Below are 72,089 nucleotides of genomic sequence, written 5' to 3'. Positions count from 1 at the left end.
ACAAATGTCCTCAAATAGTTTTCACCACTGATGGTATTAGTTCATTCTAATGATATACAATGGCATCAGTTCATTCATTTAACATACAATGTACAGACGAAAAGCGCATAATTAAAATATGAACTCTACATATATAAGACATGAACTGTTATACTGAAGATTAACCTTTCTATACACAAGTACACGAATACACTACTCGTTAAATGGTCTGCACCCTTGTCGATAACTTTTTTCGTGCATGCACGACTTTAAATACTAACGGGACTTCTTACTCTATTGTTATTACAATGAGCCCGCTACCTGAACTCGAAAGTTTATACGCCTGTCGTAAATAGATATATTAGAATTATTGTAACGTGTAACGATTGATCAATGGATCCGTATCTGAATAAATCAGATTTCCAAGTGTTCAACCTAAATTTGCATCACAACAAGTTGTCATATTTAAAACTATTAACACACCCTTTATAAGGGTCATCATAAGGAATTGAAAAATACGGCCTTGGTTACACCTTAACTTTTACTATGAGTACAGACAAAGTGGAACATCTAGGAAAGTTTTAAGGCATGGCAGGAACTATATATATAAAAGTTACATGTTGTATACGTTTCAGAAAATTAAATACTTATCTGGGTTTTGATGTCTAGTTTTTCCAGTCTGCAGAAGATAGCAAAATAAAAAAAACTCCCGAGTTTCATTTGATACGGTTCACTTAGTTACAGAATTTAAATTACCTATTGTCTGCAGATGTCAAATATATACGCTACACAATGCACACCAATCAAATTACAAGATGAAGTTCCTCATTCACTATGTATAAACACATGTCTTATAACATAATGTATATACACAATGTCACTTTGCAATCACTATACCATATGTATTAGGCCTGATTATTGACATTGTCACTAATAAATCACTATGTAACATGCCTCAAACACTTTATAACGAATTGTCACCAACAGATTCCTATCCAACATTCATCAGATAAATATCTCACAAAATGTATGAACACATTAGCACATATATGCAACATCTATTAACACTATTCATCAATTTGTAATATTACCTTGAGAATGTTCAATTAACCACAATAACACAATGACAGCTTGACACTTGCACAATGATTCAATGCACAAGGAATTTATTAGGACACTAATTATCACTATGAATCCGAATAAAATGAAAATATTTCCAAACTGGTAAGATTGAACACAGTGCACTTTCACTTTAACACTTCCACAATATAACGACTTGCAACACCAGCAAGTATACATCGTGTATTCTCACTAATACTCATCTATGAATTATTTACACTTCCCCAATAGTACAACTTGCAACATCAGCAATTATACGCTTTGTGTTATCACTAATACACTACCAATATAGTTCAACTTTCAACACCACTAAGTATACACCTTATATTCTCACTAATACAATAACTTATCATATAAGTTACACTTTATATCACAATCATAACTGCAATATCCACATATAAATCCGAACACTATCTATTTATATCCTTTTGAATCACTAGATTCACTCTACTTACATGTACCGGTTGGAAAATAATCCCTGTTGTTATCACTTCAACGGTCCACATTAAACTAGCAGAATTTAAAAAAATGGAAGTTTTTAACAACCTTGACTTGCTATGCAACCCTTGCACGGTCAGAACAGAATTTCTCTGTCTTGAGCTGGTTTGTATACTACCATCTGGATTAGTCCATTATACTTAAAGGGGTGAAAATCAAGACTATACAAATTGAAGGGGTGTTTTGAGTACTATATGGTGCTCTGACTAAGGAGAAACTGAAAAAATACAGGAATAATAGGGAAAGACAACTGGTATTTTATATCAAATTAAATGAACTGTGATCGATTTCCGTTACTCTATGTTTAAATAAACAAATACCGATTTTAAATTCCTACCCGATTTCTGTGAATGATTTGTATAATGATTAAAGGATATCACTGTGGCATTCCAACCATGACATCAATAGGTTGGATGTATTTACAATATTTCGTTATACTGATTCTTCCGGATTGTAACAGAAACGTAATTAGTGTAAGGGAGAGTTCAATATACGATAATTACACTACAAAACAGAAAAGAAATGTGTAATAAAAGTGTATAAAGTCATTCTATTCATTTGTGTATCTCCTGTTCAATTCAGTATGAAATTTTTAGGTGTTTTTCCAAACTATAAAAACAATATGATTGACGTGGTGACCTTCTGCTGTTGTCTGTTCTATGGTCGGGTTGTTGTCTCTGACATTTCCATTCTCAATTTATAATCAGTAATCTCAAATGTAGATATGTGTGTTCGAATGAGTTACAACAAGTTGTCTGAAATATTATGTTACCAATGTTATGTTCAGTGAGGTGTTTGACCGCTTCTGTAGCCATTTTTGTACAATTTTTTTAAAACTTCAATAGTATCAAAACTACAGATATAATGAATAATAGAGATTTGTACGTATACAAAGGGGAAACTTGATGCAAAGCATTGTTATTTACTGTTGTATTGCATTTAATAGAAAAAGAGGTCTTTCGGGCAAATAAACCAAGATTTTTTTTTAATCCACAACCTTTAATACAGAGTTTTTGTTATAAAATTTGACACATAGATTACTCACTTGCTTTTCTGTGACGTGCTAGCGTTTATTTTTTTTATCAAAAAGTTCTAAGCATTCTGTAAGTTCCAAAACAGCTCATGCTGAGTCACTAAAGTCGAGCACACCCTAAAAGGTGTACTGGATTTGGTCAATATTTATTTTTGTTCAACCAATAACTACATTTATAAACTTGTTTAAGGAAATCAATGCTAGCACTGCATGCAATAATCCTATATCCAACAGTCATCAAATTTCCAAATATGAAAGTCCAAGGATAAAGGCTGTGAACTTTCTATAAAAGTTCCATATCTTAAGCATTGGATCAACACAATGGAAAATAATCCTTATAAGCATCTTTTTATAAATAAAATTTCTTGAAAAGGAGCTCCATGACCTATCAATATTTTCAGCTTATGTTTATCCTTAACTTATACTCTTCCAGCTTAAAGTATCAATTTTGAATTCTTGATTGATTTAATTTTACCTTAGATCACCTAAGAACAATCTCAAAGGGGCACAAGCTTGTCAAATTCATGTTCACCGATTTTAATCAGTTTGCAAATTGTCATATTTGATTTCTATCAATGTAGAACATTCATCCAAACTATTAAAAATCTAAAATAAACAATTAACGGGGCACGGGCATAAAAATACGTAGCTTCGTTTTGGGTGTATTTTATTCAAGACGCTTTCTAATTAACTATCGAGTTGACCTCTAAAGTTATCAGATGGCCATATACGCATTGCTAACATAAATATAGATATAAATAGATTAATCAAACTCGTGATGGTGGATTTTTCTATGTCTATTTTATATCATAATATATATGGAGAAAAAAATGATTTTTATCATCGTTTTTACCAGTATTAGAATGCTTTTTTGGTGGATCGAATCAGTCAATCAAATGATTTACCTTCGTTTCACTTTCAATATTGACAATCTGTTCCTTGAAATAATTTTACACATACAACTCACGTTTTATCCATCTCAAGCTAAGTGGTAATTGTAGTTTTCATGAATACTAATTCAATGATGTCGAATTATTTACTTGCATGTAAATAATCAACAATCGACATTTTTTAGCTTATTCTGACAAAATGTAACCATACTAGCTGCTAAAAGCGAATTATCATTTCACTATTTGCATTTCATCAATGATTGAGCAAAACAAAAAGCATATAAGATATTATATATATCTCGTAGCTAGTGCCCATTTTTTTTATAAAATTGCCTATAAGTGGTTTTTTTCTTCATACTATGTCACTAGCTTTGTCTTTTTAGAGACTCTTTTAACAATAGAAAAATGTCATTTTATTCTAAATTTCTAATAAATAAGACTTTCGTGGCTCCTTTTTGGGGTCAACATGATTAGCAAAATTAAACCACAGTTCACGGTGCCGTAATACAAGATTACATACATGTAGTGTAATCAATAATTACAAATCGTCAATAATTGTATATTAATGAAATAACTTATCAATATAAAATAAAAAAATCGTCTATACTAAATTTGTTTAAGTTCAATCATATTTAAAAACAAACAACCAATACCATCGAATGCAGATACAATCATTTGTTCTAATGCATGTACGACTAATTGTCTGAAATATTCCGTTACCAATGGTATGTCCATGTAAAGCATCTATTGATAGCAGTTCCTATATATTTTATGGCATAATTTGTCATCAGCTTTGATGTGTTGAAGAATTCCTTTGCAATAGAAAAAACGTCATATTATTTACAATTATAAATTATGAATAAAGCAGTTTTACGTGACTTCTTTTTTTTAGGAAATCATATAAGAAAAACTGAATTACATACAAGAGTGCCGTTATAATAGGAAGAACAAATGTTCAGTTAATTGTCTTGATCGTGGTGTTTTCGTGTTATCTAACAGTTATTTAAATATGCCTGTTTACAAAATGTGTTCTGCTTCTGATTTGAAAAAAAATATTCCAAAGAAATCGAAAAGTCTTCTAAAAATATAAATAAAACAAAATCAATACTTGTTTTTTATGTATTTACAGTTGGACGGCACACGCCTGAATCTGACAGATAAAGGTTAATCTATCGACACAAAAAGTACCAGTATGTAAAATGTTTACGTCCACAAACAGCGCCACCTATATTTTTTTCCTATTTACAGTACAGCATTTTTTTTGCATTTGATATATTTCATATACATGTACAATGTATGTACATGAAGAACAATAGAGTAAATGAACATACATGGGTTTTATTCCAACCCTAGGTATTAATTTTAATACTCATTATAGGTTCGAACTAATAGGGCAGATTGTAATTGACCATAATGTAGTGTCTCAAATGCTGATTGATGGGCCAAGTCCTCAACATCCTTTTTTCTAAGTATACAGCAGCCCCTCTAAGGATTAGTGAGGTGATACTTTACATATAGTCCAGTGTCTAAGTCCTGTCTTTTTTGTCTCTGTTATTTCCTTATTTATATTATTATTTCTTATACTCTCTTGTACATGTAGTAAGACAAAAGCTAGTATTACTTTGTTTTCCTCATTTGCCTGAAAACAATGAAATGTATTCATTGTTGATGTCTGTAAATTGACTTATAATTTAACTGCTATTAGCAATTGGACTCAGGTGGATAGTTTCTTGACTGTTATCTCATTGGCAATTATACCATATTTTAATTTCAGTGTCCCCTTTATAACTTTTTAAGAAAATAATTTGATGATAATATATTAATATTCTAGGTTGTAAATTTTTTGAAAAGTTAAGCACAAGTGCCAAATTTAATTGGCTTTACATTCAAGAAAACCTAGTCTAAGAGGTATTGAAAAGTGTTGCAATTTATATATTCCTCAGAATACAAAAACGTCATTTTCTTCGATATTTCTTATAAATAAGACAGTCTCATGTGGCTACTGTTTGGGGCCAATATGTTAAACAAAATTAAACCACATAACACTGGACAGTTATTTATGATAACATAAATGCACAGTTAAATATATTGATTTTCATGCTTCTTTTCTAACAGTCAGTCGAATATTCCTGTCCAAAAAAGTCGCCAAAACAATAGAAAAAACGTCATTTTATTCGTAATTTCATATAAATGATACTGTTTTACGTGGCTGCTATTTAGGTAAATATGTTTATCAAAATTAAACCATATAATAGTGCGCCGTTATATAAGATAACATAAATGTACAGTTAAATATCTTGATCTTGATGTAATGATGTTTTTCTAACAGCCAGTCGAATATTCATGTCTGAAAAAGTCGCCGACATTTTGCGTCTTATCATGTTAGAGTATTCTTCAAGTTTTGAAATTCTAGTGAAATTAATAATTACAAATCGTAAATAATTGTATATTAATGAAGTCAGTTATCAATGTACAATAGAAAACAGTGTATTCTAAAATTGTTTGAGATCAATCATATGTTTACAAAAATAATCAATATACACGAATGCAGATACATGTGTTCGAATGCGTTTACGACTTAATGTCTAAAATATTACGTTACCAATTGTATGTTCATTTTAAGCATCTATTGATAGCAGTGCCTATGTATTTTTTTGGCATAATTTGTCACCAGCTTTGATGTGTTGAAAATTTCCCATGCAATTAAAAAACGTCATTTTATTCGCAATTCTTTTAAAGAAGACTGTCTTACGTGGCTTAATGTTCGGGTCAATATGTTTATCAAAATCAAACCACATTACACCGGGCCGTTATATATGATGACATAAATGAACAGTTAAATATCTTGATCTCGATGTTATGTTTTTTTTTCTAATAGTCAGTCGAATACTCCTGTCTAAAAAAGTCGCCGAAATGTTTGCTGTTAATGCAATGAGATCATTTGACAAGTTTTAAAATTCTGGTAAAATTAATAGTAGCAAATAGTCAATAATTGTAATTAATGAAATATTAAACAGTGATCACTAAAATTGTTCAAGTTCATAAAGTTTTTTTGAATAAAAATAATCAGTAAGCTCAAATGCAGATATATGTGTTCGAATACGTTTATGACTAATTGTCTGAAATATTACGTTACCAATTGTATGTTTATTTTAAGCATCTATTGATAGCAGTGCCTATTTTTTTTTTTTGCATAATTTGTCACCAGCTTTGATGTGTTGAAGACTTCCTTTGCAATTGAAAAACATCATTTTATTTGCAATTATTTATAAATAAAGTTGTTTTGTGTGTTTATTCTACATTGACTAGCTATAGTTGTACAGTGGGAGGATTAAGATCCCACAAAGCATGTTTAACCCTGCCTCATTTTTGTGCCTGTCCCAAGTTTGATTGATTGGTTGATTGATTGATTGATTAATTGATTGACTGGTTTTTTGATTGATTGGTAATTTTAAAATTTTTTAACAAAAGTCATGATCATTGGAGAACCCTTTGTTTGTATTGCAGTCTTAATTTCACTAACGAAACTCTACATGATTATATTTTGCTTAATATTAAATCACTTTGTAAACTCTACAGTGACCGTCTGAATACAATGAATTAATTTCCTAATTTGACGTATAAATATTCGCATACGCTTAGACTCGGTTAATTCGGTTTTCACACATATATATCTAGATTTCGCGCCTTTTCTCTTGTCGAGAAAAATTTACTTACACGTCTATTTTGCATTCATGATTTGTAATTCAATCCAGTTATCTCTTTTTCTGATTTAACATTTTTATATTTGTAGATTTCCTACCATATATCGGAGATCCAAAGACCATGATTTACATGACTAGAGTTGTCACAATTTATTTATATTAAACTGATCAGTACAATTTCTCATCCCAAATTGATTTTTGTTTTATTTGTGTATTATTAAGACAATTTTTATGTTCGTTTGAGTATAGCGAAGAAGAACATAATACACACAAGATATGAAATATGAAAATTTATTTGGCCTTTAATGTCTCAACCTTTTTTAATGTGAGTAACTTCTTTGTTGAGTTCGATTTTGAATTTGATATTGGTTTTTGCAAACTGTCCTGCATAAAACCCTATGGGAAAGCTCATTGACATAATTTTCCAAACGTTTATTGAAAACCAGATGTTCCCAACCTGTAATGTAAAGACGTAACAGCAGATTGCATTGAGTGTGTAGGCAAATGTAGTATCCTTGGTTAACTTGCTAGCAATATTAGGCTAGATAAACTACCCTCGATTAAGAGTAGAATAGTCCAACAGATAACCAATATAGATATCTGTAGGACTATGCTACTTCTAATAGAGGGTAGTATACCTTACCTTATAATCGATGCACGGTTCAGCTAAAAAGCAAGCTAACTAAAGATATTACCTTTGTCTACACAACGCAAACTGCTGTAATGAAAATGCAGAGTTTGTGAGACCAAGCCCAAGCAGCCAGTCGATAGTAGCCAGTTTTCAAAAATTCATATAAACACAAATGTTGCATAAGACTCAAAAGTACTTCAAATGTTCACATATAACCACTATATCATCAGTTTTTAATATATAATAAAGCAGTCAAAGACATTATTCAATGAATTTTGAAATCTCATTTCTTGTTGATTAGTTTTTTAAGGCATTAATTAACGCTTCCGATATACCACATAGTGTACTGCACGCTTTACGTTTTAAATAGTAAACAATTTTGAGTGTTTATGGAATCGTAAATAATTAAGATTTTTTTTAAATGATTGCAAAATTGCAATATTGTGTCCAATAGCTTTACATATTATTGGCATCCGGTCAAATAGTTCATGAAAAGTAATGAATATTCTGCATTAGAAGAAAAGAAAGTTGCACTCATGTCATTATTCCAGTTCTAATTATTATAATGTAATTAGTTAAATTAATGTTGTTATGATGTTGTAATACAAAAACATAAGTTTGTTGCTAAACTTTTTTGGCTCAGTATATATTGCATAAAAAAGACTCCAACAATAAATAAGGCCTTTTTTACATGCTTCTTAAGTGAAAACTTTACCGCATAATTCAATTGAAAAAACTTGCAATGAAATCATAACCAGACCTTTTTAAATGAACATTATCAAAATGCAAGTTTGTAAAATTAGACATCGAAAATACATCTATAAAACCTACTTTAGGAAAGTTCTTATGTAACATGCCTTTAATTAACATATTCCACCGATGAATTCTGCCATTATTCTGAGGAAAACCTATGTCTCCTCTTACTGCAGTCATTGACATCCAAACTACATTCTGACAAGAGTTAACCAATTGTTGCACGTAGAAGTGTACATGTTTAACATATAGTTGGTCGGTTAGGTGAGGAAGAGCCATATCATGAATTCCGGAATTAACAACACATACATCACATACATTTAGTTGTAGGTATTGAGCAATGGCTTCTTGTGTAGTATTACTCGTCGGTGTCTGTATTTCGACATCTCGAGCGAATTCAACTGAAATATATTCGAAAGTGTGTTTACCACAGTCATAAAGTTCACTGTTGCATCCATGACAATCCGTACAAAATGGGTGATTCAATCCATACATATGAGGTCCTTCATTTTTAGATGGTTTTGTCCATTTCTTGCGTTTTTTCTGACCTAGATATGGTAAAAGATTACATCGACCAGGTGCTCGTTTGACGCTTTTGCACGATCTCTTTGTTTTTATTATAGAGTCAAATAGTCGATTCATGCACGAATCTCCTAAGAAAACCCATGAGGTATTTGTTCTCCTTAAAAATTGTGAGCTTTCTGTATACCACTTCAATTTTATCATATTGTTTAATACTTCGAATTGAAACATAAAAAATACCACTGCTATGATCATGATGATAATAACTGTTGATTTAACATACGTTTTTTTATCCATTTTATCTTTATAGATGATAGATGTAATGTCTTTTCAAACTTCTAAAATTATACGAAAGTTCAGATTAAGTTCAGATTAAGTAGTTCAACTATACGATTTACAACTACAATTTGCATGGTATATTAGCAGTTGTATGTTCCTGTGACGATAGGCATAAAAACCATGAAGATATCGTGGTACTATTTTATTGTAGGACATGTAGAAAAAATCGTCCGTTAGGAACAAATCTTAATTTTAGTTATTTTATGCATATCATTCAAGATATTATATAAGTCAAATGGTTTGTCTTAGCTTGGTAGCGTATTAGTTATCATGAGTTGTATTGCGAAAAATGTCAATGATATTGCATTCAAACGTCAAAAAAGATTTTACAAGTCAGAAAACCACAAATAATGTTATTTTTGTCGTATGAAATATGCAAATTATAAATGTGTTCCTTGTTAACCTGTTAGTACAATTTGATTTTATCATGTATCAGCAAGTGCAATGCCTTCCTATTGGCACCAATTGTACTCAATTAATAATAGATTTGTTTAAGTACTGTTATGAATTCAATGTTATGGTGCAGTACATATCCATTATTCTGTCATTCAATAGAACAGAATAACACTTACCTTAATGTTTTATTCTTTTAAAATCAAATAAAATTTCCAAGAACTGATTTCTGATAATAATGGACAATAGCACACTTATTATACTTTAAAAAAAAAAAAAATAATTAACAAAAAATACCACACGCCAAGGGAAATTGAAAAAACAGAAAAGTCTTTATATAATGAAAGAATCAAAAACTCAAACACATCTAATTAATGTAAATTAACAGTCATATTCCTGAATTGGTTGATTTGTTTCACTCGGTTTTGGTGTGTGACCCGAATTTTTTCTCTCGCTTATATAAGTAATAGATTTGTGACTTTTTCAGAGTTCTCTTAGCATACTCTTAACAAAATTTAACCAAAGGAACTTACTCTAACTAAGTCTTACATAAACAGCAGTTAATGTCTTTTTCTAGATTAAGAAATTTCAATTTCGAAATGAAAACTCCATACATAAATTTACGAGAAATGAGACGATTTTTCATTCCCTTTTGTTAATTTTCTTTCTTCAATGTCGATGTTCCTTTGGCTCCAATATACGGTGTTTATATTTCCCAACTCGTTCGTTCGTTGTGATCGTGTGTGTAGTCATTTCACAGATTTTAACGAACGTAGTTAATGCATCCCTGGTAAATTATTAAGTCAGAGATTTCATAACCATAAATTACTTAAAACATTTACTTAATTCTTTCATAGATACAAAGATTTGATTAGTAAATTTGGCTGTTCCTGTAATAATACCAGCCTAAATATTATGGAAATCACTATGTGATCCGTGTAAACTCATCTAATCTTAAAAAAACTTTAGTAAAGATCATCCTACGAATGTTGTTGTTTGTTATTTGATCTTTGAATTTAGTTTATACTGGCAACAATATGGATTTTGTCGTCAGCAAAATTAAAAATAAATAAATTTGTAATCTTTTCGAATGGGATAGATAAATACACACTCACGTCAATCTTTTTTAATATAGAGGTTAACCATCCTGCAGCCTGTCGCTACTTATATTTTTGGCAATGCACAAGTCATGTTTTCTTTTACTGTCCATAACGTTAAAAATACTGAATCCCTGTGATGAGATTAGTTGATTTTAGTCTCTGATGTATTATTATTAATTGTTTTTGGCTTTTAACTAGCTTTCAGTAAATGTGAGTACTCTCAAATTGTACTCTCTTGTTAAGTTGACCTTTTGATACAATTTGTAATGTTTTTTTTTTTTTATTGTTATTTTATGTTTACTTATTTAAAGTTATATCCCGTCTCTCTATTTTTAATATATACCAGCTTTGATTATTGTTTAGTATAACTATACATTTTCACTCCAGTTCTCGTACTATAAACAACAAAATGGATTATTTTGTAAAATATGTTTCCGTTCTCCATTAACTTACAATGGTTGTTTTTCTGAAATTGTTTTTGATTTTGTATTTAAATAGTGTCATAGATCAAATATATTCGTTCATATGTCTTTTGTTTGAGTTCAGTCATGTCAATTGATATTTTATAGTGTATCTTTATATGTTTTGATGTTACACTATTGTTTGAGGTAAGGTTTGGTGCCTTTTAAATTGTTTAATCCAGCTGCATTTGTTTGCACCTGTCCTAAGTCAGGAACCTGATGTGCTTAAGTGTTACTCGTTCCTCGTTTTATATAGATTAGACCGTTGGTTTTCTGTTTGAATGGTTTTACACTAGTCATTTTTTGTTTAATCATACATATTATTGACATTGAAATGCTTCCTACGAGTATCAGCAAAGTTAATGCAATTGATTTAAACTCGTTGTTTGTTTTAAAATAGTATAAGTTCATTTGCAAGGTATACATTGTGATCCATCTTCATTTTGTAGACGATACTCATGTGTTATGCAAGTATGACCAATACGGCAAATAACACAGACCGTGTCTGATCATAAACTAATTAAATGGTTAACTAAATAAATATTTAATGTCATATAAATTATTATCATCCTTTTTTACTCCATTTATTTTTCAATATATTATAATTATATTCTTTCATATTAGATATACAATCAGATGGACAAAGGGTCATCAATGGCAATTTTTGTTCTACAAACGTATTTCAAATGATTGCAATACAACTTGGTAACCAGAGAAAAATTATTTGTTTGTGAATAAAATATGATTTTTTTATTATTTCAAATACAACTTGCGAATTATCGGGTTTATCGTTTTAGTATGGTCTATAGCTTGTCAGCATGAACGTCAGACAGTAGAGGCGCACAGTTTGATGCACAAATATGCTGCCAATAAGAAACACCAGCATACTGATCCTTTATTCCTCGTTTTACCGTTTTTCAAAACTTTGAATTTTTAAGAAACTAATAATTTCCGAACCAGGAAAAGTTTTTCTCAATTGTATTTGAAAACTTGTACTGCTTTTGATTCAAGCATCACTGATCAACAACCGAAAAAGCTTAGTATAACATTTTTACTACAGAGGTTAAAACTTAATAGTTTTTAATTAGATATAAGAAGATGTGGTGTGAGTGCCAATGAGACAACTCTCCATCCAAATAACAATTTAAAAATTAAACCATTATAGGTTAAAGTACGGCCTTCAACACGGAGCCTTGGCTCACACCGAACAACAAGCTATAATTAGTACTTTGTTTTTATTTTCGACCACTCATTTTTTTATTTGAATTTAGGCATATTAATTGATATATTCATAAATGTTCGAAAAAATTAAAAGATCCTTCTTCTTAATAACTTATTAAATCCAATAAAGACAGCATTTCAATTGGAGTTATTCAATGCATATCAAAAATTTCTTATTTTGGTGTCAGTTAATCTTAGGTAATTAATCTATACTGTTGCAAAGATCAAGCGTGTCCTTCCACGAAATACAAAAAATAGAGTTGATTAAAGTGTTTAAAGGGGATTTTTTTTCTGTTGATAAAAGGCATCAAGCTATATGGTAATTTAATTGATGATGTTTTACAGCACGTACATACATGTATCTTTATATACAATCATCATGTAAGTATCATAATGATGTTATGTGGATACGTGTTTTTGAGCTAAAGTTTCGTGTAATATTAAACAATTGACAAATTCGAATTCGTAATACTTTAATACGGAAATAATGTTGACGAGTTAAAGCCATCCGTCAATTAGTAATTCACATTATTCTTAGTCCGATGAAGATTTGCAAACATACGTACATTTTGAATACTATATACAAAATAATGTATTGTTAGTAGTATAGGTGGTTAAACGGTTTGCATACAAAAGACCGATACCTTTATCATAAAAGATTAGAAAATAGTTAAACAAAAACCCTTAAATAAACGGTTTGCCCGTGTGTGTTCTGATGTCATAGATTTTAACGAGCGTATTCAATGCATCACTGGTAAATTGTTGTGTCAGGGATTTCGATACCATAAATTACTTAAAACTTTACTAAATTCTGTCATAGATACAAAGATTTGATTAGTAAATTTGGCTATACCTGTAGAAAGCTTATTAAAAATGGTATTTCTCATCCTAAATTTTATGGTAATATTGTACTTAAAGCGAGGAAATCACTATGTGATCCTTGTAAACTCATCGAACCTTTGAACAAACTTATAAGTAAGGGTTATCGTACCAATATTGTAATTAGATCTCTGAATATAGTTCACATTGGCACTAATATTGATTTTGTCATTAGCAAATTAAAACATAACTAAATTTCATTATCTTTTGAGGCGAGATGTATAGGGGACACAGCCACGTTAACTTTTATTTCTATAGAAGTCGCTCTTCACTATACTACTACCTGTCGATACATTTATTTTTGGCATTGCACAAGTCATGTCTTCTTTGACTATTAATGACGTTAAAATACTAAATCCCTGTGATGTGTTTTAGTCGATTTTAGTCTCTGATGCATGATTTTTTACTATTAATTGGTTTTGGCTTTTAACTAGCTGTCAGTAACTGCGAGTACTCTCAAATCGTATTTTCTTGTTAATTCGACCTGTTGATACTGTTTATAATGCTTTTTTGTCATTTTTTATTTATATGGATCTTGGCTGTATACCAGCTTTGATTATTTGTAATATCTTCAATTTTTCACTTATTCTTACAACATTTGTATAAACTTCAAGATTATAAAAAAACAGTTTTTTTCTAAAGTGAACATTGATTGGTTTAATATTTCTCAGTGTGTTTGAATTTATTTGATAGCCTTTTGGTCATGACTGTTTGTCTCTAATATTTAATTAACTGTGCATTTGTATTCAGATATCGCAGATCAAATTTATTCGTTCTTTGTGTAATCATACGTTTTTTGATTGAGTTAAGTCTGCTAATTGATATTTTATCGTATGTTTTTATATGTTGTGATGTTATGCTATTGTTTCAGAAAAAGGGAGAAGGTTTGGGCCCATTAAAACGTTTAATCCCGCTGCAAATGTTTGCACCTGTCCTAAGTCAGGAATCTGATGTACAGTAGTTGTCGTTTGTTTATGTAATATATACGTGTTTCTCGTTTCTCGTTTTGTTTATATAGATTAGACCGTTGGTTTTCCCGTTTGAATGGTTTTACACTAGTAATTTTGGGGCCCTTTATAGCTTGTTGTTCGGTGTGAGCCAAGGCTCCGTGTTGAAGGCCGTACTTTAACCTATAATGGTTTAATTTTGAAATTGTTATTTGGATGGAGAGTTGTCTCATTGGCACTCACACCACATCTTCCTATATCTAGTATCCCATTTTCATTACAGTACAGTATAACTTTTATATAGTCTTCAAAATTTGGCAGAATATGGGTAAGATATTAAAGAGTTAACTGAAATGTTGCTGACCTTTTATTTTTTTCAGATTGTGGTTTACATGTATCAAAAAAGAAGAATAACAAACTACAAGGGGAAAATAAAACGAAAATATCATGTGTTGAATTCAAAAGCCAAAACACATCAAATTAATGGACATTAACTGTCAAATTCCTGACGTGCTAACCCTCCCGCAGCACAAGCGCTCAACAACATACGGTTGCTTGGTTCGTGTTTTTCAGTTTTTATTTATATGTAATTTTGATTCTTCAAAGCCTGACATGTGGCATATACACTAATGGCCGATGAAAATGACCAAGGTTTTATAATAATATTAAGAACCTTCTTTCATTAGTCAATAGAAGAAAACAGTTATTTGTTGATAAAAGTTAAGTATAGAATCTAAAATATGTCACATGATGTGTACCAAGCTAATACAACAATACATATGTGGTACATTGATTGATACTAAATATATTTGTGAAAATATTAATTGAACTTTTGTATTATTTAGAGCTTTTATGAAAGCCCCATGTTTTACTGTCATAACATAAAATACTACTAAGATATGTATCAAACAAAGTCGAGTACTCTGAAAACAATCAAACATAAGAATGATTCGTTTGGTTTCAAGGCAAATATCACTTTGTACATTGTTCTTCTAAATGTTTCTTAGTTCCCAAAAACATTACTGATATAAATCAATGAGGGACGAAAGATACCAAAGGGACAGTCAAACTCGTAAATCTAAAACAAACTGACAACGCCATGGCTAAAAATGAAAAAGACAAACAGAAAAACAATAGTACACACGACACAACATAGAAAATAAAGAATAAACAACACGAACCCCACCAAAAACTAGGGGTGATCGCAGATGCTGCGGAAGGGTAAGCAGATCCTGCTCCACATGCGGCACCCGTCGTGTTGCTTATGTGATTACAAATCCGGTAAATAGTCTAATTCGGTAGGTCAAATTCATGAAAGGGAAGGGGATTATAGTTACGACGTTAGGAACATATCCGATATCATTTGTGAAACGGTTATTCCATAACGGTCAACCTGTGAACCTAAGTAAAACAAAATCATCAACAATGTCATTCACATAACCATCAAATTACCATCATGTTTCTTCTAACTGCACATAACAATCTTTTTTTCTTAATGACATAACTTTAGTAATTTATTAGAGTACAGTAACTATGTGTCTAATACACCTTTTTTGTACCTTTAACAGAATCAGAAACCAATCATATTTTTGGCATACATAAGCAAAAAAAAGACAACTCATGTACTAGATCCAGAAAAAACCATCACTTAGAAACTAAATTGCAAGACTATTCACATACAATGAAATAAGTAGCGGAAAAAGTACTTCCCCCCTTTGAACATAAGATACATTTTCCTTTAACTCAGCTCTACAATCCGTACCCTTGTATTTTTTATAAGGTTTCTTAAAATCTATCAAAAATATTGAAACAAAAAATGTAAAGTTAGGAAATACCTGTAAAAATGACAAAATAAACAGTGACTACCTCATGAACCTATAAATTATACGTGATTCTATAAATTTACTAAATTGTTTCGTAATTTCATGGAAGTCCTAATTTCAACCATTTACTGTAACATATACATTTGCATTTTAACGAATGCTCTTTACGTTTGAACTAAGTATTGTTGTCCGGAAACCATGGCGTGGTTTGTTCGACTTATGAGTTTAACTGTTCCTCTGGTGTCTATTTCCTTTCTCAAAAGACTGTTGTGTGTTTTTCAGACGAGGTTACTATCATTAATTTAAGCCCCCTTTGTTCCTAAGGGAATCACGTTTTTGTACATACACACAGGCGAAAAAGTTTTGATAAATGGTATAGAAATACTCATAGCAATAACAATTGAACATCACACATACATGTATGTACACAAAAAACGCAAATAGCAAATGATACATATATTCATATTGACTGGTGAACACAATTTTAAATCTGGTATCTATGTTTGAGTAATATATAATATAATGCAAACACAATATTACACTACACAGGTCAAACTTTATAGTTTATTGTTTATTTGTTGCATTCATACACATACATGTGTACATCTTAATTCTGAGGTAGATATCAATTCATAAGCATTTAACTTTTACCACAAAGAAATTCAAGAATTATTCGTTTAAGACTAAGTTTGTTCTTACCATACTTAGCGTCGTATGTCTGCTTATATTGGGAAGTTAATTGTTGACGCCACATTATGATATGTTTGAACACAATCAGAAATCAATTTACATTTTTTTTATATATACACAATCACCAAAAATTTCAAACATAATACTCCGAATACAAACATGCTCACACTTCATAATATTGGAAGGCATGTTTTGTATGTCTTCATGATGTACACAAAATCAACCAAGCAGAAAAGTGAAATACTGTTATTTAAAGTATTAAGGTAACAGGTACGTAAATGGCTTGTCCACCGATTTTTTTAAGAAATTGTATTCACGTAGAACTTTTAAAAACAAACAGAAAAATTGAAAATTTTGAGTGGGTAACCGATGTACTTTCAAAGTTACAGTCATTTGAAATTGTTAGAAAAACACCATGAAGTACATAGACATAACGTCAAATTTACGCAAAAAGTAAGAAATTTCCAGCTTATTTTAAACTGCAGTTAAAACCATTCCCACGATTTTTCTATAAAAATTAAATGTTTTTATGATAGAATTTTCCTTTCTATTGATATATAATTTTCCTATGGTTACCGGACTCCTTTTTTATATATCAGCCGTTGAAAGGGTATTGCTGACGGTAAAAGATAGAAATTGCATGACGTCGCCGAAGAGGATTACGCAACGTCAAGTCTCTATCAGCAGAATAGTCACCAACATAAAAATCTTGTCAAATGAAGACAACGACCGCTACCTCAAGGCGTCTCTTTGTTTACAATGTGTTTTTAAACTAATTACGCGCTATAGCGCTTATGAAATAATTATCCTGTCTGAAAAAGTATCACTAGTTATTACGGATATTCATTTGTTTACAGATTAGATGAGACCCTAGTCATGTATAACTTAATTTTTCTATCAGTGTGGGGTTTACGTCAATGAACAACAATTAAGGCACTGATTTAATGATAAAAGAAAATCTTTAAACAATGGACTGGTAGTTTAGAATCTGTAAAAGTTTAAGCCAAGTAAACGGAAACTATCATTGAAATCCACAGAATGACGATATACATTCATTGAATACATTTTCGACCCGAAAATACATGAAATATTTGCTGCTGCTCAATCAGTAAGGAAAACGAAATGTTCCAAAGATGAAAACAAATTGACAATGCCGCAGAAAAACTGTAGAAAAAGTCAAAAGACAAACTGTACTGAAAAACACATTTTTTTACCTAATCGAGTCATCAATGTGCCGATGAATCGTCGTACGACGTACAACACAAAAAATAGACAATAGTACTGATTTATTATTCCATCCTGAAATTAGATGGTGACTATGTTTTATATTATAAAAGCAAAGGGGATACACGTAATTTATAGATAAAACCTACACAATATATCAAAGTTTGATGCAAATCTTCCATTATCCTTTTATCCTACTTTTTGTTTTGTTCAATGATCGTGAATTGATGTCAATATTATAAAATCGTAATGTGTTTTATCTAGAAACTAAACGTGTAATATAAAATAAAAAAAATAATGTATAAACGTTCAGACAATGTTTTTTTTCTAGTTTTGCAATGACATAATATGTTCTGAAATCGAGTCCAGTATCTTCTTGTCTTTGGTAACTCGGGGTTTCCCGTCGATCTGTTCTGTAAGCAATTCGCGTATACCATCAACACCTCCTCTATTTCCTGCAAGGATGAGATGGTTTAACCGTAAACCGGATTTGGCAATTTTGTTCAGCATTGTCTTTGAACAAAAAGAAGATGGTATGTTGTTAAATGACTCCAGTCTAGATTTAGTTAGCTGCAGCTTACTGATCATGTTTACTGTGTAGCGAACAGAGAAGCTGTGTTTTTCAAGCATTCTTGGAGAAACTTTTAACGTGTTGATCAGCTGTTGCAGGGATTGCACATCACCAATGGCATTGTGTGCATCATAACTAATTCCAACAATATCTTTCACGAGTGATTCCTGGTTGTATGACTGCTTACTTGTCTTTCTGTCTGGTAGTAGTTCTTTCGTCAATGATAAGGTGTCAATAAATCCAACGCATTTCAATTCAAAATCTTTCATGACATTATTATTTTGTAAAGCCTTAGTCAGAATCCTGGAATCAAAAATTTTTGAATTGTGACCAATCAGAATGCATTTTTTTGGAAGCCAAGAAATAAACTGCTTAAAAATTTCAGGTTCTTCATCTGTCTGCATAATTTCCCCGTTTTTGTACAAAATTAAACCACTTTTTGAAAACCCGGTTACTTTAGAGGCAGATGGCGAGATACGCTGACTAGGTACCATATACCGATTATAATTTTGGTTGGCATATGCTGCAGCTAATTGAATGATATCACAATCAGTACCTGAAAAAGAAACAATTCAAAATAAGTCTTTGATATTAATACTTAAAAATTGCCGTCCTATCATTCATCTTACGATGCACACAGTAAAAAACTACAATGATTATCGTTTATGTTACTTAGCAAAACTAACGGAAACGCATACAATTCAATGCATGTCCTCTGAATTTCTGAATTCCAGTTAATTTCTCTCTTTATTCATAATTATTTAGCCTATTTATTATGTATGCATAATGTTAAATACATTTGATATTATTATTCAAACTTCTTAGTATTGGTAAAAACGCTAAGACATTTTAAATATACTGTGATACTATAAAGATTTCTAATAATGTATTCAGGTCCTATAGAATAGCAACGCATTATATTCCAAGTTGTATTTTATCCCTTTTTGAATGACAATAAGACATATAAATATTAGGCACACATATAACATTTACATACTGGTGTAGCCTGATCGTGTTTTTTTATTTGTTGTTTTTGTTTTTTGTTTATAAATTTCCAATTACTCAGTGTAGATTCAAATCAAAGAAGATCTGGCTGTTTAAGTTCTTCATAAATAGGAAAATAATCTGTAGCCGAAAAAAGATAACGATTCTATTGGCTATATAATAAAAGACAGCCATCAACAAAAACAATTAATTTCTTACCGAATCCTGTAGTTTCAAGGTCAAAGTAAACAAATGTTTCGTCTTTCAAAGACACGGGATCTTCTGTCACTTCTGGTTCAGGATCAGGAATGGGTGAAATATCATCAGCTTTCTCTATCGAATTTCCTGGTGCAGATATAGAGGTTGCATATGTGATGCCTTCTCGTATTTCTTTGGCCTTTAGATTTATGTTGAATTTTCCTTTTTTGACTAGTCTTTTTCTCTTTGCCTCCCGGGTACTTGCATTTACTTTGTCATGTTTGCGCTTTTTGTCTATTTTTGCCGTATGCATTACTGTAAATTTTCCCGGTGACAAATTATGAGCTTCGTATACTTGTGGTATATAAGAACGACCTTCGTTTTTCTGAATAACACCCACGCATACTCGGAAAGGAAGGGATTGGCTACTCCCAAAATGCTTAGCTTTTGGTGCCTTTAACGCGATTATTTGATTTAAGGATTCGTTTCCTTGTGAGCTGCCACAGTTAGCTAATTTATGTGAGTTCTTTGCGTAAGAATCAAACAATTTTGACAAATCAGCAAACATTTCCTCTCCGTTTAAATCTTTGCCATACGGAAGACTTTTGTGTTTGTAATTTTCTGGATCTTTATGGTAGTTACACCACGATAAGTCACAGTGAGAATGATCACCAAAAGAATGGGGAATGATAGCATAAATATTCTGGCTCAATTGTTCTGCATGATTCTGGTTTTGGGCTATCGCATAATCTAAATCTTTTGTCAAGTAGCTTATAGTACTTGTTGACAATTTACCTTTGTGTTTTTCATGTAAGCGGTATAAGTCACTAACAATATTTTTTCTCTGGTGGTTTTTGTCTGACCTTTTAACAATATCAGAATTAATGTTTTGTTTAAGTCTAGCTAGAGTAGTGGTATCGTCATCCATTATTATACATGAAACTGTGCATCCTTTGCATTGCAGGTCCTGCACCATTTCAACGGCTAAGTTTGGCTCCATCGACTTTGCACTTCCGCTGTGATTTTTCCTACAATCGTGCTGTCCATCTCCCTTTTCATCCACATACATACACTTTCTGCAATCTGCTGATTTAGTTCCTTGACTCACACATTTTCCAGTTTTTTCACCAATCATTGTAGCATGACCTACCAATATAATTATATGATTTATAACGACATTCATATTCAAGCTTGGTACAAGTCAAATATTTGACATTTTACAGGTTTCTGAATAAATGTAGTCACAGAACTTAAAATAAGTAATATAAATTGAAATTATATTCATATATTATTACTGTTTTGCAATACAAGGTGCTGTTGTGCAATACTTAGTACATCTGTTGTCAGACTATAAACAAATAAAGTTCAATTTATTCTCAATGCCATATAAGAAATTTATGAAAATCAAAATGGATTTTACATATTTAGATATAAACAATTTATGAAAAACGAATGAGAGCTCACAACAATAAATATAAACAATTCACCAAAGTTATATGAGAATTGGTTAAAGCGTTTTTGCGGTAATGTATGACATGTTGATGACGGACGGACGGACCGACGAATGAACGAACAACAGTATACTATAATACGTGCCGTAAACAGACGATGTATAAAATTGAAAAGAATAATTTATATGAAAACCCAAATGCCCCGCCCAAAGCTTTGAAATATTTCGAGTTAAAAAGAGCATAATTTCAGAACGGCAAAAGACCCAATACTGAAATTCGAATACTGTTTACATGTTGTGATACTCAGTAATGTATATGAGATTTATAAAATTCACATGACATATATAATAAGAAACAATGTTCCCATTTAAAAGGGCATAACTCTAGAATAGTAAGCGATTCACAGCCCAAACTTGAACCATGCATACCACTGTCCCAGGTTAGGGGAGGGCTGGGATTCCGCTAGCATGTTTAACCCCGCCACATTATTTATGCATGTGCCTGTCCCAAGTCAAGAGCTTGTAATTCAGTGGGCTTTGCTCATTGTTGGAGGCCGTACGGTGACCTAAAATTGTTTATGTTTGTGTCATTTTGGTCTTTTGTGGATAGTTGTCTCATTGGCAATCATACCACATCTTCTTTTTTATATGTCTGCAAATTGTTGTATTTAACACTGATAATTTCTTTTATTAAATTTAAGCAAGATTGTATAAACAAAGATGGGACAGACAGCCGGACGGTGAAGGATTACTCTTAATGCTCCTTCTTCTAGACTCTGGGCATACAAAATCATTAACTAAATAAGAAGTGATTTTTGGGGGTGACGTGAAATCTCTGTTTTAGCTATTTATCGTTTTACTATATGCATATAGGCATACCTGTCAAGCTACTGTAGCTTCTTCCACTTCCTCGTTTCTGCCAAGCACCATCAAAAGAAACTGTTATTGAAGGTCCATTTAAATTATCATCTTCATCTCTAAAAATATATGTTTCTTGTTAATGGGTAGTTTATATAACTAGGTCTATTTAATCACACACGCTGGCAATCCGATTAACTTTATTTTCAATATATCTGACTATAAATCATCTTTTATTGAATTAAATATTATTGATTGTGAGGAGATGCCTGAATTTTGTTTCGTTTTTTCATAAAACTGAACACATCGACACTTCAAGATTTAATTTTAGATGTTCACCATTTGCAATGATTTATTTTCTTCATAAAGGATTTTTTTTAAATTGTTCAACTATAAACTACATGTATAGAGACATTACTATCCCAAGTGTGTGGTAGCCAGGATAAGTTTAACCTCAACACCTTCTATATGTGCTTGTCCCAGGTACGGAGCCTGTAATTCAGTGGTTGTCATTTATTGATGTGTTTCATACTTATTTTCATTCTATTATTTTGTAAGGAAATTAGATCGTTAGTATTTTTCGTTTAAATTGTTTTACTGTATTTCGGGGCCTGTTGAAGCTACCTATTCGTTATGATCAGCCGGCCTTACGGTCTTATACATGTAGTTGTTATGTCAGAATATATCGCGTGGATAGTTTTCTTAATACATGCATCATACCAAATCTTCTTATTTTTAATAGATATAAAATTTTGACTTACCTGCTTAAATCTATTTCTTCTTGTAAAGCTTTCTGACAAGACATTTCAGCACACTTTTCAATAGTTTTACCGATTTCTCTTTCTCTGATCTTTAAATTCTTAACTGCTATTGGGGGGATGTTAATGCCAGCAAGAAAATTCACTGTCTGGTGTGGATCCATTCCAGCATCTAAATAGGCTAAACAAACGATTTTTTTTCATAAATACAATGTATCCGATATATATGTAATAAAATTTGATTTTATTGGAAAGACATTTATATGAAATGTTTGTACTTGAAAAATACATATTACAAAAGCAAAAACCAACCCCAAAGTCTACATTTTAATACTTTTTTTTAAATGAAATTGCAATAACTAGAGACATATATTTTCCTATTTCAAAATGAATTAATCAATGCACGCACAAATTTCCTAATTTTCTGTATACTATATGAACTCGCCTTATCTTTTAATTTTTGAGGCGGCGGTTATAACGGATAATCATAAAACACGATACTATTCTTATCAAATCAAAATAAAATAAACTTGTAAACTCTTTTATTTTATTTTTTTATTTTATTTAAAAGACTACTTTGCTTCCCGTTTGTCTGTGTGTGCACAATGTCATCCATATTTCGTATCACAGTCAATTTTATTTTCCTTTTCTCTTGCTTATAATAATCACTTCCGATTTATGCATTTTGAAAATTTCATTTCACGCGACAATTAAAATTCAATGTTCAATATTTCTAGTAAAAATTATTTGTTTTAATCCTACTTTTTTCACTCTCGGTATTAGCAATTTCCACTTCTATTAATAGACCATATTGCGGACGTGAAAGAAAGCACTGTAAACAACGGTTTCTATTTGTATGAACGTCCAAATGTTTATATTAGAGTGAAAAAATGATTGTCAAATCAATAAAACTCATTCTCATTATTTAGCATATAAAGGAGTATTTACTCTTTATTTATTTTCTTGAGAGAGTCGAATTGAGTGTAGACAGTTGTTTTTACTTTTAGAAACGATATTGTACATGCAACTACTGTAAAGTAAGTGTCAGTCTTCAACTTCAAAGATTAGAACGAAAATAAAAAAAGTCAACGTTACATAGTACGCTTTTATTTGTTATTGTGTGTATATATGCAAGTTTTTGTAATATTCTTACCCAAACTGCATTTAGTATTCACATCCCATATCAACATTCCCTTTTTGGATGTTTCTGATCTGTGTCGTTTACCAGTGTTTATTAAGTTGGTGTAGGGACAGCTGCCACAAGGTATATACAATATACTTCCTAGGCCATATCTTTGTTCTTTTGAGCAGTTGTGAAGATATAAAGGTGAATAACAGTTCTTACACGCTTTAAGTTGGTCAGCTAATAATCCCAACTCAACCACTCTTCGACCATCACGCCATGCCAAGGTACTATTACTATCATTTTCTTGGGAGGGAAGCAATGTTTCATTTGGACAAGACATTTCATTTACTACTACCACACTTTTTGTTAGATTTTGACGAGAATTGTTGAATACTTTACCACCAAATTGACCATTTTTACGTCGAAGCGGAATTTCTTCCGACATTTTGAAAATATTTTTTCTGGTGTAAGGGGAATAACTCTCATAACAACGAACGCAAATTTTCCCGTTTTCCGCTAGAGGCGTTCATTTACGTACCTCTCACCTTAAGCACTTAGGTTAAAATGTATAATACGCCTTAAATTAAGGTATTAAAAACTCAAATTGATAGTTTAGTGCATAATTTAAAAACCTCTGGTCAGTGATATTAGACAGGTTGCAATAGTTATTGAGTGACTGAGTTTAACCAATCGTGTTGATTAGAGGAGCGGATCAACATAGAATAGAGGGGTAAAAACAATGGAGTTAACTAATGTATGCAACGAATTAAATGTTCAAATAGCTTTTTATTTGCAACAAAAAGAAGACTTTGCTTCGAAAAGCCGCATCATAAAAGCCTTTGTGGTATGTGCTACATGTAAAATCCGTGAAAATGAATATCATGTCATACTATGAAAATTTAACACAATATGTGATATAGATTGAACTTTGAAACAACCTCCATCTTCTATACCAAAGTTCACGATATGGGCAGTGGAATTAAGGAAAAAATTACCGTTTCATCATATATGAAATTCAGTCAACAGCTTTAACTTATTTGAGACCTTTTCATAAAAGTTGTCAGGCGTACTGATGAATAATCGCATTTTTTACACTAAAGCACATTATGAAAACGAAGGTAAATTTTTTCATAAGAAGCTACTAGGCACAATCAAATTCAGTTAATTCTAGATTAACAATTCATATAAATAGTAGCAATATTTTGTATTTTGAAATGTACTCCTGGCATAGAATAGTTGCACTCATTTTAGTAACAATCATAATCTTTGCTGTCATCAGAATTTTAAAAAGCGCAGTGTATTGATTAATTTAAAGACTTACTATCTTACTCCTCCTGGAAATATCCAGCATTTTAATTTGAAAGTCAATATGAAACAAAAATAATGTAGTTTTCAAATGTTTGAGGTGAAGCTTAAAAAGTGAGGGCGAGCGAGTAAACATACAATAATAGGTTTAACAATCTTGATCAAAACAAGGTTATATAACACTTAATTTACCAATTGTACTTTGACATTCTATTTAGTTATCAACTGCTAAAAATGTTAACATAACGGCTGTCTTGCAAGAAGCAGGAACTTTGTTTTCTTCCTGTGTTTATCTCACGGTTTTGGGGGTTTCAGCTGTTCATTGATGTGTGTACATTTTATTACTTGTTTATTTGCTCTCGAAAACAAAGCAGGTGCTGTAAAAAATAGTTTAACTATTTAAAACCCCCATACCACCTAAATGATAAAATTGAGAATGGAAATGGGGAATGTGTCAAAGAGACAACAACCCGATCATAGAACAGACAACAGCAGAAGGTTACTAAAATCTCTTCAATGCAGCGAGAACTTCCCGCACCAGGAGGCGTCCTGCAGTTGGTCCATAAACAAATATATATACTACTTCGATGATAATGAACGCAATACTAAACTCCAAATTGTACACAAGCAACTAAATTAAAAAATAATACAAAACTAATAAAGGCCAGAGGCTCCTGAGTGGGGGAGGCGCAAAAATGCAGCGAGGTTAAATAAATTTAAGAGATCTCAACCCTCCCCTATACTTAAAATACATATTCCTAAAGTAATGAACTAGAGAAGTTCTCGCTCGGACACCATCTTCATAATCTAGTATATTATAGAATAGTTTCTGCTGTTTTTTATTTATGTTTTCAGGCACTGGTTTGCTGTAATTGGTTGCAATAGAATGGTCACCAGTATCCAAGCAGTTCCTTCATAGTATTGCACAAATACAGGATAGTGTTGCATTCATTTACGTTTTTTTGTTTCGAACATTTCCTTTATCAAGCACTTTTTTTTGCATATGGACTATTGTGATTCAGGCATATATTAAAATAAGTGGAACGTTGTTTTAAATACGACCAATTCCACTTTTGAGTTAAACAGTTTTTCTTTTTTTCTTTTCTACATCAGTAAAATGACCAATTGTCTGAGTGACAGTCCCTCGATTAAGGGATTATTTATTTGTAAAACATTTCAAACAGGTTTCCGCAAATCTTATCTACATACACACCATAACTACAAACGAAAACTTGGAACAACTGATTCCTGTCTTTTTGAAGAGAAATAGAGTAACGTAAACAGTTTTGCGAATGTTCGTACATTTTATTAAAGAAATGTCACATAAAATCGACTGGCGGAACTGACATTTTGCGACTGGTTATTATCAATTTTTTAAATTTCTATTAAATACGTTAAAATAAATTATTCAACGACTTTTTAGATCACACACTGGAATATTCATCCAAATAGATTAATTTGAACATGATGAAACATGATGAAAAATCTTTCATTCCTTTAACACGTGGTTCTCTAGATTCCCGCCAACACTTAATTGAAAAAAGATCACGTATAAACACATGCATCCTTAATAATCTATCATACGATCGATTTGAGCTTGTTTTCATAGTTTTGATTATGACAGTTATTCTTCAAAATACATGTCGCCTCATATTCATGATATTGTTTATTCTATATAGTGTTTTTATTTGGTATCCGATGTTCATTCTTTCTGTATTTATCTACAATATATCTTATTTTTTTAAAAGGATATATTTTTTACAATTTCAGAAATGTCAAAATGCGATATGATTCAACTGCCTGAGTAAATTATTGACCATCAACACAAAGTAAAATGATTCCGGTGTGTTTGAAACTCTTGTTTTAATCTTATCAATAAAATAAAAGGAAAATATCATCTCGCTTCAAATTTCATTAGTTTTATTTTCAAATTTAATTTTGATTAACAAGCTTATGAATTCACCTATTGCAGTTTTGGGACTGCTATTAAAGTATTCTTAGATTTGGCGTTTTTCAATATATTCTCTAGATCATTCAGTAGTCAACCCAAATGATGGGGATCTTTCCATGTCTTGATTTGGACAATGGTTGTTTTATTTCGTTGGACACTTAAATTCGTGGATGAAGTCATCCACGAAAACCACGAAAATTGGTACCTCACGAATAAAAGTACTTTCACAGTAGTAAAATTGAGAAAGGAAATGGGGAATGTGTCAAAGCGACAACAACCCGACCATAGAGCAGACAACAGTCAGAGACCAACAATGGGTCTGCACTGTAGCGAGAAACTCCAGCACCCGTAGGTATCCCTCATCTGGCCCCTTGAAAAATATGTATACTAGTACATTGATAATGGACGTCATACTAAACTCCAAATTAAACACAAGAAACAAAAATTAAAAATCATACAAGACTAACAAGGTCCAGAGGCTCCTGCCTTGGGACAGGCGCAAACTTTCGGCGGGGTTAAACATGTTTATGAGATCTCAATCCTCCCCCTATACCTCTAGCCAATGTAGAAAAGTAAACGCATAACAATACCCACACTAAAATTCAGTCCAAGAAAAGTCCGAGTCTGATGTCAGAAGATGTAACAAAAGAAAATAAATAAAATGACAATAATACATAAATAACAACAGACCTCTAGCAGTTAACTGACACGCTAGCTCCAGATCTCAATTAAACTGATTGTAAGATTATATCGTCATCATATGAATATCAGGCACAATCCCGCCGGTTAGGGGTTTAGTTTCATACTATCATAAAGTATATAAGAAAAAAATAACCCGTGTCATGCCAACATCTGTTTTTTTTAAATAGATGTGTTTAGTTCCGATGCAAATACCCTATAAATGAATCAATATTAAAGCCAAAATATGCAATCTTTAATGACCTGACAACAGTATCGTAACTATATCCCTTATTAATAAGTTTACTTTTCTTCACTCCAACTTATTATATAGGGGCATTTATTGGGCAAGATGTTTTTGAAATCAACCATGACACCAATGCATATATGATTTAATCTTTTCAAACGTCTTAGTCTGTGTACTCATATTCTCCACACATGAATAACAAGTATCTATAAAACTGTTGACACGACAAAATATGTTTACTTTGTTCTTAATATTTAGTTGAACAATAAATCAGGGAAAAGAAAAAGTTTAAACTGAATATAATTGCTGTTTCAAATGAAACTCGTCCAATATTTGAATGCATTTAACTTCATAGATCTATCGTTTTATATATTTGTACTAGATGTGCAATACCTGATATATAGAGATACTTAAATGAAACTGCATATTAGGAAAATTGGTAACAGTAAAAGTACAATGACAGTGATTAATTTGATAAAAGAATGACATGTGCATGTGCAACGTTATAACGTGCAGGTCTGAATGACGAGGAACACCACAAATATAATGATGCAGCGTATTATGACGACAACAATTATTAAGGTCATGCATGTTTACCTTTGCATTTACAACCAAATGACCGTACAAAGAATCTTGTCACTAAAAAGTAAAAAAACACAAATATCGTATGCCCCCTATTAAACAATGTCAATTTGAAAAAGCAAACGCTCAAACACACTTAACGAATGAAAATAATTTTTCATCTTTTGACTTTGTACAGAAAACATAGTTGTACTAAAAGATACACAAATATGCACGAAGGTCACAATTTTCTACCATTGAAAAATTCGAAAAAAAATACAGCAGACTAATAATATTTATTTCAAATCTTATAAATATTACATTCCAAATTTGAAATAAAAAATGTGTGTCTTGAGATGTCAGGTGCTATTTAGATTTGTGCTTCATGTCTCAATGAATTCAAATTGTGTATAAGGCTGAGCAATTAATCTGTATTTTAATTTTCAGAATGAATTAAAGGAAAATTAAAAACCAATTGTTCAGAGAACAATTCAAAGTCTTTCCACACCAAAGAAATTTTGATAAGAAGATAGTTTTTCATACTGATGCGATAAATGATGGTTTAATTATCTTTTTGGGTGATATAAGGGAGATGATATGCTACTTCCGGTAAAATGAATGTCACATCCGGTCTCATATGATTACTTCTTTCACACTGATTTCAAAAATATATAATTTCTATATACTTTTGTATGTAGAATGGGAGATAATTGGCCACTTCCGGTTTGTTGGAAGTCATTTTTAGTCTTAAGTAATCTGTTTTATGTATCTATATGACAAAATATATGGATTCTGGGTACTTTTAGGTGAAAAAATTGCAAAAAAAGCTACTTCCGGTTTTCTAAAGGTCACTTCCGGTAGCCATTTTTCAAGGTCATTTGTCACTTAACCTTTTGTATGAGGTCAAATGTCTTTATAATGATTTTAATTGAAGTTATTATCAAATAACCTCATATGAAGACATTTCAGGGGCATATATAAGTATTGTATAAGACTAAATGTAGCATATCTTTATTACAATAAAACTGACATTTTGCACTTGTTCTTTTATATGTATCTCTCAATGTGTCGGAGAAAAGGCAAAAACAAGCAAAAGTCACAATTGAGAACTTGACCTTGACCTTTGACCTTGACCTAATTTTCTAAGTTAGGACCCAGGGGACTCAAATAGAAACTTTCCAGGGTTATACGGTTAACGGTTTATGAGTTAAAAAAACATACCGACAAATTTATTCTGTAAAGGTAGATAACTCCTATAAAATTTCATCGAATCGCTTCGATCCAAATTAGCCAAAAATTTCTGAGGATTTGACGAACAATGTGTAAAAAGAATTTTGTCGATATCTTTTTTTGTTACGAAGGAGATGCACACAGATGATAAACAGTGAATAGGGAGATAACTCTCACAAAGAAAATGGTTCGGCTTAGCAGGGTGAAATTTAAAAGCGCATAAACTATACAATACAATATGAAAAATATCTAAGCGACATATTGCGAAACAAACATTTATCGCAAGAACAAAATTTGACGGAAAAAAAATAATAATCAGAAGAAAAACAATAAGTCTTTCCACAGAAAAGTTGAAAGACTTAATAATAATGAATAATGTAAAAATGTTTAATGTTATTTCATTTTATCTGAATTCATGTAAGAAGCAGTATCTCATGATAAAACATATGAAAATAGTGGATGTTTTTGATTTTTCTAATTTTTATATTCCACTTCCACACAATTTTATTAAATACAGTTAAATTCAATTCATACTGAATATTATTGTTAAACACATAATATGCACTTTAAAGTACTATAATTTGTTGTTAACTATATTTTGACATTGGATGTACACTGATTTATGTTTAAGTCTAAGAAACATTACTTTATATTACTTATTTGTTATTGACTGCAAATTCTCTCATATCTGTGATCAGTTTCTTTTTTGTTATGGGGATGTAATTCCATGCTACGTGCGGTCTGTGTTTTCTGCTTTAAATCGATCTTATTAAGCCCTTTTCAACAGAGTTGTAAATTTTTTTTCTAATGTGGTGCGGACTCACCACTTTCCTACGTTACAGTCCTCGGATGGTGTAAACTTCCCACTAACACCATACACCATTACACCATACACCATACACTATTACACCATACACCATGTACCATTACACCATACACGTTACACCTTTGCACCATACACCTTACACCTTACACCATACACCATTCCCCATTCTATCTACACGATCCAAAATTACCCATAATGCAATTATATTTCAACGACTACAAAATTATTTATTTGTTTTAAAAAACAAATTTTGATCACAATTTTGCAAACTAATATATAAAATTAAGACTTCCGTGATCATGATCATATAAGCAATACAGTTCAAAAACATATACATGTTTTTGTAAATAAATTACGCATAAAACTTTGCTTTTACTATATATTAAGCCGTGATCTGCCTTTCTGTAGAGGCTGTGGCCTCTGTCAATAAATAACGATATGGGTTCAGTGCTTTTATAATTAAGTTTTTCGGTTTTAAAATGTAGCGTAAATTAAAACAAATCTTGGTTTTCAGATAAAAACGACAAACAATGCAAAAAACGTATAGTATTAAGATCATAAAAACTATTCATATATAATCATGAAAGCAATATTGGTGTACAGTTAACCAGTCAAGGCGAACTCTGAAAATCGAGTATACTCGGTTTTGCGAGTTTACGATCCCGTCGTGCAATAACTAATTATGCTTATGGCTAGCGTAATATAAACAATAATTATTTTTCTGCACCAATCAACAGTACAATCATACATATCCTTTTTTATTCAATTTGTTGAATCATCCACAAAATAGCTTTCACATCTCATCTTCACTACAAACTAAAACGAACGAACCTAAAAATATACCTGTAAATTTTTGCAATTTCTTTTTTTTTTTCCTCCCTTAAATGTCGAGATTGAAAACGCTTTTTTTCCCTTAAGAGTACGATATGACGTGTTATTTTAAAATGAAACTCATATTTTGAAAAAAAAATCTTAATAATACTCCTTATACATGTTATACGTTCAACATTCAAAGTTTTCGTTTGATGTTAAAAAAATGTATCTCTCACTCAGTAAGGACATTTGTCAGCAGAAATTCAAGGTTGGTCAGGTTTGAGTGTTCATGTTTCTCGGACCAACATATTTTTGGTCATGCCGAGTAATCCTTGATCACAACTCTGTTGGACCTCCTACGGCATCCATTGGTTATTAAAAAGATTAAATAAAAGAACCGGTAATAAAAAAAACCCATATAAACCTATCAAATGCACCGTTAATGAAATAGAAATATTGCCAGTTGAGCACTCCAACCTCATTTTGGCGCTTTCAATTTTCAACCCTCGAATTAACTTTCCAATCTAACTAAAATTTAAAACTTGCTTTCTAACCGATCTTTTCATGTACCGGACAGGCAACACTCGTTATTATATAAGAAAAGTATGCTTCTCCGTGTTATAAACTTGTGAAAGATATAGCCGAAATTTCGGTATTGAAGTGAATCTACATCTCAAAAACAGGATTTTTAAATAACGATTTTGAGTGATCACCTACCAAACCAAGCTCTGAAGATACATCACTCCCATTTTGTTCGGGTGTGAATCATCGATGTTTACAGCAGTATCAAAGAATCAGATGATGATGGTAGAAAGAACTATGGGCGTCATGTGGCAAATATTACATACATATCGGACCATGAGTTGTCAATCTGTATGAAAAAGATTTCCAATACAACCATATTGAGAAGGAGTGTTTACATGCTATACTCTCATACTAAAGTATGAAGGGGTTCTTGTGTTGTTCCCCTTAGACACACATCTTTTTAACGATATTGAAGGGGAAAAAAATAGAAACCAATTTAATGTAATTTTTCTATATTTTTAATATAACTATAATTATTTTATATGACAAGAAAACCCCTATTTAGCGGACAAGCAGTTTATTCTTTTTTTCTGTTATTGAATACCAAGAAAGAAAATAAATCCCGAACTTAATTTGAAATTTTAATACTCAGTAGTTTTCCAGCTAAATATTCACATTCCTTGGGGATAATTAGTGTACGTCCAGTGGCATATACATAACATGCATGTCGGAACATGAAATTTGGCATAAAGTACTTTCAGAACTATGTTCACATTATAAAACATTATACCCAACAATTGTGATGACGAATTCCTTCCTTTGTTCGAGAACAATTTTATTGAAATAGAAATCTGTGATTTTACCATGTCCATAACTTCGTTGAACCATAAAGCAAGTTAAATATCGACCTGTATTTAATATTTAATTCAAAATGTTTTTTCTTTTCTTCTTTTTCGTATACAATAGTCCATCGACATCCCATTATAACATACTGTTGGCATGCGAGGACTAGTCTATTTACAAAACTTTTAACCCAAATTAAACACAATGTATGTTTCTTTCTTGTGTTCAATGAAAAAATGCCGGTATATAATTTTAAATTACAACTATTTATAGTTCCGTAACTTTCTATTCAGGCGTACAAACGAATGGTCGACAAATGCGTATATTTTTGTTAAATCAATATTTCTGGTATGTTTCAAACTGTCCTTCACTTTTGAAATCTAGAAGAATACATACATTTTCCCAAATTTACCCTTCGAAAAAATGTGTAAACAGATTTTTATTTTATTAAATCTTTTTTTTTAGTTATTTAGTTTTTTATAAATAATATTCTTTACACCAGAAATGTTATTTATAAACAAGCGTTTGAGTTTTAGTATATCACTATCGGACACGCGAGACAGAGATGTATTATATTATACACCCGACATGAAATCGCTTGAATACCTTGACGTGTCACCTCACAATACCTTTGGGAGTAATACCTTTAACCATGCATGCAGGTGATCAGACGGTGTCTTCTCATTTATCCAACTTTTAAAAATAAGGTATTCTCATTTAGCAAAATTTTTATTTTTGTTAATTATTGGGTTGTTTGTTTAGTTATAAGAAGGTGTCTTTTTAAAATTTGACAGTGAATTTGTTCCTGTATGTTTTTATATTAGTTAAAACATATATATAAAATAGGCGATAGTAAACTTGTTACATTTTATTTTTAAATAAAATTTGGTATATTTCAAATAATAAAAAAATGTTTCATAAATTTATACAGAAGAAACCCACAAATCAGTAATATTGGCATTATAAAATATTCATTATCTGCTATATTACATTTGATATCTATTTACACCACTGGGTCGATACCACTGCTAGTGGACGTTTCGTGTCCGAGGGTATCACCAGCCTAGTAGTCAGCACTTCGGTGTTGACATGAATATCAATAATGTGGTCATTTTTATAAATTTACTGTTTACAAAACTTTGAACTTTTTGAAAAACTAAGGATTTTCTTATCCCAGGCATAGATTACCTTAGCCGTATTTGACACAACTTTTTGGAATTTTGGATCCTCAATGCTCTTCACTTTTGTACTTGTTAGGTTTTATAAATATTTTGATTTGAGCGTCACTGATGAGTCTTTTGTAGACGAAACGCGCGTCTGGCGTAATAAATTATAATCCTGGTACCTTTGATAACTAATTAATCTTCCCATAGTTTATATTTATTTCTGGATGATTTTGTTGACAAAAACATTTTATGGCAATAATCAAGTAGTTACCGGTATTTAAACGCATCGACCATTTCAGTTGACCCTATATATATATTTCTCAATCGGTGAATTCATAAGCTTCTGAATCAAAATTAAGTTTAAAAATAAAATTAATGAAATTTGAGCAAGATTATATTCTCGTTTTATTTTATTGATAAGATTAAAAAAAAGGTTTCAAACATACCAGAGTGTAAGAGGGAACATGACTTTCTGTTTGGTAATTTCATGCATGAACGTACTTCTATCATTTATTTCAAGATACTTTTATCAGATGTAGATATTCAGTTCTCTGATACTACTGTGTCACCTTTCCGTAAAAAAATGTCAAATTAAAGGATGCATCTTCAGGGAAAAAATCGATTACAGTTTCCAAATCAGTTACTTTCTTACTTCTTGTTTAATCAAAATGCTGCATGGAGTCTATGTAATTTTATGCATGATTTGAATTTTCCTTTAGTATGATTATCCTCACATTTTTAAAACGGTCATTTTAAAGTCATTGTTCACAAATTGGTTTTATGAACTGTCTGACGTTAAGATTATGCAAATATGCATGAAAAACGGAAATGCCTTGCATGTTTGATTGCAGTTTTGTTATGTAGGATGATTATTTTAGCTTTATGTCCATATTTATGATAGCAAAAGAAACCGATATTTGCTGGTTTGACATCTTTCCCTTTTTACTTTCCGGTCAACAAATGAAATATTTAAAAAAAACATATACCAAATTAGAATTTGACGCGGGCAAAGTCGTGCACTGAACATTGAAATGTGGGCATGGTATCTAAGCCACATATTTTTCTATATTATCATACACGTAAATCGTATTACGGTACTTGACAATGTATCTTACGTATTCATAAACACCTCTTTGGTCTTGTGGTAGCGCTCTCGACTCGACAGAAAGGTCACAAAAGAGACCGAGAATAAAAATATGACCGTAAAGCAACCACCTATTTCACAACTGACAGTAGTGTAACTTGAATGATATTGCTAGTGAAGCAAACGGTTTAAATCTTGGCAATAAGTTAGTTATATGAATTGTTAATCTGGAATCAAGTGAATTCAATTGTGCCAAATAGGTTTTTATATACAGTTGAACTTGTATAATACTGCTAATGTCTTCAGACATGGTAAGATGTCTTGAGACATGGACAAATGTCTTAAGAAAATCAGTTTTAGTTTATTATATAAATGCATTTTTCTGCATGGTTGATTATAGATACATCATTGACAATGACCATGTCCCGAGACATATAGTTAATAAACTACGATATTAGATTAAACTGTACAAGTATTTGCAATAGGACCGTTTATTTGCTTTTCGATGGTTATAGATTTCAAAAACAGATTAAAATGGTTTCTGAATGAATTCAAATGTTCAAATGGTGGGGTTTTGTTTGATAAACAGTTGTACAGGTCATGCAATAAAAAAACTTAATAATAAACTATCAGGTTTAACATGTGAAGTGGTTACTTTTTCTATAATACTATATAAGAAATACGACCTTACTTTTTATAGGTTTGCACTGTTGTCATTATTTGTAAATAGTAAACACATGTGTGATAAAATATTTGTATTTGTAAACAAAATTTTGTATGACTAAAGTCAAGAATTCATCATTTTTGTGTATAGTATAATTCACATTTATTTTGGTATGAAATAAGGACATTCAACAAAAATTTTGCCAAGATATTTCATTGATTAAGTCATCCATGTTATCTGTTCTGAAATTAAAACAAAATCTCAAGAGTTTAAGTCTTTCAGTGACATTTTTTGTCTATACCGTGCACTTCTGTTTACTCAATTCAATTTCACTTAGAAACACCCTTTACCAGTGCCAGTTTTATTCTGAGTTGTCGTAAAATATAGATCTTTAATTGATATTTGTAAATATCTAAGAACATGTGTTTTTTATCGATGAGTTTTTTTTTCTTTCTGCCTCCTGCCAATTGAACGAGTCAAGCCATTTTCAACTTATTTTTTCTTTACTCTGAGCCATCCAGTCTATTTTCAGACCACATATTGATTCATGCTTACATGTTTATGAGTGGATGATTAGCATATTTAAAATTAAAATCTTTGGTCTGACTTGAACACAAATAAAAACACTACCTCTCAAGAACGAGGTAACCACTACATCTCTACATTAAGGAGGATTCCACCTTAAAACCGTCGCATTTAGCTAGTTTATACCGTATAGCGGGTTATTTTCGCGGGTGTAAAATTTCGCGATTTTCATTGAACAATGTATACGAAATATTTTGGCGGTTATTATTTTGGCGGATTAAAAACTTGTATTCATATCTTTGTATGTACACCTTTAATTTGGCGGAACTTATTTTGGCGATTTTGTTCTATCCGCGAAAATAAGCGAAAATTTGCAACCCGCGAAAATAACCCGCTATACGGTAAAACAACGTCAAAATTTGACCATCGCACTTCAGCGTACCAACTTACGCACTTTGGCATAAACCATCGCACTTCAGCGTGACCATCGTCATTTGGAGTACTACGTCGTTTCCGAGTCATAAACATATATGGCAAACCAATAAAACAAGTCCGTAGACATCTAAAATGTATTGGCATTGTATCTTCTATCTAAGAATTGCATCGGTAAATACAGCTGTTGGACACACTTTTTTAAGGAGATATATAATATTCATATTTAAGATATTTTGTTTTGTTTATTTACTGCTTCTAAGGTATGATCTCCCTGTTTCATACCATAGAATCGTTAGTTAATAATGTATATACACCTTCTACATTTTATGTTTTCGCTTAACGACAATCTCCAAATTATCCATATGAGTACGTGCTGTTGGTAACATGGTACAAGGTAACCGCAAACATAATTCAAAAATTTAGTTCATGACCGGTTTCAGGCTCAATATCAGTAAAATTCAGTACCAATAACAATATTAACGCTTGAACTAATCATTTCGAAAATGTTGCTGAACCTTAATAAAAGATTACAGTGTTAACAACCTGTTTAGTCCATTGTTTCGATGATGTGGTTTTACCGACTATTTCTATTTGAAGTGATCAGATGCAGTGCCGGAATGTTAATGCTGCTTCTGTAAATAGTCTACTAACCTATTAGAATCTGATATAGGTCACACTGCTATAGCCTTTTCACATGGGTAAATTCGAAATAGAAAAAAAATCATTAGTTAAAAGGGAAAAAAAGATTCATTCAAACAATCCAATCCAATACGGTTACCAATTACTCATGATAATGAATATTCAAATGGTATAATATATATTCCAAACAAATAAAAATGTACAAATGCTGATGTCCCGAACTTTGAAGATACAAATTGAGCAGCCTCAGACTATAGATTAAACGATTTCAGATAACACGAAAATCAAAAATCTTGTCAAAGAGAAGACGTATTTATCATTAACATAGACAAATAATTGAGAATGAAAACAGTTCTGGTTTGATATCAAAATCTTTTATAGTTATAACGGTGAGGTTGAATTGACAACCACCATAATAGGTCCAACCCACTATTTTTTTCTTCCAAAAATGTCCTGCACCAAGTCAGGAAAATGGCCAATGTTAATTATAGTTTGTTTCTGCATGTACGAGTATTACATTTCACTGTTGTGTTTCTGTTGTGTCGTAGTTCTTTTATATTTGATGCGTTTCCCTAATTTTTAGTTTGTAACCCGGATATGTTTTTACTCTATCGATTTATGAATTTCGAACATAGGTATACTACTGATGCCTTTATCTGTCCTTTATTCACCATTTAAGCTCGCCTTTGTCTCAGATTTTTTTTTTATCCTGGTACATTAACTTCACTTTCAGGTAATACATGTTTTTTTCTGAGACAAGTGCTAGTAACCATCCACTAGAACTTGCGGTCATCCAGGTAATCAGTACTTCAGAACTTCAATTTTCAGAAGCCTTGCCAATAAACTTCTTCTTTTTGACCGAGAACATGCACAGTTATTTCGTATTGCATTTCTTTTAGACAATAAATTCTAATGGGACAAATACAAAAACAAATTGCAGTGTAGTGTACTACTAGTGCATGTAGTGGGACGAATAATATCAAAATTATAAACTTGTACCAGTTCTTACTGAAAATATTGACAATTATGTGTTAAGGGAATGAAAAACTCAGTTTGACAGCTTTAGACGTAATAAAATTGGAACTATTTTTAACTGGACCAAATTACTTCTTTACAAAAAGGTCAGCATAAAATTAAATTGAGAATGGAAATCGGGAATGTGTCAAAGAGACAACAACCCGACCATAGAAAAAACAATGACGGTTTGTGAGCACTGGTAAGCAGTTGTTTAAGGTGAAATGTTAAAGATTTATAGATATAAGAAGATAGTGTATGAGTTCGAATGAGACAAATTTACATCAAGGTAATAATTTGTTTAAAGTAAACCATTATATATAATTAACACATGGCAGAGTAAAATCTCTTTGTTCTTACTGTGGTATAATCTGGATAATGCACAGCAAAGGTGTGCATTAACTACCTTAGTTATACTGCACAGTTCAAATCTATTTTTTTTAACCTTTAGGGCCGGTTCCTTGATTTTGAAAGGGGCGTAATTCTATCAAATTGGAAAAAGTATATCACCCGAGTGTAGCGAGACTAAAGAAAACATTGACGATTTTAAGCTTAACCACGATACTTTGTCCAATCCAAGTGTTAACGACCTGTTCGCCCCCACGCCCGAATCCGCTATCTGACTTAAACTTACGACAAAGTTAATCTTCGTACAAACATCGTAGTTTCTAAATAGGAAAAAGAAAGGTTTCTCATTCCTTTATTGTTTTTTTCTAAGCTGGGACATACAGTATTTTATTATATGTTGTGTACAACGTGAATCTAAATCAGTGTTTTAAAGTTAGAAAGATATTTAAACAATTTTTGATAATTTCTGCCAAACAAATTGTGTTTAAACACAGGGTGATTAGCTGGAGATCAATCAGACTTTATTTAGATGGATGCGTCTTAAAAAGTAATACAGTAGATAAAAAGAAATGGGCCGGAGGGGAAGGGGGGGGGGGCGTTGGTGCGGGGAGGAAAAGATTTTGAAAGAGAAACGTATTTTCTGTTATTTTTTTTAAGTGAAATTGCTATTTTTTTTCAAAAATGTATAAAAAAAAAACTTTTTAAAGTAACCCTTTATCTCTATACTGCTCTCAAATCTGATAAATTCTTTATTTTATGATATAAAATGCTGTTGAAAATCAGGAAAGCTACATTAAGTATATGTTTCCATTGCAAATTAAAATAACTCTATGAAGTAATCTTATTATTTTCAAAAACAAAAATTACTTAAACAAGTAATTAAAAAAAATAACTTGTTTAAGTAACGCCCCTGACTGATAAAAGGATATACCATCACAAATGAAATAATAAAATGAACAATATAAAATATTTCAGATAACATATATCCTTCACCAGTATGATCATGATGTAGAATGAATCATATCAATCTGTTCTTATTATAAATTTATAACAATCTTGACATCTATGCAATAAAACAGTTTTACCCAAACACACCAAAGAGACGCTAGTACAATTCTAAAATATCCAAATAAGACGCAGGTTATATAGCTATTTGCAATGCAAAGATATGTCTTAAAATGCTAAAAATGTTCAGAGCTTTGAATATCCGATTTTTTTTTAAAATGAGTTATTTCTTTCTTTAAATATAATGATAACAGTTAAGAAACAGTAACAAATTAAGTGAGGTAGTTCTATAAAACATTTACAGTTTAATTTGATATCTTAGTATATTGACAATATGTCTCAAGATATGACATAACAACTCAACATCTCTAACAATGTACGACTTAATGTACAGAATAAATAAAATATATAACTGAGTTTATATTCAATATTATGAATTTGCCTTTGTGTCGCCTAAATTGCATCATGCGCGAAAATAAACGTTCAAAACATGCATTTATATGTTAAGATATACTTCATTTTTAAGATCTGATTCCCCGTACATGTACAACTACATTTCTCAGGAAATACAGTTCTTGGACTGTAAGTGAGAAAATTAACGAAAACATATGAATATAAATATACGAGACAATTTTTAACCATTATAAATAGAACACTAATGATAATTTCCTGTAGTGTTTTATTTATACAATATTTTATTTCAACATACAAATAAATACAGATACAGCTAAACTCGTAAACATCAACAAAGTATCAAGATAATTTTTTTCTGTCTCATTTTTGTAAGACTTAGTTTTCTTCAAAATACAAATATGATATACCATAAAAAAACAGTCCGAAGACATCTATATAATGAACTACAAACATAACGTCTCAAGACATTTTTCCATATTTCAAGACATGTTTTATGTCTTAAGATATTTTTCCATATCTCAAGACATTTTTTATGTCTCAAAACATTTTTTATGTCTCAACACATTTATTATGTCTCAAGACATTGTGCATGCCTCAAGACATTTAATACGTCTCAAGACATTAGCAATATTATAAAAATTCAGCTGTAACGTAGTGATACTAATTTTTTCACATCTCCTATGATGACATGGGGATGAAAATAAAGTATCGTTGCTTTTCGCACGACCTGCAGTAAAATCCTTTAAGTTGAGGATTTGTTTGCCGTCCGGGATCTTCATTTTCGCAGCCAAGTCCTGTCAGAATGGAGACATGACAACTGATGAAAAGTGTATAAAGAATATCACGTTCCTAGTACTTCATAAATACTTATATACCTGCAAAATGTCTTTGACAGGTCCGTATTTGACCTTTTGCAAGACTAAATGTACCGATATTTCATCTTCTATCTAAAGATTGCACCTGTAAATACAGATATACAAATAAGACATACCAATAAAAAAAACAGTCCTTAGACATCTACAATGTATCGATATTGTATATTCTATGTAAAAATTGCACCTGTAAATACAGATGTTTGACAAACCACGCCTCTTTTGGTGAGATATATCATATTCATAGATATTTTGTTTTGTTTACGTACTGCTTCCAAGGTATGATCTGTATGTTGAATATCATAGAGTCGTTAATTAATAGTTTATACATCATCAACATTTTATTTTACGGTCAACAAAAATCTCCAAATTAGCCATATAAATATGTGTTGTGCGTACCATGCTAGTTTTTTCGTATCTCTTTATATAAATATTGCATGAGCTGTAAATCTGTTTGTCAAACAAAACTTCACCACTTGAACATTTGAATTCAATAAGAAACCATTTTTATATATTTGTGAATGCTAAAACCATTGAAAAGCAAATAGACGGCCCCATTGCAAATTCTTTTAAAATTTTAATGTAATATCCTAGTAAATTAACTATATGTCTCAAGAAATGGCCATTGTCAATGGTGTATCTATAATCAACCATGTAGAGAAATGCATCTATATTCTGAACTAAAACAAAACGTCTTAAGACAATTTTCCATGTCTCAAGACACTTTGCTATGTCTCAAGACAATTTTCCATGTCTCAAGACACTTTGTTTGCTATGTCTCAAGACATTTTTCCATATTTCAAGACATTAGCAATATTATAAAAGTTTAGCTGTAACGTAAGGATTCTAATTTGTTCATACCCCTCTAGGATTACATTGTAATAGATATCTAGCATCACTGTATTTCTCTCGACCTGCAGTAAAATCCTGGGATAAGTTGAGATTCCGTTCGCCGTGCGGGATCTTCTTTTTCGCAGCCATGTCCTGTTAGAACGGAGACATGAAAAACGATGAAAAGTGTAAAGAAAATATCACGTGCTTTATAGGTCATGAATACTAAGATACATGTACGAGCAAAATTTCTATGACGAGTCCGTGTTTGAGCTTTTGTAAGGCTAAATGTGTTTCCCGTTCAAATCTACTTTCATTTGCCAGTACACGTTCAAATTCCTTTACCTTTATCCCAGACGTCACTACTTTAGAAAATACCTGTAGTATGTTTATCTATTTCTTTCGTATCCCGAACATGCATTTTATATTTGCCGTTGGACGTTAAGCAACCATCTAACCAGCAATCAATCAGTTTTCTTACATGTAAACCGGTAACAGATATTAAGTAAAGGGCATCGTATAACGGATACATATTGATACCAACTCAACATATCTTACAATGTACGACTTTTTGGTACAGAAAGCCTACACTAGATAACTGAGTTTATATTTAATACAAGTATTAACTTTTCTATAAAGCTTGCCGTATTTTAGCTGATTATATTGAGATCAGTGGTTTCTGAGTAGTTTATTTTTATTGGAATATTGCACTCTAAGCAATATGCAAACATAGCGCTTTTTTCTACTATTTTTTAATTATTGGTGGACCAGCAGCACATATTTGACGTTGAACGTTAAGCAACCAATAAACCAGCAATTAATCAGTTTTCTTACATGTAAACCGGTTAAAGATATTAAGTAAAGGGCATCGTATAACGTATACATATTGATAACAACTCAACATCTCTTACAATGTACGACTTTGTGTACAGAAAGAATTAAATAGATAACTGAGTTTATATTCAATATTATGTATATGTCTTTTTAAAACGGAACACGTGAAAAATAATAAAGTCGTCTCAATTGCATCATGCGCAAAAATAAACGTTCAAAACATGCATTTATATGTTAAAATATACTTACATTTCATTTAGATCTGATTCACCGTACATGTACACTATTCAGGAAATACAGTTCTTGGCCTTGAGTGAGAAAAGAAACAAAAACATATGAATATCAATATAGGAGACATTTTTTAACCATCATGAATATCTTCAAATTAATAGATCAATAATGATAATTTCCTGTAGTGTTCTATTTATACACTATTTTATTTCAAAATACAAATATATACCAAAACAGGTAAGCTCTTTAACCTCAACAAAGTATCAAGATATTTATTTTCTGTCTCAAGGTAAAAGATTTTTGTAATACTTTGTTTTCTTCAAAATACAAAAAGACATACCAAGAAAAAAAAACAGTCCGTAGACATCTACAATGTACCGATATTTTATCTTCTATGTACAGATTGCACCTGTAAATACAGATGTTTGACAAACCACGCCTCTTTTGGGGAGATATATCATATTCAGAGATATTTTGTGTTGTTAACGTACTGCCCCCAAGGTATGATCTGTATGTTTCATATCATACATTCGTTAATTAATAATTCATACACCATCTACATTTTATTATACGCTCAACAAAAATCTCCAAATTAGCCATATAAGTATGTGTTGTGGGTACCCTGCTAGTTTTTTCGTATCTCTTTATATAAATATTGCATGAGCTGTAAATCTGTCTGTCAAACAAAAAGTCACCACTTGAACATTTGAATTCATTTAAAAACCATTTTTATATATTTGTGAATGCTATGACCATTGAAAAACAAATACACGGCCCCATTGCAAATACTTTTACAATTTAATTTATTAGCCTAGTATATTAACTATATGTCTCAAGAAATGGCCATTGTCAATGGTGTATCTATAATCAACCATGTAGAGAAATGCATTTATACATTGACTTAAAACGAAACGTCTCAAGACATTTTGCTATGTCTCAAGACATTTTGCCATGTATCAAGACATTTTACTATGTCTCAAGACATTTTGCAATGTATCAAGACATTTTGCTATGTCCCAGGACATTTTGTTACGTCTCAAGACATTTTGCTGTGTCTCAAGACATTTAACCATGTCTCAAGACATTTTCCTATGTCTCAAGACATTTTGCCATGTCTCAAGACATTTTACCATATCTCAAGACATTAGCAATATTATAAAAGATCAGCTGTAACGTAGGGATTTTAATTTGTTCATACCCTCTTAGGATGACTTGGTGATAGATATCAATCAAGCATCACTGCCTTTCTCTCCAACGGCAGTAAAATCCTTGGTTAAGTTGAGCATCCGTTCGCCGTGCAAGATCTTCATTTTCGCAGCCAAGTCCTGTCAAAACGGAGACATGAAAACCGATGAAAAGTGTATAGGGCATATCAGGTTCTTTGTACGTCATAAATACTTAAATACTTGAAAAATTTCTATTATGGGTCTGTATTTGACCTTTTGCAAGGCTAAATGCGTTTCCCTTTCCAATATACCCTCATTTGACAGTGCAAGTTCAAATTTCTCTACCTTCATTCCAGACGTCCACTACTTTTGGACATGCCTAAAGTATGTATATCTAAAAAAATTTCATCCCGAATTCGAACATGCAGCACATATTTGACGTTGAACGTTAAATAACCATTAAACCAGCAAGTAATCAGTTTTCTTACATGTAAACTGGTTAAAGATATTAAGTAAAGGGCATCGTATAACGTATACATATTGATAACAACTCAACATCTTTTACAATGTACGACTTTTTGTACAGAAAGAATTAAATAGATAACTGAGTTTATATTCAACATTATGTATATGTCTTTTTAAAACGGAACACGTGTAAAATAATAAAGTAGTCTAAAATTGCATCATGCGCAAAAACAACTCAACATCTTTTACAATGTACGACTTTTTGTACAGAAAGAATTAAATAGATAACTGAGTTTATATTCAACATTATGTATATGTCTTTTTAAAACGGAACACGTGTAAAATAATAAAGTAGTCTAAAATTGCATCATGCGCAAAAATAAGCGTTCAAAATATGCATTTATATGTTAAAATATACTTACATTTCATTTAGATCTGATTCGCCGTACATGTACAATTCTCAGAATACAGTTCTTGGCTTTGAGTGAGAAAATAAACAAAAACATATGAATATAAATATAGGAGACAATTTATAACCGTCATAAATATCTTCAAATAAATTGATCAATAATGATAATTTCCTGTCTTGTTGTATTCATACACTATTTTATTTCAAAATACAAAAATATACCAATACAGCTAAGCTCTTAAACCTCAACAAAGTATCAAGATATTTATTTTCTGTCTCAAGGCAAAACATTTTTGTAATACTTAGTTTTCTTCAAAATACAAATAAGACATACCAATGAAAAAAACAGTCCCTAGACATCTACTATGTATCGATATTGTATCGTCTATGTAAAGATTGCACCTGTAAATACAGATGTTTGACAAACCACGCCTCTTTTGGGGAGATATGTCATATTCATAGATATTTTGTTTTGTATACGTAGTGCTTCCAAGGTATGATCTGTATGTTTCACATCATAGAGTCGTTAATTAATAATTTATACACCATCTACATTTTATTGTACGCTCAACAAAAATATCCAAATTAGCCATATAAGTATGTGTTGTGGGTACCCTGCTAGTTTTTTCGTATCTCTTTATATAAATATTGCATGAGCTGTAAATCTGTTTGTCAAACAAAACTTCACCACTTGAACATTTAAATTCATTTAAAAACCATTTTTATATATTTATGAATGCTATGACCATTGAAAAACAAATACACGGTCCCATTGCAAATACTTTTACAATTTAATTTAATATCCTAGTATATTAACTATATGTCTCAAAAATTGGCCATTGTCAATGGTGTATCTATAATCAACCATGTAGAGAAATGCATTTATACATTGACTTAAAACGAAACGCATCAAGACATTTTGCTATGTCTCAAGACATTTTGCTATGTCTCAAGACATTTTGCTATGTCTCAAGACATTTTGCTATGTCTCAAGACATTTTGATATGTCTCAAGACATTTTGCTACGTCTCAAGACATTTTGCTGTGTCTTAAGACATTTTATCATGTCTCAAGACATTTTCCTATGTCTCAAGACATTTTACCATATCTCAAGACATCAGCAATATTATAAAAATTCAGCTGTAACGTAGGGATTTTAATTGGTTCATACCCTCCTAGGATGACTTGGTGATAGGTATCAAGCATCACTGCCTTTCTCTCCAACGGCAGTAAAATCCTTGGTTAAGTTGAGCGTCCGTTCGCCGTGCAAGATCTTCATTTTTGCTGCCAAGTCTTGTCAGAACGGAGACATGAAAACCGGTGAAAAGTGTATAGAGCATATCAGGTTCTTTGTACGTCATGAATACTTAAATACTTGCAAAAGTTCTATTATGGGTCTGTATTTGACCTTTTCCAAGGCTAAATGCGTTTCCCGTTCCAATATACCCTCATTTGACAGTGCAAGTTCAAATTTCTCTACCTTCATTCCAAACGTCCACTACTTTTGGACATGCCTATAGTATGTATATCTAAATTTTTGTCATCTCGAACATGCAGCACATATTTGCCGTTGAACGTTTAACAACCATTAAACCAGCAATTAATCAGTTTTCTTAAATGTAAACCGGTTAAAGGTATTAAGTAAAGGGCATCGTATAACGTATACATATTGATAACAACTCAACATCTCTTACAATGTACGACTTTATGTACAGAAAGAATTAAATAGATTCTGAGTTTATATTCAACATTATGTATATGTCTTTTTAAAACGGAACACGTGTAAAATAATAAAGTAGTCTAAAATTGCATCATGCGCAAAAATGAACGTTCAAAACATGCATTTATATGTTAAAATATACTTACATTTCATTTAGATCTGATTCGCCGTACATGTACACTTCTCAGGAAATACAGTTCTTGGCTTTGAGTGAGAAAATAAACAAAAACATATGAATATAAATATACGAGACAATTTTTAACCATCATAAATATCTTCAAATAAATAGATCAATAATGATAATTTCCTGTCGTGTTCTATTGATACACTATTTTATTTCAAAATACATATATATACCAATACAGCTAAGCTCTTAAACCTCAACAAAGTATCAAGATATTTATTTTCTGTCTCAAGGCAAAACATTTTTGTAGTACTTAGTTTTCTTCAAAATACAAATAAGACATACCAATATAAAAAACAGTCCCTAGACATCTACTATGTATCGATATTGTATCTTCTATGTAAAGATTGCACCTGTAAATACAGATGCTTGACAAACCACGCCTCTTCTGGGGAGATATATCATATTCATAGATATTTTGTTTTGTTTACGTACTGCTTCCAAGGTATGATCTGTATGTTTCACATCATAGAGTCGTTAATTAATAATTCATACACCAACTACATTTTATTTTACGCTCAACAAAAATCTCCAAATTAGCCATATAAGTATGTGTTGTGGGTACCCTGCAAGTTTTTTCGTATCTCTTTATATAAATATTGCATGAGCTGTAAATCTGTTTGTCAAACAAAACTTCACCACTTGAACATTTGAATTCATTTAAAAACCATTATTATATATTTGTGAATGCTATGACCATTGAAAAACAAATACACGGCCCCATTGCAAATACTTTTACAATTTAATTTAATATCCTAGTATATTAAGACAAAAATGGATAAACACCAACATTTTTAATGGGGAAAATGTCATCAGATTACTTACAAGATTAACTTTTTACCTGCAAAGGTAAAGCTTTGTGCTCAAAAGCTGTCTTTACTTTGAACAAACTGCGACAAACTGGTTCGTGTCAAAGAAAGGGAAGTGTGTTGTGATGCTAATACGCGTACTGAACCCGCATATGATGAAGAAAAGATTGATTCATATACATTGTACCTATTTAATGAAGACTAGAGCTATTGTCTGTAGCTTTTAAACGAAAAGTTTATAAGGGTCATGACAGATTTTTAATGACAACATAAGCAAATTGCCTCGGTTGACTATGGCATGTTTTTGTGTTATAACTGATCTGTCCAGACTTTGCAAATACACAATATGTATTTATCTATAACTAGATACTAATTTTCATTAAAATTCACAAACTTTTTAATGCAAAATAAAAAACACTCTTTCAGTGCTTGAATCTAGTTTTTTTTTCAAAGAAAGAAACGATATTAAAATAATTTGGTAAACTTGTCTTTTATAGTTAGAAAAGAATTCTTTAATAAACTGTAGTGTAAAAGTATGAGCAATATGAAAGTTTAAGGATGCGAAAATGTCAAGGTCATCTCTTCTTTTGCTACGTTATAAATTGAAAAAGTCAGAAGGTTCCAGACCAACGCCATTTTGTAATGGCAGCTCTTCATATGAGTAGTCAAATTTGTCGTTTTACCATCGTTTATATCATAAGCTTTTGGTTGAACCATTTTTGTAGCATTCTATTCAATAAATATCAGAAAATTTCTCCTTTTTGTGATTGTGTCATGATTATTGATATTTTTAGGTCTGACCTTTGACCTCAATTTTACAAAAATGTGACCACTTATATTATACGTTTATAGAAGGATTCAAAATATCAACTTTATGTATTTGTCTCGATTTTGCTGATGTACTATGGACTTACTTATTTTTTTTTCATTATATATGTAGTTTTTTGCCAATGACCACTTTACAACAAAAAAGTTACCACTCTGGATTTTTACAACTGAACTTTGCTTATTGTACACGTTTTCCTCTTTCCATCGATATATCATTTAGGTGTGTGTTCTTCCGGAACATTAAAGTTTTAAAAAATGAACTCAGGTTGTAGTACTATGGTATGCTCTTTTCAATATTGTTGGCATATTGATTTATTCTGAATTTTATTCGGTATAACCGAATTACACAGGTAATGATCGCTTGTTACTTTTCCTTTTCTGATTATGTTATGAACATCATGTACATTGGTTCAAATAAAATGTAAAATAAAATAAATACTTTCTTTGGGAAGATCTCTACTATTTAGATAGAGAGACAAAAGAAATGTGATAGGACATTTGTTTACCTTTATTGAAAGGTCAGTGTGTGTATCAATGACACCATTTAAACGTACTATTGTCTGTAATTGTACCCCAAGACAGACTTGAGTAGCCGTTAGAAGATGTCTGACCAGAGATTGAACTTTAATACAAAACACTATACAAATTGAATGTTCTAGTAATTCAATAACAGCTTATTAAATGTTGACCGACATGAATGTAGAACAAGTGTAACTTTACAAAGTGGGTTAAGATAAGAAACACAATGCACTAACTGTGTCGATCACGAGAGAAGTATACAATATAATAATCCGTTAGTTTAATAATATAACAGATAATTATATTAACGCTTCCTCGGCTTACACATAACCAGTGAGTGAACTTCGACTTTTGTATTTAAAGTGTCATTTCTTTAACGGGTTTCATTCATAAAAGTTATAAGAGGCTGTAATTAGTAGCTAAGAAACGAACTAGAAATTGCTTACACGAAACCAAATTTCCATCTACTTAAACATTGAAACTGTATATTCGTCAAATTATTAGGAAAAAGTTGTCTATTATTACAAAATGTACGAAATAAGAAGAAAAAGTCATAAAAATCTTCCCAAAACACTAAGTATGGCTTGCTATATATACTCGTATGCATGGAATAGTCATATTTCAAAAATGTGGTCTTGAGACTTGATCCATTCAGAATATTTCTTATTTGTAATTTTTCACTTCATTAGCATGACATTTTAATAAATACCAGTACATACAAGGGTAAAGATGCGTTACACACGCATCTTTGACCATGTATGTACATCATAAGTGTTATGCCACCATTACTGTATCCTATCAGTCTTTATTAAATTTTACTTTCAAAATTTGTGTAGAATTTATCTTATTTATTTTATTTTATGTTCTGATCAAAAATTTCTTTTATTAAACAGAGTTTTTTGTCACATTTTTAAATGGAAGAGACATAAAAAACAAATATAACGTACTTCAATGCTAATGCAAAAAGTGAAATTCCATTAAACTTACAAAATAAAACATAATTAACCAACGTAACAATACGAACAAGTGAAAAACTAATGCCATATAACTGAATTGGAACAGGCAATTTCTAGGCATTCCTGGTACAGGTGGGTCCTGGGGAGAGAAAGAATTGGTGGAGTGAACCTGGTTGTCTAGCTATTTAAAACGTCTACTTGTATGAAATGTTTTTATAGTTTTATAGTTATTTTGGCAATGTGATCATAATTGAGGTCCAGGATAAAAAACGATGTAAACATACATTACACACAAATAAATCTATTGACTAATTATACATGTATCAAAGAGACAAAAAAAATATAGCAAAGATATAAACAAAAATGTGTAGAAGCTAGTAAATTTTAAATTTGACAATGACGTAAACAAAAGTAGATATAAATACAATGGTAAACAAATTAATAACAACACTGTGAATCTCTTTATATCTTAATCTTAGGACTCACTAGCACCAGGAATGCTTTGAAGTAAATAAGTATAAAAACCGATGATTGGATTTCTAAATACCGAGTCACGTCAAAAGACATCAAGAAACATAATAGCTAGAAAACATATACCGGAAAAAATAAAGTAGGATATATGACTCTATTGTAATATTTGTGAATTAAACACTACAAATGTGTGTATTAAGTCTTGGTACTTTTCTCTGAATCTCGTTTGAGAAAAAGGACAATACTTTCTTTGACAAAAAACACGCTGTAAGAACAAGTGATAATAGTTTAACACTTCTGTTTAAAAATGCCTTCCTTGAAACACTAAATAACCGTGTTAAAATGTTAATCTCTAACACTGGAGTTTATAATTAATTGATTAACACATTACACAAATATTTTCCTGGAAACACTTAATAAACACTTTAATGAGTTAACCTTGTAGAAGTGTTAATCTCTTTAACATGTCACATGTGTAACTTAACAAACACACCAGTGTGCATAAAGACAACTGAGTTATTCCTGACTATACATGACATAACTGGTTCCTGTTTTGACCTTATCAGTAAACATAGGCATTGGTCAGTCAATAATAGATGTAAACAACCGAGGCTGTTGTACATTGCCGTTGATGTTGTATTTTATTTGGGGTCCTACCAAAGAGTCAAATAAACTAAAAAATGGAACATAAACAGACAAATACTTAACAAAGGTACCAAGTGTGTAAATATATATTTTATGTGTCAAGACTTAGCAGTGACGCTCGAATCAAAATGATTAAAGGTACAAATAAAATACGATTTTTTAGATCATTAAAAGAAAGACAGTAGTAGCATACCGCTTTGCAATGATCATTTATTGATTTAACTGAAACAAATCCGGGTTACAACCCAAAAAATGAGGGAAACACTACGCACACAGCAGTCTTTGTATATACATCAATAAAACAACATAAAACATAACATCAAAATGAAGGAAATAGTAGTTTTTTCCCTGTTCAATAGTCATAAATCGATAAATCTGAGACAAATGCCGCCCAGAAACCAAAACTGAGAGAAACGCTTCACACAAAGCAGTCTCTCTTTGTATATACTAGAACACACCCGCGAGCATTCAGAGCGTGGTTTAAAGTATGTAAAGTATTGTTGGAAGAATTTTGTAAAATATTGAATAACTGGAGAATTTTAGCAAAAGTATGATAGTCATAGGTTATTGAGGACAGTAAAATGCTTTTTTTTAATCCCTCCTCCTTTATTTCCAATATTCCCATTTTTTTGGATTTCTATCAATTTCAATATGAACATACATTACATGTAAGTATGTTTTGAACATTCAAGTAAGGAGCCTGTACTTCAGTGGTTGTTGTTTATTAAGTATGTTATGAACATTCAAGTAAGGAGCCTGTACTTCAGTGGTTGTTGTTTATTAAGTATGTTATGAACATTCAAGTAAGGAGCCTGTACTTCAGTGGTTGTTGTTTATTAAGTATGTTATGAACATTCAAGTAAGGAGCCTGTACTTCAGTGGTTGTTGTTTATTAAATATGTTATGAACATTCAAGTAAGGAGCCTGTACTTCAGTGGTTGTTGTTTATTAAGTATGTTATGAACATTCAAGTAAGGAGCTTGTACTTCAGTGGTTGTTGTTTATTAAATATGTTATGAACATTCAAGTAAGGAGCCTGTACTTCAGTGGTTGTTGTTTATTAAGTATGTTATGAACATTCAAGTAAGGAGCCTGTACTTCAGTGGTTGTTGTTTATTAAGTATGTTATGAACATTCAAGTAAGGAGCCTGTACTTCAGTGGTTGTTGTTTATTAAGTATGTTATGAACATTCAAGTAAGAAGCCTGTACTTCAGTGGTTGTTGTTTATTAAGTATGTTATGAACATGCAAGTAAGGAGCCTGTACTTCAGTGGTTGTTGTTTATTAAGTATGTTATGAACATTCAAGTAAGGAGCCTGTACTTCAGTGGTTGTTGTTTATTAAGTATGTTATGAACATTCAAGTAAGGAGCCTGTACTTCAGTGGTTGTTGTTTATTAAGTATGTTATGAACATTCAAGTAAGGAGCCTGTACTTCAGTGGTTGTTGTTTATTAAGTATGTTATGAACATTCAAGTAAGGAGCCTGTACTTCAGTGGTTGTTGTTTATTAAGTATGTTATGAACATTCAAGTAAGGAGCCTGTACTTCAGTGGTTGTTGTTTATTAAATATGTTATGAACATTCAAGTAAGGAGCCTGTACTTCAGTGGTTGTTGTTTATTAAGTATGTTATGAACATTCAAGTAAGGAGCCTGTACTTCAGTGGTTGTTGTTTATTAAGTATGTTATGAACATTCAAGTAAGGAGCCTGTACTTCAGTGGTTGTTGTTTATTACGTATGTTATGAACATTCAAGTAAGGAGCCTGTACTTCAATGGTTGTTGTTTATTGAGTATGTTATGAACATTCAAGTAAGGAGCCTGTACTTCAGTGGTTGTTGTTTATTAAGTATGTTATGAACATTCAAGTAAGGAGCCTGTACTTCAGTGGTTGTTGTTTATTAAGTATGTTATGAACATTCAAGTAAAGAGCCTGTAATTCAGTGGTTGTTGTTTATTTATGTGTTACATATTTGTTTTGCGTTAATTTTTTGGTACATAAATAAGGCCGCTAGTTTTCTGGTTTGAACTGTTTTACATTGTCATACGGGGCCTTTTTAAAGCTGAGTATGCGGTATGGGCTTTGCTCGTTATTTTAAGTCGTATGGTAACCTACAGTTGTTAATATCTGTGTCATATTGGTCTCTTGTGGAGAGTTGTCTCAACATGGCAATCATACCACATCTTCTTCTTTTTTTTATTTTATCAATGAATTTTGCAAAAGATTTAATGAAATTCTTTATGCATTGTTCTTTCATAAATTTAAATTGATTTGGGGTATTTTATATCTTGGGCATTACTTAAACAAGTAACAATTAAAATTACCTTTACAAGTAATGTTGAAAACGAGGCTAATTTAAATATAACTTATATAAGTTATTTTTCTGAATATTATTTTTATAGGTGTTCAATAATACAGATTGTACTTGCTTTAAATAATCACAGTCATCTGGTTATTTTCCCCTTGATATATAAAAACTAATTCTTCTGAAACACTAATTAACTTTCTGACGCACTTATTTTTCAAACCGTCGCTTCTGGGTCAACGATAGGTCTCTTGGGACTATCAAATTATAATTTTCCTCTAAAATCTTGAAGGTAGACTGATATAAATAGATAGATACTTGTGAATTAATTAGGGCCTGAAGTTATTTATAAGTTGTAACCCAAATCAATTACATATGTGCCTTACAGGGTTTCCGCTGGCGGTCGCCATTTTCGCAATTTGCGAAAAAATAATAATTGTGGCGATTAAAATTCGTCATTGGCGAAAGAATTTGGCGAAAGAAATATATATAACGATTTATTTTCAGTCATCTTGTTTATTTACTTTTTACGGGTTTCTCTGACTTTACCGATCAGAATCGGAATTCACCTTGAACTCGTTAAGATTTTGACAGAAAATCAATAATCAGCTGATTGCATTCAAAGCTATCGACATCAAAGGACTAATTAATAAAGGTGTTGATTGTATGATATTACAAAATGAAATTATGGTTACATGTAAATGGCTTCTGTCACATGTCACAAAAGGGATTTATTAACAATTTTGCAACGCACGTGTTTGAAGCAAAATTTTTACGCTTCTTCTCCTTCTTTTAATTATAGTCCAGAAAAGAAAATTGTTGTTATGACGAAAAATATTCAAAGCAAGAAAGGTCTCTGATTTAAAACTTTATCATTTAACTTTCATATAGATCATTGATTTGAGTGGGTACTTTAAAGTCGTTTCAGTTACACACATGTTTCAAGCATAAAGTTTTACTTATTTACGATGGTCTAGAAAAGAAAACTGTCGTTATGAAATCTATCCAAAAGGTTGGCATGAGAGTAACCCTTCAATGTAATGACTACACCTTACACGAGGGATCAATTCCAAGTGATAAGATGCTTCATTTTGTTGTAAAAAACAATTCTTATTTGGGCGGTGAGGGAGGGGGGGGGGTGCTGGAAAAAAAGGAAAATTTTATAAAAATATATATGTGTTACTTGGCGAAAAAAATAATAAAGTGGCGAAAAATATATTTTTTTGGCGAAAGAGGTGGCGAAAAAAATAATTGACCCAGGGGAAACCCTGGTGCCTTAGATAAGTGAAATTGCTATTTTTTTTTCAAAAATGTATAAAAAAACTTTTTAAAGTAACCCTTTATCTCTATACTCCTCTCAAATCTGATAAATTCTTTATTTTATGATATAAAATGCTGTTGAAAATCAGGAAAGCTACATTAAGTATATGTTTCTCCATTGCAAATTAAAATAACTCTATGAAGTAATCTTATTATTTTCAAAAACAAAAATTACTTATACAAGTAATTTAAAAAAATAACTTGTTTAAGTAACGCCCCTGACTGATAAAAGGATATACCATCACAAAAGAAATAATAAAATGAACAATATAAAATATTTCAGATAACATATATCCTTCACCAGTATGATCATGATGTAGAATGAATCATATCAATCTGTTCTTATTATAAAATTATAACAATCTTGACATATATGCAATAAAACAGTTTTACCCAAACACACCAAAGAGACGCTCCCAGTCAGCAGACAAACAGTGGGCCAACGTTGGCAAATGGTCGGCCCGTTGGTCGCAACTTATGTTGGCTGCACAACATTGGCCCAATGTTGGCAAATTGTCGGTACATTCAGATTGGTCACACGTTGGTGTCGGCTGCACAACATTGGCCCAACGTTGGTCTGTTGTTGTAAATTCATATTATTATCTCATGTTGGTTATAGATAATCGGGCAAATGTTGGCATTATGTTAGTAGCAACTTAGGGCCGATATGAAATTTTGTTAATAGAATTGATTATATAATATATTACGCTTTATTTCTCTTGGGAGGCGGATAATTTCGATTGCAGCAGGCTTTATGAAAAGTTAATTTTATACCGAAAGTGTTTAACAACTGAAATAACATTTACAACTCTATGTTTTGCCAATGCTGGTCCAACGTTGATCATATATTATACTCTATATATAAGTCAGGTAAAATTTATACTGAAATATATCATTACTGTAATAACAAAAACTTGATGTATATCGTGAACATAGATTGCCTGGTTAAAAATTAAAATTGATTGCAATCATTATTTATAATAACTTTATTCATTAAACTTTGTGAAACATAATAATAGCAATTATATGCAGAGTGATATTTGATACAGCCAGTCTGTGAATCAAGCCCATTCTGATAAGGTTGACCATTTGTTCGACAGATTTCAAAGATAGTTGCTATGGTAATTAATTTGATAGGAAATCTGAATGTAATGGGAAGGTCACTTTTGTGATTATTTCCTGTTGTGTAGTTGTAAGAAAGCAGTGATACGAAGAAAACAAAAAGCGAAAATCATGTCATCTGAGATTCAAAGAAAAAGATAGTAACATGTAAGTTGTAACTTTAAAAAAATCTGATATATATATACGATTCAGAATGACAAATACAGTATGATTTTTTAAACTGAGGGATGTTGTTAAAAATCAAAACATATACTAATTTCTATCATTTTATAATGCTGATCTTGAAGTTTATACGTTTCGGGCGAAATATTTTCTAGATTTTAAATCATTTCAATCCTATTAATTATCATGAAATATTTGCCACTGCACATTAGTATCTTCAAACAAATGGTAAATTATATAAATCTATATTAAACCACAACATGTATGATCATTACTGAAGTTAATTGAATACAATTGTCTTTAGATGTACCTTATTCCGTATTTTTTTCAAAAAATGTGATATAATGATTTCTACTTCATTAAAATATAAATGAATTTGTTAGTTTTATTGTATTTCTAAATCGCATGCAAACAGAAACGATATATTTGTGAAACCTGATCATATACACACTTGAATGTTTAACATTGTTTTTATATATCAAATATATAACTGTTCATTAATACACATCTAAATTATTCTTTATATATCATGTATATTACGAATATATAAAGTATGATACCGAATTCTGAAATAATAGTAATAAGGGTTTGTTAGACCCACAAATCCTTCTAATACTAATGAATTTCTGACCATTAGACAAATAACCAATATAAAAAAATGGTTATTAAAGATTTTATTTTGTATTAAATAGTGTTTAAACTATTCAGAATATATATACATTAATTTATATTACATATCTAGACGGGAGATTACGCACGCATGCATTAGACTAATACGCAATTCAAGTTTACTTATAACTTTATTACAGAGTCGGTTAGAAAAAAAAACATAGCTGTAAAGAGTCTTCGGATAAGGAGATAGCTGATGCAGCTAAAGATTGGCGGCGTTTAGGCCTTGACAGAGAAGGTGGCAAGAAACAGAGAAGGGAAAAAAATAATAACATATATAAATAATAATGACACTGTTGAAGTTCAAATTGAGGAGGATACTATTCGTGGTGACGACCAATGATATCAAATTTAAAATAAATAAAGTTTCATCTTCTGAATTATTTAATTTTCATTCTGGATCTGGAACCAATACAACTAAAATTACATTTCCGAAAAAACTATTTGTATGATCGCCTAACCATAAGCCATACGTCATTTGTTCTGTTAAAGAAATAAATGAAATTGATATGAAAAAAGAAGATCTGGTATGATTGCTAATGAGACAACTCTTTACAAGACACCAAATGACACAGAGTTTTTCTAGTCGATCCTTCAAACATTGCCAAAGAAATATCTTAGCATCACACAATAAATAAAATTAAAGAGGCAAAGTTCATGAAAAAAACATGGACAGTAACAACAATGGGTAATACAAAAATACAGAATTGCTACCTTAAACTTTGGCAGTTTGGAATACAAAAAAAAGATCAAATGCGCTCCAGAGTATTTATCATATACAGCTCCTCACGCAGCATCCATTGTAATTGGTTGAAACAATAGACCAACGTATTGCTAACATAAAAATGAGAAATACCTTCCTTGGACCAACATAGTGCCAACATAAGAAAAGATATTTCTACGTTGGTCCAACGTTGTGCCAACATGGATTTCGTTTTTCATACAATGGGCCAACGTTGGCTCTATGTATTGCATATCACCGTACAACGTTGGGCCAACATGAAGCCATCATGTTGGGCCAACGTAGGCCCACTTTGCAATTATACGTTGGGCCAACGTTAAAGTACAACAATGGACCAATGCAATGATATACGTTGTGCCAATGTTGGGCCAACATACTCATGTTGTCTGGGCTAGTACAATTCTAAAATATATAATCAAGACACAGCTTATATAGCTATTTGCAATGCAAAGATATGTCTTAAAATGCTAGAAATGTTCGGAGCTTTAAATATCCGATTTTTTTAAAATGAGTTATTTCTTTCTTTAAATATAATGACAACAGTTAAGAAACAGTAACAAATTAAGTGAGGTACTTCTATAATACATTTACAGTTTAATTTGATATCTTAGTATATTGACAATATGTCTCAAGATATGACATAACAACTCAACATCTCTAACAATGTACGCCTTTATGTACAGAATAAATAAAATATATAACTGAGTTTATATTCAATATTATGAATATGCCTTTTTGTCGCTTAAATTGCATCATGCACGAAAATAAACGTTCAAAACATGCATTTATATGTTAAGATATACTTCATTTTTAAGATCTGATTCACCGTACAACTACATGTCTCAGGAAATACAGTTCTTGGACTGTGAGTGAGAAAATAAACGAAAACATATGAATATAAATATACGAGACAATTTTTAACCATTATAAATAGAACACTAATGATAATTTCCTGTAGTGTTTTATTTATACAATATTTTATTTCAACATACAAATAAATACAGATACAGCTCAACTCGTAAACATCAACAAAGTATCAAGATAATTTTTTTCTGTCTCATGTTTGTAAGACTTAGTTTTCTTCAAAATACAAATATGATATACCATAAAAAAAAACAGTCCGTAGACATCTATATAATGAACTACAAGCATACCGTTTCAAGACATTTTCCATATTTCAAGACATGTTTTATGTCTGAAGATATTTTTCCTTATCTCAAGACATTTTTTATGTCTAAAAACATTTTTTATGTCTCAAAACATTTTTTATGTCTCAACACATTTATTATGTCTCAAGACATTGTTCATGCCTCAACACATTTAATATGTCTCAACTCATTTTGCCATGTCTCAAGACATTAGCAATATTATAAAAATTCAGCTGTAACGTAGTGATACTAAGTTTTTCATATCTCCTATGATGAAACGGTGATGAAAATAAAGTAGCGTTGCTTTTCGCTTGACCTGCAGTAAAATCCTTTAAGTTGAGGATTCGTTTGGCGTCCGGGAGCTTCATTTTCGCAGCCAAGTCCTTTCAGAATGGAGACATGACAACCGATGAAAAGTTTATAGAGAATATCACGTTCCTAGTACTTCATAAATACTTATATACATGCAAAATTTCTTTGACGGGTCCGTATTTGACCTTTTGCAAGACTAAATGTACCGATATTTTATCTTCTATCTAAAGATTGCACCTGTAAATACAGATATACAAATAAGACATACCAATAAAAAAAACAGTCCGTAGACATCTACACTGTATCGATATTGTATCTTCTATGTAAAGATTGCACCTGTAAATACAGATGTTTGACAAACCACGCCTCTTTTGGGGAGATATATCATATTCATAGATATTTTGTTTTGTTCACGTACTGCTTCCAAGGTATGATCTGTATGTTTCATATCATAGAGTCGTTAATTAATAATTTATACACGATTTTCATTTTATTTTTCGCTCAACAACAATCTCCTAATTAGCCATATAAGTATGTGCTGTGGGTACCATGCTAGTTTTGTCGTATCTCTTTACATAATTATTGCATGAGCTGTAAATCTGTTTGTCAAACAAAATTTAACCACTTGAAAATTTGAATTCAATCAGAAAGTATATTAATATGTTTGTGAATGATATAACAACTGAAAATATCCTTGGATAAGTTGAGATTCCGTTCGCCGTGCGGGATCTTCATTTTCGCAGCCATGTCCTGTTAGAACGGAGACATGAAAAACGATGAAAAGTGTAAAGAAAATATCACGTGCGTTATAGGTCATGAATACTAAGATACATGTACGAGCAAAATTTCTATGACGAGTCCGTGTTTCAGCTTTTGTAAGTCTAAATGTGTAATTCCCGTTCAAATCTACTTTAATTTGCCAGTACTAGTTCAAATTCCTTTACCTTTATCCCAGACGTCACTACTTTAGAAAATACCTATAGTATAAAATTGAGAATGGAAATGGGGAATGTGTCAAAGAGACAACAACCCGACCAAATAAAAAACAGCAGCAGAAGGTCACCAACAGGTCTTCAATGTAGCGAGAAATTCTCGCACCCGGAGGCGTCCTTCAGCTGGCCCCTAAACAAATATATACTAGTTCAGTGATAATGAACGCCATACTAATTTCCAAATTGTACACAAGAAACTAATATAAAAATAATACAAGACTAACAAAGGTCAGAGGCTCCTGACTTGGGACAGGCGCAAAAATGCGGCGGGGTTAAACATGTTTGTGAGATCTCAACCCTCCCCCTATACCTCTAACCAATGTAGACAAATAAACGCATAACAATACGCACATTAAAATTCAGTTCAAGAGAAGTCCGAGTCTGATGTCAGGAGATGTAACAAAAGAAAATAAACAAAATGACAATAATACATAAATAGCAACAGACTACTAGCAGTTAACTGACATGCCAGCTCCAGACTTCAATTAAACTGACTGAAAGATTATGATTTCATCATATGAACATCAGGCACAATCCTTCTCGTTAGGGGTTTAGTATCATACCATCATAACATATATGAGAAGAACATACCCCGTGTCATGCCAACAACTGTTTTTAGAATAAATGTCTTTAGTTCCGACGCAAAGACCTTATCAGTGACTCAATATTAACGCCAAAATATGCAATCTTGAATGACTTGACAACAGTATCGTAATTATATCCCTTCTTAATCAGTCTATTTAAAGGTTTTGTAAGTTTCTGAGGTGAATACTGACACCTCTGTGCTTTATAAAGAATATTTCCATAAAAAATTGGATGTGAAATACCTGAACGTATAAAAAGTCTGCATGTTGAGCTATATTTACGAATGATGTCTTTATACCGATGATAAAATTTAGTAAAAGTTTTGACTAGTTTGTGATATCGAAAACCCTGGTGTAATACTTTTTCAGTAATACATAAATTTCTCTCGTTAAAATCTTAAACATTGTTACAAACACGAGCGAATCGTACAAGTTGAGATATATAAACACCGTAAGATGGTGACAAGGGAACGTCACATCTAAAAACGGATAATTAACGATAGGAAATGAAAAATCATCCCTTTTATCATAAATTTTAGAATTCAGCTTTCCGTTAGTGATATAGATATCAAGATCGAGGAAAGGGCAGTGGTCATTATTAGTATTAGCTTTATTTAAAGTAAGTTCAGCAGGATAAATTTCATTAATATACATACTGAAGTCGTCATTATTGAGAGCCAAAAAGTATGTTTATCTATTTCCCAGCAGGCACTCATCGTTGATTCAACGTTGAAACAAGGTTGTTTCTCAACGTTGAAACAATGTCAAATTTATGTTTGATTTTGAAAATTGGAATTAACGTTGGCATTTCAACGTTGAAGTTTCAACATCCATTCAACGTTGATTCAAGGTTGAATAGTAGTTGAAAGTATAATAATGAAATTTATTATAAAGCTACAAACACCACATTTTTTACCTGCTTTCTAAATTTTTGTTGTTGTTAGATGGTAAACAGGCAGTGCATGTGGGTGTACATGGGTTTTTTTTTAAATGTTTTTCCCTCTCACCAATACACATATGAACAAAATAGATTAAATGTAAGACATCTAAATAAATACATCAACTGTTACTTTAAACAACATTTGGTGCTTGTACAAAGTCAATAATCTAGACCATAAATGTCACATCTTAAAATCCTGTTGGCAGAATTTGCACAGTTTGCATAAAAACTAAGACATGCACTTTATTCCCTGACACCACAGAAAGGAAAGAAGATGCTGAATAGTTCTAAACAATTCTCACAAGTTCAAAGTAGTTTTTATTAAACGACCAACCAATGTTAAACCCTTCTTGAAAATAGTATATATATATCTAGGAAGAGTGAAGACGTTATTAGATCAAATGTGTGTTCAGGATGATCGCAATATTTACGAAAATAAGAAGATGCTGCATGACTGTTAACCAGACAACTATCCACAAAAAACAAAGGTCCTTGATTATATATACATATATGTTATATAAATGTATATATTACCCTCATAAACCATTACATTAATACTTATTTACTCAGGAACAATAATATCAAAAATAGTAATACAATCATATTTTTTTTGAATCAAGATTTATTTTATAAATTTATTTGTTATATTTGTCTCTTTTTGTCCTTATTGCATGTCATCATTCGTCCACCACCTCGGGATCTTTCAGCGGTAAATTTTAAACAGGAGAGGTCTTTATCAGATATGTATTTCCAAGTGACATCATTTTACTCTTGCAGTATATTTAAACTCTGAAAAAAATCAGATTATATATATATATATAAGATGTTTGTTTTATTGATGACTGCACAATTCCATTAACATAAAATAAAGAGCTTTACTATAATAGCTTAGATATAAAGACAAACATAATATGGTATGTAAGGTAAACAAAATTAGAATAAACAAAAGATTAATCTTTGAACACTAATGGTATATAGCTATACAGACAAAAAAACCTACTGTTGATGATTTTTAAGACTGGAATTCCCAAAACTGAATTTTAATTTTGCTCAACTTGATGCCTTTTAGCCATTGATCTGTTTGACAAGCTTCTGTAAAATAAATAATACATGTTCATGATATCAGATAATGGACTGCTATAACATTCAAAACCAGGTTACGTACACATTAATGTAAACATGCATTTCTCATATTACACAGAGTCAGAGATCACCTGAAGATCAGTAACTTTAGGCTCAGACTGACTTGTTTTTGTAAAAATAAAAGTATCAATTTTCCATGATCGTTCAAATTCAATACTTTGTTGTCCAGTTGAAATTCATTGTTTAATATGATCGTCAAAAAGTATGTGGTTTACCAAGCCTTTAAGTTAAACTAAAAGAATCGCATATATATAGTATAAAGTATAGTCGCCGTCACGTAAAATTGGCACCATGTTTTTTGTCAAAATTTTCTTAAATATCAATCGCGTTTACTCGAGATCATGTTTTTCAATTAGCGGAATAAAAATCCAATCCAAATATATACTACTGTCCTACCTTTTATTGTGTTTGCACTGTATAATCCTGACCTTCACATTTTTCAAGATTGTTTTCATTGTAAATCCGCCATCTTGGTTTCTATGAGGATCCCTTACTACATAACATTCGTTACTCTCTGGTAATATCATTGTCATTGATGATACGATTTCCCGCGCTTTTTACATAAAGATGACGCACAGCTCCGAGAGACACAAGAAAATTGAGAGCACGTGGACTCCACGGCAACACTTCCGTTAATAACAATGTCGGATTCCACCATACAAAATAATCCTGGATTTTGTGAAGGTCAGGATTATAGTGCAAACACAATAAAAGGTAGGACAGTAGTATATATTTGGATTGGATTTTTATTCCGCTAATTGAAAAACATGGTCTCGAGTAAGCGCGATTGATATTTAAGAAAATTTTGACAAAAATCATGGTGCCAATTTTACGTGACGGCGACTATAAACATGTTGGGAAATTTACATGAGCAAAATAATGTAAACACATGCTTATCCCCGCTTTTTCTTATATGAATCTTTAAGCATAATAATTGTAACAATCTTTACCTTAACTTTAAAATGAAACTAAATATGCTTTCCACATTAAATGCTCTTAGAAATAGTATAATTGGAGGAAATTATATATGATGGCCCTTCCATGTGTTCTGATCTGTTTTCTGAAATACACTGTTGACGTTATAATTTTCTCTAATTGTGCAATATGATACCAATTCAGAGTTTATAAACACAATTCATAAATATAACAAACCGTGATAGCCACATACAAACATCTACATACCATAAATATACGTGATAAACGGGAAGTTTTCTCTTTCGACTTCGTCCTTTGTTGTTCTTTTTCAAATACAGAAAGGTGCGTGTTTGAATAATGCGCATGGGCAATCTAACTTCCTGGGGTTACACTAATGACTGGACCGAATGACAGGACCGAATGACAGGACCAAATGAAAAAAGCTAATAACTTTTTTGTTATTCATAGGATTGATCTCAAATTTGAAATATAATAAGATGTCACCATTTGAAATTTAAAATTTAAAAAAATATATATAAAATTTTATCAGAAAGTTGCAAAAAAGTGACCTGACCATCGATGACAATGACAGGACCAATATCGAGAATGACAGTACCAAATGATAATGCTAATAACTTTTTCATTTCTCGAAGATTTTGTTTCAAATTTGAAATTTAATTAGATTTCAACATTTAATACATGAATTTTAAAAGAAAATAAATATTTTTCTCCAAAAGCTTGCGAAAACGTGACCTGACCTACACCGACAATGACAGGACCAACATCGACAATGACAGGATCGAAAAAAATGCTGATAACTTTTTCATTTCAATTTTTTTTATCTCAAATTTGAGTTATGATAAGACTTTAGCATGTTTGACATAAATATAATTAAAAAATGAGAGAAAAAATATTTATAGCTTGCGAAAATGTGACCTGACCATGTTGACAATGACCTGACAAACCTCGGCAATGACAGGACCTAATGAAAATGCTAGATTTTTATATATAAATATCATATAATAATTCTTTTTTATTTCTCAAATGATTTATCTCAAATTAAAGATAGAATATAAATATACGAGAATAATAAAATATTTTTTGATAACCAAAAATTGATATAACCAACGTTGACTACCAACGGTGTCCTGATCGTTGTACATAAAAATACATATTGTTGCAGTAAGGATTTGCTTAAACTTCATAAATCAGTACTGTTTATAATCAAATAAAAACAATACACCGTGGAAAAAAGTTGAGGTAATAAAACGTGATCTGGCCAATGCACACGTTGTCCCTACTAATCTAATTATCAGTTTAATTAGATTAGATCTAATTTGATTACTGGCTTGTTAATCTAATTAATATCAATAAACATTCAATGTAATCAATTACTGATTAGATGGATAATTGGTGATCATTGTCTCAATAAAAGAAGAAAGGAAACTTGGTCAGCTTTTAAAATTTGAGTGAACTTAATTAAAAGAACTCATCAAGTTATAAATATGTGGCCTTTTTTTTCCCCTTTCATAAGTTTTCATAGTGCTATACAACCAGTGCTTTTTATCGTTTGGATTACTATATTGTTTTATATCAAATATTTTTGTATTACTTTCTAATATTTATTATTTTTGTATTTAATTGAGAAAAGACAAACATAGAATATAATATTTAGTGTTAATAATTTGAGACAAAGAAAAATGTTAGGATATTTTTTGGTTGTTTTTTCATATTGTTCATTTCTAATCATGTCTTCATTTCCAGTGATTATTTGTGGCCATTCTCAGGCCAAGGGCAAGTATTTTGACCAAGCACCATACAAGAGAGCGCTACTCAGTACACCAACACCAGCACTTCCACCAGCACCAACTCCAAAGGTGTCGGCTGACACTCAGGTAATTGAAGAGTGGCCTGCTCTTCCAGAGGTATGTTGTCTTGTGTCTTCTCTTATTAACACTTCTAACCGTCAGTATGCATCCATCCCTATGGCTAACCGCTCGCATCCCTCCACTTCTTATCCTTCACCTGGTCCCATCTTAAACCGGTCGCATGATTCCATCTCTCATCGCTCTTCTGTTTCCACTTCTAACCGCTTACCTATTGCCACTTCTAACCGCTTACCTATTGCCACTTCTAACCGCTTACCTATTGCCACTTCTAACCACTCACCTTCTTCCGCTCCTAACAGTACACCTGCTACCACTTCTATTAGTTCAGGATATCTTGGTAGTTTTAAATATTTTAATAAACATAAATTAAACATTTTCGTGGACTATTTGAGGTATGCCCGTGCCTTGTGCAGGATATCTTGGTAGTTTTAAATATTTTAATAAACATACATAAACATTTTCGTGGACTACTTGAGGTATGCCCGTGCCTTGTGCAGGATGTCTTGGTAGTTATAATATCTCATAAAAATAAATAAAAGTTTTCGTGGACTACTGGAGGTATGCCCGAGCCTTGTGCAGGATACCTGTTTTAGTTTTAAATTTTCCCGAATGTCTATGAATTTTGCGTTTGTAAATATGTTTGATACTAGTTTACATGTATTATCTTTCAGTTATATTTTCAGGTAAGATTATTTCCATCACATAATTTATTTTTAAATGCTTTCAAACATAGACGTATTTTTTATTGTGATATAATCTTAAGTTTTCAGTTTTATTTCTTGTTGATACATGTATATTTCTAATTATATATATTTGCATTTGTAATCCTACTTATTTTTATTTTTTTTTATTTCAGGGTGGGGTACACTGCTAGCTAGGTCCTCGTCCTGTACCCTGGGATGACTATAAAAGTCATGCAGAATGCTAGCAAAACAGTTTAAATTATATTACAGAATCAGTCTTTAGATTATACACAAAGTTAAAAAAGGAATAAAACTATTCTTGGCTTATGAATTGAATTAAAATGAATAAATTTGAAGTATTTTTTTTCTATTTTTTTACTAATATTTAAGTGTTAAATGTTGAAATCTAATTTAATTTCAAATTTGAAACAAAATCTTCGAGAAATGAAAAAGTTATTAGCATTATCATTTGGTCCTGTCATTCTCGATATTGGTCCTGTCATTGTCATCGATGGTCAGGTCACGTTTTTGCAACTTTCTGATAAAATTTTATATATTTTTTTTTAATTTTAAATTTCAAATGGTGACATCTTATTATATTTCAAATTTGAGATCAGTCCTATGAATAACAAAAAAGTTATTAGCTTTTTTCATTTGGTCCTGTCATTCGGTCCTGTCATTCGGTCCAGTCATTAGTGCTACTTATCGATGGTCAGGTCACGTTTTTGCAAGTTTCTGATAAAATTTTATATATTTTTTTTTTTATTTTGAATTTCAAATGGTGACATCTTATTATATTTCAAATTTGAGATCAATCCTATGAATAACAAAAAAGTTATTAGCTTTTTTCATTTGGTCCTGTCATTTGGTCCTGTCATTCGGTCCAGTCATTAGTGCTACCCAACTTCCTGTTCAAATCCCGCGAAAATATGAATGAAAGAAATCGCGATCATTGTTGATAATCAATTATTTTAAATTTCTTTACATGTTATCTTTATGTTCAAATTAAAGTTATGTGAAATGAGATTAATAAATTATATTTCTTATTCCCTAGAAATTTAGTATCAATTTAAACGACTTCCCTCCCCCCTCCCCTTTCTCATACCGTCACGGTGACGCAAAACTCAGGTTGAAATAGTGACCAATTGTTAGAACTATACTGTTTTGTGAAACCCAAAACTCTTTTTCATTCTTTTCTTTATAAATATATACTTCTACAGTTATGCATATATTGCCTTCTGATAATGATTTTGTTTATATAGGCCTACTATGAGTAAATAAGTTAACGTTGATTCAATGTTGAATCAACGTTCCAATTATAACGTTGAAATGATCAACGTTAATTCAACGTTGAATGTTGGTTTATTCCTCAACGTTGAAAATATTACGTTGTTTCAACGTTGAATATACGTTGATCACATTTCAACCTCATTTCAACGTTTATTAAACGTTGAGTGCCTGCTGGGTTCTTTCGTATCCCGAACATGCATTTTATATTTGCCGTTGGACGTTAAGCAACCATCTAACCAGCAATCAGTTTTCTTACATGTAAACCGATAACATATATTAAGTAAAGGGCATCGTGTAACGTATACATATTGATAACAACTCAACATATCTTACAATGTACGACTTTTTGGTACAGAAAAAACACTAAGTTAGATATTCCTTTCTAATGCGTTCAGGTTTTAATACGCCCTGCGGCTCATTTAAAATGTGAAATAAAACTCACTAAATAATTTAGATATAAATCTTTTAAAAATGGTTATCTATACACAATAAAAATATTACTGTAACTGCATGAAGTAAGACACGAATGTATTGTTACCATCCGATAACGGTGTATGACAAATACAAGACACATTGTAAGTTATTTATTGTATCACTTAGCTTATGGAAAAGGTTTTTTTTCTCGTTTTGTTATGTTATTTCTATCGCGGAAAAGTTGTTATTTATTTAACCATTTTACTTGAATCGAATGAAAAATTCAGAAAGATTGTCTTTCGAATAGCAAAACATTTTATTAAAAGATAATCAGGATAAAATTATATACCCTCCGCACATGACCCTTTCGTGAGTTACGTTAATGTCATTCAATAAAATATAAGATTATTTTATTAGTTGATCATTTGATAGAGTAAAAGGTATACATAAATTTTTAAAAGTTACGAACTGACACGAAGACGAATATAAATACATGTAGGTCACAGTATGATATCCTATTCAGTGTGTATCGTTCTGAACATGTATGAAATATTTGTTTCTAAAAGTAAATTGCGGGTCTACATTGACGGTTTCTTTTACATCTATCATCGGTTGAACTTTAGAAAATAAATTTCCAAATCGGCAGCAAAAAACTATTAGACGAATACATTTTTGAAGTAAATCATAGATTGCATGTTTATCAAGGAAAATAATAACCTTTCACAGGTCATTATTTTATGCCTTGGAGCATATATACCATTGAAACATGGTATCGTCCAGGTTGATTCTGAAAAAGAATGACCTGACGTTCTGACAGAAAATAACTTCATATAGGTATATAAGAGTAGTTTATTTTTATTGGAATATTGCACTCCAAGCAATATGCAAACATAGCGTTTTTTTTTACTTTTTTTTAATTATTGGTGGACCAGGGTTATAATGGAAGTAGATTTAATAAAATTGAACTGATGTAATAAAATGCATTCTGTGTCTATAATCAACTTGATAAAAATAGCATATTACCATGTACTTTAGAGGATTACAACTTGACAAAATGGACTACAACAGAGAGCCTTTCAAATTTGAGAATGTTATATCTTATACGTATAGAAGTGATAATATCGTATTCGACTTTTGTCTTAGAAGAAGCAATTAGTTTTTGACGGTACATTTTAAATGTTGTTTTTACTAATTTCCAGATGTAGTAGTATTGAAAGAAGATGTTTTGTGGTAATGAGATTTGGAATGAAACATTAATTTTCTTTAACACGTTGTTACCTGTCTTTTTAAATTATTTTAATATCATGTTGTGGTTTGTAATATTGACAATTCTGTTTGAAATTTTATAGATGAGAGCTTCATATTTATATTAGGCTTAATCGCTCTAATTTTGGTTGCACATGTAATCAAGCTTTTGTTAGCTTGAATATTTACATTTTCATTTCTGATGGCAACCAGTTCATGTAATACATATAGTCATGATTATTAGTCAGTTTTACTTAATAATGTTTATTGTCATGATTGATATGGACTATATAGAAATGCTATTGATGTGAACCAGGCTTTGTGTTGAAGACCAAACTACAACCTTTAATAGTTTACTTAATAAATTGGATAGATAGTTGTCTTTGGTACTTATATAAGATCCAGTTATATCTATCTACAAGATGGAGAACACATTTTTTTGTAATAAATTTAAGACATATGTAATTTGTAATATCGGATAATATGTATCAGTTATTTGTGATTTTTCATTTGTTGTGTACTCTCTGATAATGTCGATATCAGAATGATCAGTTGATTGGTTGTAATAAAAAAAAAATTGGATCAGTTTGCAATTGTCATGTGCCGGTACACCACATGTGGATCTTCTTTCTCCTTTCATTCAAAAAATTGTGCATATTATTTATTACAGAAACACCCCACCAGTATTTTGGTGAATGAAACACTTGTGATATTAAATTAAAGCCAGAGGTGGAATTAGAGGTTTTTCAGTGCGCCTGGGCCGCCCCTTTTGAAGGAACTGAGTATGACTTGACTTGGCCCCTTCTTAGGCAGTCAGTGGGCCCCTCCGTATGAAAATTTCTGGAACACCACTGAAAGTTTCAGTAAAGTTAGATTAGCATTTATGACAAATTATGTTGAAATTTGAACAGAAAATGAATGAAAAATTTAGTAAATCAAAACATAGTCACTACATGTATTATTGAAAGCTTTCCTTGCTAAATCACAAGAAAGTAACGTATCCTCCATGCTATTCGGATCTGAATTTTTATTCATACATACTTGTAGTCAGGTGCTGTTCCAAGTATTCTTCTTTTTTTCTGTTTCTTGAGAAGTATTTGTTTTACCCGTTCAGTCACTGCAAAGTGTTACAATTCATATTTATACGCAACACATAAGTAGTGACCAAAAAAGGTACGGTTATCACACGAGAGAAGCTAGAAAATAGTCAAATGTATACATTTTTAACATTTTTGTGGGACCATGAAAATGTGGCATATAGATACATATGCACAGATAGACCATAGAACAAATATGCAAACAAATTCAAAGGATATGTACATGTTACTTAAGATGAATTATATAAAAAGAGCCATGTCCAGGCGCCCTAACTTGACAGCATTTGGTGTTGAACAGGTAAAATGTCTGCATTGACAATAACTATAGTCTTTGTTAGAAGTGACCCAGGTCGCCTTTCTTTAAATCTGATATATTAAAGCTTAAGGTAACCACATATTTCTGAGCTGTATTGAAAAATAAATGAAAATGACTTTGAAAAAAGCTGATAATATTACACTAAATGTGGAAGACATCTATTAAAATGTTTGAAATAATAAGAAAGTTAAAAAGAACTAAGATTTTTTCAGATAATTTACAGACTATTGCAGTCAGCCTATAAAGACTCATTGCCTCCTGAAATTTTGCTTATACACTGGGCTTTTCTATAATGATTTAAAATTAGAGTGATAGTTTTCATGAGCATACAGGTATTATGACAAGATAAATTTTGTGTTACATGTACATGTATCTACCCAAATAAGTAAAATATAAAAATTCTTGACTTCTAAAACCAGTGATTGATCTCCTGATTTATATCTCATCACTCTACGCAGATGCTGTGTGAAAACAAAAATTACTTACCAGTATGCTTCTATCCATTGAGTTGATTTATCATTTATTAGTTTGCTTAGAATACACCTTATTGCTACAATATGTATATGTCCGCCATTACAAACTGTACATGTCCATCACAAATAGTCCATGTAAAATTTTGATGTTTTAATATAAAATATCTGATGCCACAATTGGAAAATATCATCAAACTGTTTACCCCACATGCAAACATCTGTTTGGGAGTTCACAGTGTTGCAAGTTTTTTTGTGTTCGAAGGATCGTATAAATGATTGTCTCGGGATCATTGTCAAATTTAGAGCTGTGCATTGTAAAAAGCTAAATTATATAATTTGCAACAGCTGACATTATAGTATCCTGAAACCCTTCCCCTTAACAATACCGGGATGTTTGGTGTAGGCTTTTTTGCCCATAAGAAACCATATTGCTCACCTTGTAATTTCTGTATGCTTCTAAACACTATCATCGGGTTTGTTTATTTACACCAGAAACCAATGAAGCGATGAAAGTGTTGGAAACGAAATTACATCTTCGGTAAATTCCGTGATTCTAATATTTTTCTTATCAACATGTCCAAGCAATGAAAAATAAATTGTTATTATTTTTATACATAGAGCATAAGTTTTGTGTATTTACTGTTTGAAAAAATCTAAGCTTACGAAGAAATTTAGCACAAAAGTATCTCAATCATTTAACTGTTTTAATACGCCGTTTAAAGTGTAGATTATACACATTACTGTTCTATTTTTTGAGAATAGCAATACTACATAAATGTACTGTTTCTTACCAAAATAGCAACATAATTTCAATACTAAATCATCACGTTGTCACATGATTATATATTCTGCACCAAATTGACAGGTTGTCGTGTGTTATCATCATAACTTATCACTATTAATAGCAAATGAACACTTTATCATAATATGTACGTGTAACCTAGTATCATGATTTCAATCCGAC

At 31.3% G+C, this 72,089-nt stretch overlaps 1 protein-coding gene and 2 long non-coding RNA genes across 3 annotated transcripts; all 3 read right to left on the bottom strand.

The window, feature by feature from the left end:
* Nucleotides 1–18,533: 18,533 nt before the first annotated feature.
* Nucleotides 18,534–24,596, bottom strand: LOC134692105 (uncharacterized). Its single transcript, XM_063552551.1, has 5 exons — nucleotides 24,179–24,596; nucleotides 23,029–23,206; nucleotides 22,289–22,386; nucleotides 19,981–21,105; nucleotides 18,534–19,333 (listed from the first exon to the last, which is right to left on the bottom strand). Exons 1-5 carry the CDS (start codon nucleotides 24,594–24,596, stop codon nucleotides 18,534–18,536), a joined length of 2,619 nt encoding a protein of 872 aa, XP_063408621.1.
* A 15,870-nt stretch (nucleotides 24,597–40,466) lies between these two features.
* LOC134709843 (uncharacterized) lies at nucleotides 40,467–43,795 on the bottom strand. The gene is made up of 3 exons (XR_010106065.1): nucleotides 43,211–43,795; nucleotides 42,158–42,280; nucleotides 40,467–41,384 (listed from the first exon to the last, which is right to left on the bottom strand). It is a non-coding gene; the product is annotated as an uncharacterized LOC134709843 (long non-coding RNA).
* An 18,450-nt stretch (nucleotides 43,796–62,245) lies between these two features.
* On the bottom strand, nucleotides 62,246–64,081 carry LOC134709836 (uncharacterized). Its single transcript, XR_010106061.1, has 3 exons — nucleotides 63,986–64,081; nucleotides 62,661–62,752; nucleotides 62,246–62,449 (listed from the first exon to the last, which is right to left on the bottom strand). It is a non-coding gene; the product is annotated as an uncharacterized LOC134709836 (long non-coding RNA).
* Between the last annotated feature and the right edge of the window lie 8,008 nt (nucleotides 64,082–72,089).

The sequence above is a fragment of the Mytilus trossulus genome, chromosome 1 (genome assembly GCF_036588685.1).
Source record: "Mytilus trossulus isolate FHL-02 chromosome 1, PNRI_Mtr1.1.1.hap1, whole genome shotgun sequence".
NCBI classification, from domain to species: domain Eukaryota; kingdom Metazoa; phylum Mollusca; class Bivalvia; order Mytilida; family Mytilidae; genus Mytilus; species Mytilus trossulus.
The sequence above is the reverse complement of the archived record's forward strand: the minus strand, read 5'-3'. Positions and strand labels throughout refer to the sequence as shown.

Excerpts from the sequence above, each read along its gene's own strand:
- LOC134692105 (XM_063552551.1), bottom strand. The coding sequence starts at position 24,596 with ATGTCGGAAGAAATTCCGCTTCGACGTAAAAATGGTCAATTTGGTGGT. Across the intron at positions 23,207-24,178 it reads GAATACTAAATGCAGTTTGG|CCTATTTAGATGCTGGAATG; the intron begins GTAAGAATATTA and ends TCGTTTGTTTAG. Across the intron at positions 22,387-23,028 it reads GAAGAAATAGATTTAAGCAG|AGATGAAGATGATAATTTAA; the intron begins GTAAGTCAAAAT and ends ATATATTTTTAG.